The 72,089-nt window shown below is 35.1% G+C and overlaps 3 protein-coding genes across 3 annotated transcripts; all 3 read left to right on the top strand.

Moving 5' to 3' along the window:
- Positions 1 to 28,806: 28,806 nt before the first annotated feature.
- LOC137824654 (uncharacterized) lies at positions 28,807 to 34,295 on the top strand. The gene is made up of 4 exons (XM_068630320.1): positions 28,807 to 29,046; positions 33,574 to 33,993; positions 34,074 to 34,200; positions 34,275 to 34,295. Exons 2-4 carry the CDS (start codon positions 33,587 to 33,589, stop codon positions 34,293 to 34,295), a joined length of 555 nt encoding a protein of 184 aa, XP_068486421.1. The 5' UTR covers positions 28,807 to 29,046; positions 33,574 to 33,586.
- On the top strand, positions 29,668 to 31,248 carry LOC137824655 (uncharacterized). The gene has a single exon (XM_068630321.1). The coding sequence runs from the start codon at positions 29,668 to 29,670 to the stop codon at positions 31,246 to 31,248; it is 1,581 nt and encodes a 526-aa protein (XP_068486422.1).
- On the top strand, positions 34,289 to 35,440 carry LOC137826246 (uncharacterized). Its single transcript, XM_068632141.1, has 3 exons — positions 34,289 to 34,551; positions 34,632 to 34,736; positions 34,808 to 35,440. Exons 1-3 carry the CDS (start codon positions 34,354 to 34,356, stop codon positions 35,282 to 35,284), a joined length of 780 nt encoding a protein of 259 aa, XP_068488242.1. The 5' UTR covers positions 34,289 to 34,353; the 3' UTR covers positions 35,285 to 35,440.
- The last annotated feature ends 36,649 nt before the right edge of the window (positions 35,441 to 72,089 follow it).

The raw sequence follows: 72,089 nt of genomic DNA, 5'->3' as shown, positions 1-72,089 counted from the left end.
ATTCACAGAGGAACAAAATTTGACGGGAAAGTGGATTCTAGTGGAACCAGTATTTAGTTGTGAGTTTATATTGGTTTTGGGTTCCTAACTCTAGTGCATGTGTCTAGATATTTTGGTTAAACCTAATCTTGTTGTGTGTAAATTTAGTGGGACTGATTCAGTGAGCAAATGTACGAGTTTATCTAAAGTGTTTGACTAAGAGTCAAAGTTGGATGGCTTTGTCAGTCATGTTCCAAGTTTATCTTTCCCTTTGATCATTGATGTAATATTTTTTTGTCCTGATGATTTGGAAAAAATTGCACGTCAACTTTTTGCACCCAAATTGTCAATGCCCCTTTTCAAAATCAAATTCCGCTTTCAGTTCATGATAGTTCCAAATCAGTTAATTCAATGCACTATTGTGGTTGATGCTATATCCCTTATTCATTTCATTTGTTTATACTGAAAAAATGATGGTATTATTTTAGTAAGGAAAAACTATAAGTTCTTTACTTAGATGGAGGGGAGGTAGTGGCCTTGGTACCTCAAGCATTTAGAACTGGGCATGTATGAAACATATATAATTTTGACAATGCCTATGTTAATTCAGCGGTATGATACTTGTAAACCTTAAATCTTATTAATCAATCCATACAAGGATCTTTCTCATGTTTAAGGGCTTCTCTTTTAGTACCAATTTTTTTTTTTTTTTTATCAGCTGATCTGGTCGGTTATCGGTAGTCGATGACGTCAGCAAAAGATAACCACGCGGACCACCCGCATGGTGACACGTGGATCAGGTGGCAGAGAAATCAGGGAGGAGATCACCCGGTATGGTGATCGGTGGTCAGTAACTGAGTGGCCACCGACAGATCAGTTCCAAGATAAACCCCGAGGGGAGAACGCGAGAAGCAATAGAGCACCGATCAGTCATCGGGGTTTCGTGTTACACGCAGTTAAACTGGGACTGAGATTCCCAGCGAGAGCGTTACGCATGGACCTCGCGTGATCATACCTCAGAGAAAGAAGAGCTCCTCGCTGATATAATCGTGCACGAGAGTGGCCTGAGGGAGTTAGTAAACCAGTCAGTGGTTGGTGACTCTCTCAACCCATTATGTGCATGGCATCGTGAAGGGGAAATCGTGTATGCAGAGAGCAATGCTTGGTGAGTGTGCCTAGTCCAGCCACACCCGGCGTTCTCCTGGGAATGAGCGATTCACCCAGATGGAAGAAACGCGCTAAGTTACTCCGCAAGGGAATAACTTAGGCGCACAAAGAGATGCGCTAGAGCCCTTCAGGTAGTGGTACGTGTACGGTTAGATGTGAGTTGCATGCCTCCACGTGTCACCATCTGAGAGGGGCGCGGCCAAGACAAAGGTACACTCCGCGTCGTGAAAGGTACACACAGAAAACACAGACACCCACATCTTTACTGATTGTGGTACGTTTTCGCAGAAAAGCATAATAGAATTCTGACGCACACACAGAAGGGCATAACAGAATTCTGTTAGGCACAGACACAGAGAGAATAAAAAGAGAATCAGAGAGAGATTCATTTACACATTATTTTTGTTAACGATTCTGTGATCTAACTTGAGCGTCGGAGTGCAAACGGCTGCTAGAGGCGCCGTCTGTGTGTTTGCAGGTTGCACTCGGAGTTCCCAGAGGAGGAGGTTCTAAGAGTATTCTTGCAGATAGCACAGTTGCATAGGCGGGGTAAGGAAGCGACAAAGCAATTCCTCCACGCTTGAGTTGTCGACAGGATCATCAGCAAATAATGGAATTAAAATTAGAGGAGATAGAAAGGGGTATCTCAACCCTTTTACATAAAACACCCTCATAGAAAAAAGAGGTTGAACTGTTTGCAATAAAACGCTGCAAAAGCTAGCACTAAAACAACACCGTACCTCTAATTACACTAAGAAAACAAGAACACACAGAAGCAACAACGTCATCAGGCATCCCACATGCCACAGCACCTTCGTCCTCCTCTCATTCTATATAGCCTAGCAACAGAGAACATAGGCCAAAGTTGCATAAGTCAGAGATTTGTGTTTTTTGAGCAATGTCCACCAACCAATCTCTTGTTTTTGCTATTCATCTGTATTGACTCGCCATTGCAGAAGTGTGGCCAAAAGCGGTTTCCCGGTGTTGGCATTCATCATTCTCCTCGCCACGCGACGAGTTACCCATACACGTTGCATAACTTCGGCGACCACCGACTCCACACAGATGGAGAACGCCGCTTCCTCGACCGGCGATCTTGTTGACCTTTGCATAACTTCGACGAGCACCGACTACGCACGCATGGAGATCGCCGTTTCATCGACCGGCGATCATGTTGACCTATGGAGAACGCCGCTTTATCAACCGACGATCATGTTGACCTTTGCATACCTTCGGCGACCACCGACTACGCACGCATAAAGATTGCCGTTTCATCGACCGGCGATCGTGTTGACCTTTGCATAACTTCGACGACCACCGACTACGCACGCATGGAGGTCGCCGTTTCATCGACCGACGATCATGTTGACCTTTGCATAACTTCGACGACCACCGACTACGCACGCATGAAGATCATCGTTTCATCGACCGGCGATCATGTTGACCTTGTGATGGATATCCACTAGGAGAGGATTTTATTAATGAAGGAAGAGGATTTTCACCTACACATTTGAAGTTCTTCCTTCTAGTCTTCTCACAAATTAAAAGAAGTCAAAGAGAAGATCAAGCCTAAAGATAAAGAAGTTTACAAACTCTCAAATAATAGGCTTCATATTAAATATCTCTCTTTATAGTTTCTTTTAAATTGTAAATAATATAGAATAATGTTTAGAAAGGTGCTTAGAGGGAAACATGAGACACCTCTTTTGTAAAAGCATCTTTAGGCTTTAGTTTAGCAAATTCTAGAAGCTTGGGGAGTGAGCTTAGTAAGGGGGGAGTGAGCTTAGTAAGGGGGGTGTGATCTTAGGAGTTTTTTGGGTAGCTTAGGGAATAAGCTATGTAAATGACCAGCCCTTACTCCTATAAAAGGAGGGCTTAGGTCCTTCACAATTCAGATTGGAATTTTATAGTAGAGAGACTATACTCAAATTTGGAGAGAAATTGTGAGTTTTGAGTCTTCCTCTTCTTTGCCTTATCTTGTGAGCTATGGTGAGCTTCAAGTGGTGGCACTCCATCACTTGTCTTGGTTCAAGGTTCCAAGTGGCGTGAATGGCTTCTTCCAATCCTCAAAATCCAGCAAGCATCTTCCTATAAGTGTTCTTCTTTCCTTTCTTCAATTTTCCATTCGGTAGTTTTATCTCCTAATGTGTTTCCTTCATTTTCTACCGTTTACATTTACTTTTTCAGCTTTGTTCTTTGTTTCTTTTCGGTTCAGTAGCTAGCCTTTCAATTCTGTCCAGTTTTTAATTCTTGTCCTTCATTCCTTGTGTTTTGATTCCATTTGACAATACATGGACTTCCATATGAGTCTTGGTTGGTGCTAAGTCTTGGTGAGTTCTTGAATTAGAACATTGATCCAATTCTAAGTAAAGTGCCATTTATGACCAGCTCAAGTTGCTCCTAAGAATGTCAAAGAATCATGTATTCTTGTTGTTACATTCACATCACCTTGTATAACTTCGGCGATCATGTTGACCTATGGAGAACGCTGCTTTACCAACCGGCGATCATGTTGACCTTTGCATACCTTCGGCGACCACCGACTACGCACACATAATCGGTGCCCGCTGCTTGAAAGGCTGCATAGCAATTCTTGTCTTCTGCTCTCTCCTACTTCAGCCATGCAGTAACTGATATTTCAGTGTTGAAAATCAGTTTCTACAAAGGAGAGTCTTGCAAAAATGGGAATGGTTCCTTGCTCCAACGATGCCTCGAAGTTAAAAATGCAAAAAAGGAGATTTGTTGTCCATCGTGTCCATCACAAACACCTTTTAGAAGCGCAAAAGCTCTCAGCTGAACCCCACGGTACACACATGGTGTTCGTATCAAGATATATCAGCTTCTTTTCATATACTATTACAGCCTAAGAAAATGCCCGTCCACATCGGCTCCCAGCATGACCTACGAGCTCCAAGAACTCCCTTTGCGAACGTTCCATCAAAATTGCTTGGTGAAGCAGAACTCAATGAGAGTGGAAATGAGCTGCCTTCAGAACTTTAGTGGTTTCATTTCCAACTAAGCCATGGAGTTTTTGAGCATGGTCCACCAAAGATTATGGGGTTTTTGCCTTCAGTGGTTTTTGAACATGGAATTTTGTCAACGCTATAAGACTACCTCATTTTGTACCACCCTGATACTAAACAGGCTCTGCTTCTGACATATTTCTTCCAAGGAGCACCAGAAAACTATGGATTCCCACTGAAGGCTGCAGAATTCAGAAGAATAAAACACGCACTCCTTCCACACCCCCACCTATCCCTCAGATTTACGCTACCGCAGTAACAAACACAACAGATCCATCTAGAAATAAACAAGAACAGCATAGGCCTGACCCAGTTCACTTTCAGGGATAAACTCCCGAAACCGGCTACTGCCAACAGCAAAGGCGCGAACACCTTATACCTGCTAAAAAACCACCCTCACTTCCTTACTACGCCATACCTGTTCCAGCCCTTGCTTCAACCACTCAGCAAACCAAGAGGAGGCACTGGTTCGGATGCAAAAGCCAGTCCGAGAAAGCGTACGAGAAATCTGATGTTTTGTGCTTTAACCACAACCAGGACTGCAGCTGAGCGTTCTGGAAAATCTCATCGGAGTCAGGCACCCCTTGTCTAAAAGCCACTATGTTCCTGTGCTCCCAAATACAGCTAAAGACGGCCGCCCAAAAACCTAGCCATACTTGATTCTGTTGACTGGACAAATGGGTTAGATGAAAATTCATAAAGTGGTTCATGAGATCTTTATTTTGGACACCTAGAATACCAATCCACCTATAACACTGAGACCACACTTGTTGAGCAAAACCGCATTCTAGAAAAAGGTGTTGAGAGGATTCCTCCGACAGATTGCAAAGAACACAATGAGCTGATGTCACCTGCACACCTCTTCTCAACAAATTAACTCTATTAGGAATTCTATCGATGAGAATTCTCCAGGTTGTCGTAAGTACCTTGGGCATGGCTTTAGCTTGCCATAGGAGACTAAACACACCTTCTCTTGCAGCTGAGCATTGGTGATTATCCAACATAGAGTACGCTGACTTAACAGAGAACATACCCTTCTGGTCCCCCTTCCATATTAGTTGGTCAAGGAAATCCTTCCACACTGCGCCCGTACTAAGTCTGGACAAGAGATCTTCCTCCATATCCGTCTCCCATTGGAACCTACCCCTCCTCCAGTTCAGATTCCACTGCCAAGTAGTCTCCTCCCATACTCCTACCTCCCCCACCCTTTTACCTTGATCAAGAGACAAGGAAAAGAGTCTAGGGTAAACCGATCTAAGACATTCGTTCCCAAGCCACACATCCTCCCAGAATCTCACTCTGGCTCCGTTACCTACTTTCCACCCAATGGCCTTTTGGAACCAACCGTCTTCGACACCTTCACCGCAGATTTTAGTGAGATCCTTCCACCACCATGATTGGTACTTCGACCTCAGGTTCATATTTTATGCTCTTGTACCGTATTTAGATGATATAATCTCTTTCCACTTACCTCCTTCACTACTCATGAGCCTCCATCTCCATTTAGCCAGGAGGGCCACATTAAAGTTCTTCATATCCTTCACCCCCAAGCCTCCTAGCTCTAGAGGCTTACACACATTATCCCAGCTTACCAAGGATATCGACTTAGACTGCTTTCCCCACGCCCATAGGAACTTCCGCTGAATGCTATTGATTTTATTGTACACTGCTACAGGAGCTTTAAAAATGGAGAGATAGAACAGAGGAATGGCTGTGAACACTGATTTCAACAAACAAATTCGTCCTGCCATTGAAAGAAATCTCCCCTTCCAAGAACTAAGTTTGGCTTCGACCTTTTTAACTACCGGATCCCAGAACTGTATCTTCCTCGGGTTACCACCCACCTCAACCCCCAGATATTGGAACGGAAGCTTCATCGTATTACAATTCAGAGTTTTAGCATACGTGCTCATGGCAAACCCGTCCACTTTAATACCGGACAACTTGGACTTATGGAAGTTGACTTTCAGACCCGATGCAATCTCATGGCACCGAAGGATAGCTTTAATTGCAAAAATGCTATCAAAGGAATCCTCACACAAAAAAAGTGTGTCATCTGCAAACTGTAGCAGACAGCATTCAACATTATTTCTTCCCACCTTGAGCCCCCTAAGGGCATTCGTTCTCAGCACTTGTCTGACCAAACCTGCTAAACCTTCAGCAACCACTAAGAAAAGGAATGGAGCCATTGGATCTCCCTGTCTCAACCCCCTAGAAGGTTTGAATTCCTCCGTAGGGCTCCCATTAACCAACACAGATACTGACGATGAAGCCAAGCATCCTTTAACCCACGAGATCCACTTATCATGGAAGCCTAGCCTGTGTAGCATATCGAACAAAAAACTCTATATACCACCTTATCATGGAAGTCGTATGCCTTTTCAAAATCCACCTTGAAGCACACCCCACTTTTACCATTTCTCTTTATATCCTCAAGGATCTCATTGGCCATAACGACGTTGTCCAATAATCCTCTTCCACTAATAAAGGCTGACTGACATTCATCAATGATAAACGACATAATATTCTTCATACGGCTTGACAAGACTTTAGAATAATCTTGTATATTACACCAACAAGAGAGATGGGTCTGAATTGATCAAGTGAGGACGGATCTCTTACTTTGGGGATGAGCGCAATGAAGGAAGCATTGCAACCTTTCGGAAGAGAACCAGTAGTATGAAAAAGTTGCACTGCTGCCATAACATCCGCCTTAAGCACTTCCCAACAACTCTTAATGAAATTAAAGTTGAACCCGTCCGGGCCCGGGCTTTTTGAGCCTCCACATTCCCATACGGCATTCTTCACTTCTTCCTCAGTGAAGCTGACTACCATATTCCTGCTTACCTCCAAGGGCAACGACCTGAATTCCACCGAACCCAAATGTACACCAAAGTCCTGCGTAGCCATGAATCTCTTCTCAAAGAGAGACTTTGCTTCCTTCCTTACAACTTCCGGTTCCTCACACCACTGAGAGTTCACCACAACTCCTTTGACCTCATTTTTTAACCTTCTCCATCGAATCGCAGAATGGAAAAAATTGGAGTTAGAGTCCCCATGCTTTAGCCAATTCACCCTTGCTTTTTTCCTATAAATGGAATCTAGCTTTCTATTAACCAACCCCAGTTGACTGAGCAGATCTAGCCTTCTCTGCCTTCCCTCGTCCTCTAGAGCATCAATGTCATCCTCCCCGTCTAAATTCTCAATTTCCATCTCAATACATCTTTTTTCCGATTCCACACAACCAAAAACCCTTCTTTTCCACTCTTTAAGATCAGCCTTTAAGAGTTTCAGCTTTTCTTTCAGAGCGGAAATGCAATTACCTTCCACCTGATATGATTCCCATTTAACCTTTACCATTGCAATGAACCCTGGTTCCTTCAGCCATACATCGAGGGTTCGAAAAGGTTTAGGCCCCCAATCTTTAACACATGATTTTAAGACTATAGCACAGTGATCCGAGACGACTCTCTGTTGCACATACTGTTTGGATGCCGGCCAAATTTGGAGCCACTCTTCAGAGACCAGAAATCTATCCAGTCTACTCTTTGCTGTGCCATTCGCTTTAAACCATGTAAACCTTTTCCCTACACCAGGAATGTCCATCCAACCATTATTTTAAATAAAGTTGTTAAAACCTGCAATCTCCTTTTTTTGACTTGAATGGCCTCTAATCCCTTTCCTCTCCTCGGGCCTCCTAACAGCATTGAAATCACCACATAGACACCAAGCCAAATTCTGGTACGATTGCTTGAGAGTCGTTAATGCTTCCCACAAGAGAATTTTATCCTGTAAATTACATGCTGCATAAACATTTACCACCACACAATGACATTTTGTTTCAAGATGATAGCCTGCTATAGCGATAAAGCCAGTCCCAATAGCGTGGCTTCCATACTCAAATGCTTCCTTATTCCACATTGTTAACATACTTCCTGCCCCATTAATCCCTTCATGATGGATCCATCCAATGTTACTACTCTTCCACAACAGAAAACATCTGGCATTTGAGAAAGAGGAAGTTTTCGTTTCCTGCAAACAGAGGAAAACAGCACCCTCCTTAGACACAAGGTGACTCAAATACCTTGCTTTTGTCCCCCCTCCCAACCCTCTAATATTGAGACTGATTATAATCATGGTAACTCCTTCACACTTCCCACCCAAGAAACCTCTTTATCATCCTTATCCCTTTCCTCTAGCCGATCCAATTCTTCAACTAGATTCCCCTCGCCCCCTGAACACTCCAATCCAAGATTGCGTCCCAACTCCCAGATTCGCACTGATTCCGCGTCCTTGACATCCAGCTTCAACCGATCGTTGCAATGATGAATGTTTGTACTCGATTCCGCCAAGGAACATTGGCTAAGCCTAGAGACAGGGTTTACCCCATGATGGAGTGTTCCTACTCCCCCATTCGACCTCCTCTTTGGTTGTGCATTTTGCGTTCCCATCCCTCCCGTAGACCTCAGTCTACGAAATTCCGGTGATGACTTACAGCCAACTTCTCCTTTAGACAAAGCGTCGTGTTCCGCACTTGATTCTACACCGTTGGTCCTCTTGCACCACTTAACACTTCCGCTTGATTGGGGGTCTGAGCTCCCCGTAGATGAGCTCTCTCTCTCGCTACTACAGTGGACAGCTTGGCGTGGGTTAACATCAGATTCATTCACCCGTGTTTGCATCTCTGCACAATGATCCCCCTCTTCCTTCGTACGATGTGGATTTGACGCAGCCATGGTAGCAGGCCCTTCCTTCCCACTTCGACTAATTGTTTTTCCCCCGTTGCTTCCTGACATTGGGCCCCTTAGAATCCCTTCTTTACTAACCGTACCTCTCATTGTTGATTGGGTCTGACCTTGCTTCGGCCCATTTGTTGGGAAATTGCACCCATAAGCCCCTTCTATTAGGTTAGCCAACGAGTCCTAGAATACCTTGCATGCCTTGTTGACTTGGCTCACAGCAGCTAAAGCTGCTCCTCCTTCAGACCCTCCTTGCACACGTTTTGCCATTTTAAGGAAAGAGAACCCACCTTTAGACTGACACCCAGTATCGCTCGCAGCCTTATTCTCTAAAAACTTTCGGTTAGTTGGTATCGAGGTTTGGGTCAACCCCACCACCTCGGGGTCCTCATCCCGCCGCGGACCACCGTCTTCGCACTCTTCCCCTTCATCGGACAACCTTTCGGCGTGGTATGTTTCCTCCACCACGGTATCCGATGACGATATACTATCGGAGGATTCGTAGTGATCTTCGTGACACAAACATTCTCCTCGTTCTCTACTAGATATCTCCTCTGTAATGACAACATTACAGACCTGCCCGTTGATCCTATACTCCTTCACCATATCCACTTTGCATGCTTTGTGTACTCTAACCTGCAAACGGGAGAACTCCAAGTTTTCCCATTGTCTAGTAGACTCATCAATCTGTACCAGGGATGCTACTTCTCCAACCACCTTCTTGAAACACTGTTCACTCCACAAGGTTAAAGGGATCCCGTAGCACCTTACCCAAACTATTTTATGCTCTGCGACATGAGATTCGGACCAGGGTTTGATGTCATCGAAAAGGGAGACGAACCATTCATTATTGAGCTTAATGATATCCTCCATTCTATCACCGTCTTTGGGCGTTAGAAGCACAAGGTTATCACCCATAAATCTAAGCTTGATTCTGCTCACACCCCCCTTGAAAAATTCTTCATTCAAAGTATCAAAGGACATAGAAGAGGACATCCATCCAACTGCACTCGAAGCCAACCACGCCGGTGTGTTAGGTATTATTTCAAAAGCAGGGCCAGTCCATCTACCTTTTGAGTGTTTACGCACAATCTCAGCATAGGATTGTTTAGGTTTTTGGATCTCCTCCTTTCAAACTGTTCTGTATCCGCGCCAGACCTTCTTCTCCTTCTCTGTCATCTTACCCTTAGAGCTCCTTACTCGCGAGGCAACATGTCTAGATGTGCTTGGTTTTCCTTTCTGAACTTCGACCTCTGCTCTCCTATATTTCGGGAAGTTAACGTGCAATTTCAGGTTGCCAATATAAATCTGGTCCAGTTTCTTTTCCAGTTTGGCCTCATTAGGGACTGGGTAAAATCTCACAAAGCCATATCTTCTTCCCCACCTATTCAACCGCCTAGAAATAAACACCTCTTTCACTCTGGCCCATTTTCTGAAAATTCTATACATATCATACTCTCCATGACTGTCAGGGAAGTTGGAGAAGAAAAAAGTTGTGGAGATCCCTTCCCCAGAGTTGTTCATCGACGATGCTATCTTGATATCCGCCTCTCTTCTCCAGACTTCTTCTCTCTTCCCCCTCCACCTTGCCTCTTCTCCTCTACCACGATCTCTTGCCATTTGTTCTAGTCAGATAACTCAATAAGGGGTTGGAGATGAAGGAGCTATTTTGGTGTAACAAGGTTTCCTCTTATCATTTTCTTTTGGTACTTCTCTTTTAGTACCACTATTTAGTTAGGAATGACCCATTTCACTCCTGCTTTGGAAAACCTTATTCTTGAAGCTTCCATTCCCCATTATGAGTAAACTTTGCTTATTCAATTGTTTTTTGCTTATTATGCATCCCTTGGTACCTTGGAATCTTGATCCTTTAATTTGTAGCTTCTTGATCCCATATATGGTTTTAAGACCATGATATGTTTGATGGTGCTATTTTGTTAAGTTAAGGTAGGTTGGTTCGACCACTTTTATTGATAGGGTTTGCATTCTAGTTTATAAACCCTAATCGAAATTTAATATTCTTAGTAGTCACCAGGATGTATCTTTATCACTTGTCTCTAACTATTGGTTTGCATGTTTTGCATGAACTTTACATTTGCTTCTGTATATAATGTGAATGTAGTTGGTTCCACTTCACTAGTCAGTGTTGTGATTCTTGCCCCCATTTCATTCACATTTACTATAGTTGTTTGCAACTTACTTCATTTGATGCTAGATAACAACATCTAATGGATAGACAAGCCACAAGAAACCATATGAATTACGGAAGTCTCAATTTTATTGATGTCTTTAAGGTTTAATCATAGAGAAAAAATTTCAACCATTAGCCAATTTGTTGTCTGAAGTTAAAAACCAAATTGATTACTGTGTAAAAAATTTGGGTATTAAATTGATAACAAAGTAGAAGATTATTTTTATTTAATGAACCAAATTCATATATGGTGAGAGTGAGTGTGAGAGATTAACATTATAGTTTGGGGAGAAGGACTTTGTTATTAACAACAAGGTAGGTGCAAAGCATGGAAATATGCATATTAGGATGTATTGTTCTGTTGTGAACTTATGACACAATCTTAGAAATCCAAGTTGAGTTAGAAGTCTCATATTGAGTATAGATGACTATATTGTCTATAAGATTTTATATTCAAGATGATGAATTGTTTTTATATGAGATGTTGCGTTTTTTGTTTTGGTTGTTGATTCAACTTGTGAGGGAGTCCTCAAGAGGTCTTTGTCAAATTGTTTCAGACATATTTGCTTATGTATGTTGTTCTAACATAATATCTTAGAAAGGTTGAAAATTGTTTTTAATGGTTGACTTGCTGTCAAACCAAAACAACCGATTGATTCGTTGAAACAACCGATTGTTTGTTTTAGGACCATAACAAAAAGCTGTTTTGTGCTTTGACTGAGCATTGAATGATTTTCTAACTATTTACGCTCCAGTTTTTAATGCTTTGACCAATCTTTAAATGCAATTAATAGTTTGTTAAGAATATACAACAAACAACTTTGTTAATATAAAGAAAAACATATTTGAGTTTTTCACTGATTTGAGATTTTGAAAAGTTGAGAATTGCTTAGAGATTGCATTGATCAAAGAGTGTGAGATATGATTTTCATCTTGTATTGATTTCAGATTTGTTCTGTAACAAGTGTAATCCTTTGTACTTTTGAAAGAGACTTTGTGTGTATTGCTTAGTGGTGTTGTGTTGGACCAAAGGAAGTGTGTGTCTTGAGGAGATCAAGGTCACTTCTTTGGTTGTGTTGTAAGTAATCTAGGGTTGATTGCCTAGTGGATTCCCCAATGGTTTCTGAGAAGACTAGATGTAGCTTTGGGTTTAGAGTGAACCAGTATAAACCTCAGTGTGCATTTTCTCTATACTTTAACTCTTTAATTTCAGTCTTATATTTGAAAACTGGTATAAACAACCGATTGTTTCTGCAAAACAACCAATTGTTTTTCTGGTGCTATGCTTGTTTGCTTTGTGTTTTGGCAAACTGATTTCTTAATCAATTTATTCTCAAAGTAAATTCATTCTAGGCTTAAAAGTTTGCGACAACCCTCTTTAAACCATTCACCCCCCCTCTAGTTTAAAGCCATACATTCTAACAATGATATTATTTATGCTAGATTTATTACATGACACTTTAGCTTTGGGACAATTAGTGAATTGAATAACATTTGTTAATGGTTGCAAGAGTTAGTTTTGATGTATGGTAGTATGGTGCCGAATTTATGTTGGCTTCAAGTTTGTCAAATATGGGAGTTATGATGGTTTTTTAACCCAGGGGAAATTTGTTTGTTTATCATGCCATATCAAAAAAGTAAAAATGAGAAAGGGTAATTTGGGAGAGATTCAAAGTAAGATATATGAGAGCTTTAAATTCTAGTGGGGTACAAAGAAAGGGTGTTTATAGTTGAGAGCTTTAAATTCTAGTGGGGTACAAAGAAGGTTTTGTTTTTTAGTATTTGGAAATGAGGAGAATGAAACCTTCTAATCTCACCATTCACACATCCTATTTACACCTATTACCAAAATAAAAGAAAATGGTATGAAAGAAAATGGTAAGAAAAAAATGGTAATTCCTTATTTTTATTTTTTTTGTATTTACATCACTCCATGTATAAGAATATATACTAGTGTATGGAGACTTTCTCTCCAAATTACAAGCTAATTTTTTGGTGATCCATTAATCATGGGATTTTATCATTATCAAGTTAATTGCGTATAATTTGATAATTAGTATTAACTGAATACTCCCCCTCAAGTTGGTAGGTGAAGATCATGAACGCCAAACTTACGTCGCAGTGTAAAAACATATTCCTTACCCAGTGCCTTTGTAAAAATATTTGTGAGCTGGTTCGGTGAGAGTTTTAGATATTTCTCCATTGGAAATTTGTTTGGACGAGCACCTGTGAGTCCCGTATCCTACAAAATATCAAGCGATATTTTTTTGTGACATGTAAACACCATTTTTGGAACGGGAAAATTCAATCCCTGGAAAATATTTTAAGTCTCCAAGATCTTTAATGCGAAATCGTCGTAATACACAGTCTTTAAGACACTACATTTTTGTCAGATCATTTCTTGTCAAAAGAATATCGTCCACATAAATCAAAAGGGCAGTAAATGGTGAGTTATCATGTCTTCTGAATAAATAGTAGATAGCCTTGGACTGCCAAAATCCTGCAGATTTAATCACATGAGAAAATTTTGAAAACCATGTCCGAGATGCTTGTTTGACACCATAAAGGGATTTGTTGAGTCGACATACAATGTTCTTCCCCTTTCGATGATGCCTGGGTGGCAAGTCCATGCAAATAATTGCATGCAATTTTTCATGTAAGAAGACATTTTGCACGTCTAGTTGGTGAATAAACCAATTTTTGGCAATTCCAATCGTGAGGAGACACCTCAAAGTTGTCACTTTATCTGTTGGTGAAATTTTTTTGCAATAGTCAACACCTTCAATCTAAGTGTACGCTTTTGCGACAAGGTGTGCCTTATATCTGTCGACGCTGTCATTTGATTTGTACTTTATTTTAAGGACCCATTTGCATTCGATGGTTTTCTGCCTAACGGGTAATATCGTCAAGGTCCACGTTTGATTTAGCTGCAAAGCGGAAAGCTCTTTGTCCATTACTTCTTGCCAATTTGGATCAAAGATAGCTTGAGCATAAGTTTGAGGTTCTTTGGTGTCTGTGATGTTAGCAAGATATGCACTATGTACATAGGAAAATCGTGAATTAGAAAGAAAATGATGCATAGGATACCTGGTTCCATTCGTATGATCTTGGGTAGTGGTCGAATGATTGACTTGAGATCTTGTTATGTAGTCTTGAAGCCAGGAAGATGGGGTTAATGTGCGACTTGATCGTCGAACAGGAAGGACGGCTGGAGAAGGTTCGGTAATGGGTGTTGGACTTTCTGGCGTAGGAGAAGAAAGTTAGCCTGGTGGAGGTTTAAGTGCACTGTGACAAGTAGGAGTGGGTAAGTCAATGTCAATAGCGGCAAAATATCTTGTAATAGAGGTGAGGATTGCGTCTGAGACTGTTGGCAGAATGGGAAAACACTTTCATGGGAGGAGACATCCTGACTTGTAAAAATATTGCATGCATCTATATCAAATAATTTTTATCCTTTTTTATTGTGAGGATAACCATTGAAGATGCATTGTCGAGCGCGCGGATCAATATTTTGCTTAGGCGAAACAACAGTTGCGTAACAGAGGCAATCAAAAGTTTTTAGGTGAGAAACTGAAGGTGATGATTGTATAACAGCTAAAAAGGTTATTTATTTTTTAGTAAAGGTGATGACAACCGATTAGCGATATATGTGGTGGTTAAAACGCATTCCCCCAAAATTCTGATGGTAAATGGGACTCAAATAAAAATGTTCGTGTTGTCTTTAAAATGTGTCTATGTTTTCGTTCTACTACTCCATTTTTTTGGGAGTGTAGACACAAGTGCGATGACATTCAATATTTTTTGAGAAAAAAATTACGCATTGAAATAAATTCCAATCTGTTGTCAACACGGATGGTTCTAATAGATGCCTGAAATCAATTTTGTTCAAATGTAATGAATGATTCTAAGAGATGTTGGATTTCAGATTTGTGATTCATAAGAAATAGTGAGAAAAAAAATGTTTTCCAAAAAGAGTTGGGGTTTTATGAGGACCCCAAATGTCACAATGCAATAGATTAAATGGAGAATGAAATTTTATTATGCTTAAAGGAAAGGGTAGCCTTGTCTGTTTAGCTTTGGGACAAATACTACAATTATTATGAATGGAAATGAGATTTTTATTAATAAGTAGTAGATGCGCCAGAGAAGGATGTCTGAGGCTTGGTTTGGAAAAGGGGACATGTAGTATAAGCCTGCGTATTCTTTACCCGAGCCAATCATCCTCCCTGTAGCTAAGTCCTGCAAGATGCAACCATGTGGAAAAAGAATGCCACAACAATTTAGTACATTGGTTATCTTACTAACGGACATGAGATTTAAATTAAAGAAGGAACGCAAAGAACATCTTTGAGAGTGATATTATCCTTGAATTTAATTGTGCCCATAGATGAGATGGTCGTAGTTGAGCCTGTAGGAAGATTAACATTTGAAATAAATGATGATGAAGTGTGTGTGAAAAATTGTGAATCAGATGCAATGTCATCGGTTGCTCCACTACCCAAAATCCATGGTTTCGTAAAAGCAGAATTAATAGACGAGTTATGAGCAAAGAGGCCTACAACGTTTATAAACACTTCACTCTTACCATTATTTCTGAATTTTATTTTCTCGGCACTAAAGCCTTGTACAAGGTTTCCATCAAACTCGTTATTGTCATATGGTAATGAAGAGGAATCTGCCATGTTTTTCGCTGATGAATAAGAGCTTATGGGGTTATTTTTTATTCGTTGTTGTTGGCCATTGCTTCCATTGGAGTTCCATGTCCCATGTTTTATGCGACACCTATCCTCTGTGTGTCCTCTTTTATCACAGTATGTGCAATGAAATTTCAAAGTATGACAGTCATCTATGGTATGACCTGGTTTGTTACAATGTTCACAGATCTTACCTTTTGATTGCTTCCAATTAGCAAATAGACCCTACACTGATGCCGCAATTGAAAAATTCTCGCCATGATTTGAATTCATCTGTTGTTGTGTCTCTTCTTGCACAATTAGAGAGTACGCTTGTCGGACATTTGGTAGAGGATTCATGACGAGAATATTGGACCTAATTGCTTTGAACGAATCACATGAGGAATTGCATCAATTTATCTTCTTCCTTCTCGACCTGGTGCTCCTATGTTTGATTACAAACTATGGGTGAACAATATAGCTCGAGTTCATCCCACAACACTTTAAGTTTGATGTAGTATGAAGTCGTTGACATTGTACGTTGGCACATGGTTGCTATTGCCTTCTGAATTTTGAAAAATGGTTGGTGCGTTCTTCTGTCCGAACTGGTCGCAAAGATCTTCCCATACTCGATGGGCGGTCTTCGTATGAATTACCCCTGCGGCTATCTCTACCTCGAAGGAGTTGTTGAACAATGTGCTTTGATGTCTCCAAATCCTAGAGGAAAGCTTGAAGACCTTGTTTTTTATTGTGTGTGTGTTGTCTAGTAGTCTTTGAATTGTTAATTCACTCTTTAAGATGATCCAAGGTTAACTGAATCTTATTCTTTTTGAAAATATGAGTTTTCTAAAAGAGTGTGAAATTTCAACTTGTTGAAATGTTGAATCAACTGGTTGTTTAACACTTAGTGGTTTTTGAAATGGCTTGGAAAAGCTTAGCTTTATTTTCACTTTGCTGTAAAAAAGATTCAACTGGTTGTTTCAAGAAATCAACTTATTGTTTTTTTCAAAAACCTTAACAAAATTCTATTAAGTGGTTTTAATCTGTTTTTGAAATCTTGAAAACGGTTTTTGATTGACTTCTCTTACTTAGTTAATGATAGGATCATAAAACAACATTTTTATACTCCTATCAAATCATCAAAGCGGTTAAATCAAAAACCAAAAGTTGTTGAATATGATTGGGTTTTGCATTGTTCTGAACTTAAGCTTTGTATACCCAGGTGTATTTTATTCCTCTTCTTCTCTAAACATTGTATTTCTGTATTGAAGTGTAAGGAAGTTTCAAAAGTTGTTTCTGGAAACTATGTTGTTTTCCATAGAGTCGTGTGTGTTCTTGAAGGGTTCAAGATCATCACTCTTTGTGTGTGCTTTGTAATCTAGGGATAATTACACAATGAATTCTCAGTGGTAAGTTGAGGACTGGATGTAGTTTTGGGTTAAGAGTGAACCAGTATAAACATCTTGTTTGATTCTCTCTATCCCTATACTCATAAATTTTTTTAACATTGTTTTTCAATTCTGCCGGTATAAACAATCGGTTGTTTCGTGAAAACAACTGGTTGATTTTCTAGAATCAAACTTAAAGTAGCTCTTTATTGATTGAACATAATTTTCAATTGATTGATTCTTCATAAATTTTCACTCTACTTACAATCCTTGCGAAAAATCTTTCAAAAAAAATTCACCCCCTCTTGTTTAAGCCTCAAAATCTAACAGGAGTGACTTAACCATGAAAGAATCATGGAATTACATTGATTCCATAATTCGAATTGGGATCTCGTGACGACATTTCTAGTGTGTTGTTAACAAATTCGAGTTTCTTATTCTCCGTGAGTGCGTGTACCATTGTTGTATTCCAGGATTGATAATTGTCGTCGTTCAATTTGGTCGACACCAACATGTGTCCGGGTTGGTCCGAATGATGAACATAGTAGGGATTGGTTTGGTCCGGGGCAGCCAACTTGGCGTCGTTGTTACTGGTGCCTTCTTTGCCCGACATGATCTCTTATTTAGCGGATAAAAATAGAAAGGTTATCAGAGCACAAGATCAGTGCTTTAATACCATATAAGAAAATAGCATATAAGAAAATGGTAAGAAAAAATGGTAATTCCTTATTTTCTTGTGTAAATTTACATTACTCCATGTATAGGAATATATACAAGTGTTTAGAGACTTTCTCTCCAAATTACAAGTTCATTATGTGGTGATTCACTAATCATGAGATTCTATTATTATCAAGTTAAGTGGATATAATTTGATAATCATTATTTATATGAAATACTCGTTTCAATCACTTACACTAATTATTACATTATTTAAATAAAAAATATAAAAGTAAATAAATAAATATTAGAAAAACTTAATTGAAACACACATTTTATTAATATTAATTGTATTCAGGTACAAGATTTGAACCTATTATTTATGCCTAAAATAATTACTCGCAACAACATTGATATCTTAATCCATTCTAGAAATAGATACCTTTCTTAAAGCCCCTTCCCAAGCAAGCGTCATTGCAACCGAGATAGCAAATGTCAATGTAGTTCGCTATTGATATTGAATTAGTTGATATTGCATTAGTATTTGATGTTGCTTCTGAATATCCTTTTACATTTATATCACCATTGTGACTAATTTACTGACTGATTTTATGTGATCGATTTTTTTGAATAAAAATATAGTCAATAAATCATATAAATAACCTTTGGTAACTTCTTTGCTAATTGATAGTGATCATATTTTTCGGTCACAAATTTGGTCATTAATAGTGACCACATTTTTTTATCACTAATTTCGGTAACTATTCAACAATTTTCTAGTAGTGATCAACAACATCATTCCTTAAGTCAAGAAGATTTTATGACGCATAATCAACCTAAGGTTAATGGGAGAGTAGACCAATGATTAAGTATACCAATGGGTGGGGGATTTTAAGAGGAGATTTCAAGCCACTCAATGTGTTTAAGAGAGGAAGTTACCCTATGCCATCTATATGCTGACTAAAGAAGTTTAGTTTTGGTGGATAGGCATAAAATAGATGATGAAAGATAAAGGAGAAAATGTCATTCGAGAGAGCATCAAAGTAAGAAATATGGAGGAGTATTTTCCTAATAGTGTTAGACATGTAAAAGAAACCGAGTTCATGCAACTTGAATAGGGAAATCTTCTAGTTACTGAAATATGCTACTAGGTTTAAAACCTTAACAGAATTCAATTAAGTGGTTTTAATATGTTTTTGAAATCTTGAAAATAGTTTTTCATTGATTTCTCTTACATAGGAGCGTAAAACAACCTTTTTATACTTCTATCAAATGATCAAAGCAGTTAAATCAAAAACCAAAAGCTGTTGAATAGGATTGGGTTTTGCATTCTTCTGAACTTAAGTTTTGTATACCCAAGTGTATTTTATTCCTCTTCTTCTCTAAACATTGTATTTCTATATTGAAGTGCAAGGCAGTTTTAGAAGGTGATGTTGTTTGCCATAGAGTCGTGTGTGTTCTTGAAGGGTTCCAGATCATCACTCTTGGTGTGTGTTTTGTAATTTAGGGTTAATTACTGATGGAGATCAAGTAGAAGAGGATTTCACTAATGGAGGAAGAGATCATCCACCCAAGCATTTAAAGTTGCTCCTTCTAGTCTTCTAAAAAATAAAGGAGAATTAAATAAAGAGAGGACCAAGCCCAAAAAAAAAACAAGAAGACTACAAGCATTCAAGAATGGGCTCCAATTAATATCTCTCTTTGTAATTTCTTTTGTATAAATTTGTAAATAATATAGAAACAGCTTTAGGATGTGCTAAAAGGGAAACCAAAAAGACACCTCCATTTGTATAGCACCTTAGGCGCTAGTTTAGGAAAAGGGTAGAAGAAATGACTATTTCTATTCCTTTATGGCTTAGGCGCCAGTTTAGAAGGAACTAGAAAGTAACCTTTCAAGCTCCTTCTCTTTTGTACATTTGTGACCGGCCCTCTCTATTATAAAAGGGGTGCTTGGGTCTTTGAAATAACAAGTTTGAAGTTGAATTTTGAGAGTAAAGAATCTCTACCAAATTGGTTGGTGAGTGAGTGTGAGAGGCTTGTGTCTTCTCCTCTTCTAGTCTTATCTTGGGAGATCTCTTGGGCTCTCAAGTGGCGGCAACAACACTCATCTTGAAGCCAACCCATCCTTCAAGTGGCGTGCACAATTCCAAGAGCTCCAACCACATAAGTTTCCTTGTCCTTTTCATCTTCTCCTTCCATACCCATTCCATATTAAACTCTAAAACATATCTTTGTTGTTTCTTGTTGATTCAATCGATAGAACTTGTTTAGTTTGTGTTTATGTTCGGTAGTTTGTCTTAGTTTGCTATTCTTATGGTTTTAATTATGTTTCTTGAGGTTTTAATCGGTGCATTTGCTTTCTCTCCTTGTTACATTCAGTTCATATGTTGCAAAATGAGTTTCTATGTCAGTTTGGCTTGGTTCTTATGTTCTTGATTAAGTTCTTGAATGGGTAAAGAATCTTGATCCAATTCTAAAGGTGCATATTCATATTCCAACTCATATTGAATTCATTACATGTTCATATCATGTTATTGTGTTCATGTCAATTACATAGTGAATTCTCAGTGGTTAGTTGGGGACTGGATGTAGCTCTGGGTTAAGAGTGAACCAGTATAAACATCTTGTTTGATTCTTTCTATCCCTACACTCATAAATTGTTTTAACATTGTTTTTCAATTCTGCTGGTATAAACAACCGGTTGTTTCGTGAAAACAACTGGTTGATTTTTTGGAATCAAACTTAAAGCATTTTTTTATTGGTTGAACAAAATCTTCAATTGATTGATTCTTCATAAATTTTCACTCTACTTTCAATCCTTGCAAAAATCTTTCAAAACAATTCACCCCGTTCTGTTTAGGCCTAAAATTCTAATAGGAATGACTTAACCATGAAAGAATCATGGAATTACATTGATTCCATAATTCGAATTGGGATGGGTCTTTTTCTCGTGACGACATTTCTAGTGTGTTGTTAACAAATCCGAGTTTCTTATTCGCCGTGAGTGGGTGTACCATTGTTGTATTCCAGGATTGATAATTGTCGTCGTTCAATTTGGTCGACACCAACATGTGTCCGGGTTGGTCCGAATGATGAACATAGTAGGGATTGGTTGGGTCCATGGCAGCCGACTTGGCGTCGTTGTTACTGGTGCCTTCTTTGCCCGACATGATCTCTTATTTAGCGGATAAAAATAGAGAGGTTGTCAGAGCACAAGATATGTGCTCCGATACCATATAAGAAAATGGCATATAAGAAAATGGTAAGAAAAAATGCTTATTCGTTATTTTCTTGTGTGTATTTACATCACTCCATATATAGAAATATATACAAGTGTATGGAGACTTTCTCTCCAAATTACAAGTTAATTATGTGGTGATTCACTAATCATGGGATTCTATTATTATCAAGTTAATTGAATATAATTTGATAATCATTATTTCCTTAAAAAAATTAAATGAAATTCATTTCCCAAAGTATTAATTGCACTCCTTACTTTAACTTACACAACAAATTATACTTATTTTAAGCTTTCAAACAACACATGCGTAATAAATAATTTCACATGTACAATTAGTTATGAAAACTCCTAATCCTTACGTAAAAATGTTGTAAATATTTAGTGTAAATATTTAGTTCTCTTACATACTATACATATCAAACTTATACGTTATGCAGTCAAAATTTTGTGATAATGAGTTTCAAATTAGTATGTGGTGCCTTGCACGAAATGAATTAAATTTATGAAAGATGAATTCATTTTTAATATATAATAGTTTAAATGTATATTAGGGTGACAAAAAAGAAATAGTACAAAAGAAAAATAAATAAAAAATGACGGCTCAACTCGACAACCAACCCAGTGACGACGGATTACCAATTTCAACTCATATAACCTTGGTGGACTAACCTACCCGACCTTGCTTTTGGTAGACCATTGGTAGGTCGGTTCAAAACAGGTCATATTGACTCATTTTGTCATCCTTATTAATTATCCATTAGAATGTGTGAATAAACTTTATAGTAATTCAAAAATATAAACTTAAACATATACAACACATATATAAATATAAATATTTAAAAAAAAAATCTTTATTTTTTTGATACGGTTCCTATACCTCTCTACTTAAAAATAAATCATTAAAACAAATTTTCAATATAAAAGAAACATTATAATTACCTTATCAGAACGATTCAATATCTTAAAACAATTAAATAATATATCTTTAATTATAATTATATATATATATATATATATATATATTCATACGTTACGTTACAACTATTTACTTATAAATACTCGTTTCAATTACATACACTAATTATTACATTATTTAAATAAAAATATAAAAGTAAATAAATAAATATTAGAAAAAATTAATTGAAACACACTTTTTATTAATATTAATTGTATTCAGTATAAGTTTTGAACCTATTATTTATGCATAAAATAATTACCGGCAACAACACTGTTATCTTAATCTATTATGGAAACAGATACCTTTCTTAAAGCTCCTTCCTAAGCAAGCGTCATTGTAACCTGGATAGCAAGTGTCTATGTAGTTTTCTATTGACATTGAATGCGTTGATATTGCATCAGTATCTGATGTTACTTCTGAATCTCCTTTTACATTTATATCTCCATTTTGATTGATTTTATATGATCAATTTTTTGTGATCGATTTTTTTAATAAAAATGTAGTCAATATTTCAGTCAATAAATCATATAAATAACATTTGGTAACTTCTTTGCTAATTGATAGTGACCATATTTTTCCGTCACAAGTTTGGTCGTTAATAGTGACCACATTTTTTATCACTAATTTCGGTAACTATTCAACAATTTTCTAGTAGTGATCAACAACATCATTCCTTAAGTCAAGAAGATTTTATGATGCATAATCAACCTAATGTTAATGGGAGAGTAGACCAATGATTAAGTATACCAATGGGTGAGGGATTTTAAGAGGAGATTTCAAGCCACTCAATGTGTTTAAGAGAGGAAGTTACCCTATGCCATCTATATGCTGACTAAAGAAGTTTAGTTTTGGTGGATAGGCATAAAATAGATGATGAAAGATAAAGGAGAAAATGTCATTCGAGAGAGCATCAAAGTAAGATATATGGAGGAGTATTTTCCTAATAGTGTTAGACATGTAAAAGAAACCGAGTTCATGCAACTTGAACAGGGAAATCTTCTAGTTACTGAAATATGCTACTAGGTTCAAACACTTAGGTATATTTTATACTGAAGCCAAAATTTGAGGTTTGGAGATGCAAAAGAAAATGAGTTTGGGTTGAAGCATGAGCTTAAAGAGGTGGTGATTCCTTTTTTGATTAGAAAATTTCTTGCTTTAATGGATAATGCAAAAATGGTAGAGTCTTTAAAGTAGTAGTGGAGTTGCTAAACAAGAAGGACCTTTTGGAAGTACACCTAAGAATGTAGATAAAAAGAAATAGGAATCGAGGACCTAGTTCTTAGGCACAGTCTTGTGTAAAATGCATTATATTTGATGAACCACATATTATTAGATCATGTTCTCAACCAATGCAAAATGTAACATACAATAGATGTCAAAAATATGATCATGCAACAAAAGACCATTGTATTTATAGTTGAAGACCCTAAATTCTAGTGGGGTATAAATGAAGGTTTTGTTCTTTAGTATTTCGAAAAAAGAGAATGAAACATTCTTATTTCACCCTTCACACATCCTATTTACACCTTTTTGCTATAGTTCCTTTCACTATCGCTCAAAAATTGTTTTTCAATTAAATTCACTTCCCAAAGTACTAATTTCACTCCTTACTTTAACTTACACAACACATTATACTTATTTCACACATACAGTTAGTTATAGAAAACTCCTAATCCTTACATTAATAAACTATAAATATATAGTTAACTTACATATTATAGATATCAAACTTATACTTTATGCAATCAAAATTTTGTGATCGATGAGTTTCAAATTAGTATGTGGTGCTTGTGATGTACGAAATGAATTAAATTTATGAAAGATGAATTTGTTTTTAATATGAAATAGTTGAAATTTATATTAGGGTGAAAAACATACTATAAAATAAAAACAAAAATTCATTAAATTCTATAAAATAAAAAATCTTTAAACATTAAATACTAGGGATGACAAAGTGGGTTGGGTTCGGACCGGTCTATCATATTGTCTTTCTTTATTTTGACACTTTTAAAGAGAAATCTCATACGTTTGGAATTAAAATTGATGGTGGTCAATGTTTTATATAGAACTTTATTTGCATTAATTTTTTATACATCATTTGATTCATTGAATATTGTTGATATTTACTTTATCTTGTTAGAAATTAAATATTTTTTCATTAAAATATTAAAGTTTGATTAATTTTATTGTTCTTCCTTACAATTTTATTTGTCCAAAATTTGATATAAATTACTACAACCATGTAAGTAAATCCAAAAACAAACAAAATATTACAAAGAAGAATTTTTTTGAAAAGTGACAGACCAACCCGACAATCCACCTTATGTGAAACAGGTTACCAATTTCAGCCAGTATAATCTTAACAAACTAACTCATCCCGCATTGCTTTTAGTGGACTAGTGACAGGTCTGGTTAAAACGGATTGGGCTGACCCATTTTATCACCCTTATTAATTCCACATTAGAATTTGTGTATAAATTTTATAATAATTTTAAAATATAAACTTAAACATACACAACACATATATAAATATACATATTTACAAAAAAAATAAAAAATAAAAAAATATTTATTTTTGGTAGATATTATTCGTATGCCTCTACTTATATTTGTTTTACATAATATAAACAAAAAAATTCATGTAAACTAAATCAATAAATTAAATTTTCAATACAAAAAAAATATGTTAATCAACTTTTCACAACCATTAAATATCTTGAAATCAATTAAATAATAATATAATATCTTTAATTATACTTTTATATATATATATATATATATATATATATACACGTTACAACTATTTGCTTACAAATACTCTTTTGAATCACTTACACTAATTATTACATTATATAAATAAAAAAATATATAAATAAATATTAAAAAACTTAATTGAAACACAGATTTTATTAAACTTATTTATAATCTGGTACAAGTTTTATTTATAATCTGGTACAAGTTTTGAACCTATTATTTATGCATAAAATAATTACTGGCAACAACACTCATATCTCTGATATCTAAACCCTTTCTCGAAACAGATACCTCCCTTAAAGCCCTTTCCTACGCAAGCGTCATTGCAACCAGGATAGCAATTGTCTATGCAGTTCGATGTTGATATTGAATTAGTTGATATTGCATTAGTATCTGATGCTGCTTTTGAATCTCCTGCTGCATTTATATCACCATTAAATTATATCAAATTTCACCATAAAATTCAATGAAATCTCACCATATACCAAATTTCACCATAAAATTCCAATTACCTCGAGCTGCACTCAGAACCAGAGCAACGAACAAAACACTAAAAAGAAAAGGATGAAAGAAGCGAGAAGTCATTTCTAAAGAATTTTACTTTTCTGTTTTGATTTTTTTTTCTCTGATATGAATGTTTCATATCCCACTCATTATATATAAAGGCCACTGAGATTATTCAATATTTTCTATTCTGTTATATTATATTTAACAAAAAGTTGACCAAATTATAATACAATATAATATTAAAATAAGAAGGTATTTAATCACATTAATATGATTCTTAATGTAATTAATATTTATTACATATTAATTAAAAATCATATTATTTTTTGTTGACCTGAGGATAGATTACAAATTTATTTTTATATTTAAAAATAATTGAAAAATAAATATAATTTATTTATTTGTAAATTTTAGTTGTTTATTAAAACATTTTTTCTCTCTACTATCTAATAACCGATTTAAAAAAAATGAAGTATACCAATTTGTAAAAAAAACTTATATATTTTAATTAAAAATAATTTTTTATAATTGCATAGTTCTAAAAGATGTCAGAAAAATTTAGAAATGTAGCAAACTTAAATAAGTTAAACCAAAATTAATTTATAAAATACATTCTTAACGAATATTAAACAGAATACACACTATAATATAATACTACGATAAAAAACTAATATTAAAATAATATCTCAACAAATAATAACTAGAGTCAAATATCTATAATTTATGTTTTTAACTCGTAAATGTTTTCGTGAATTTTGTAAATATGTACATTGATACTTAAGTTTACTATCTTATACTTTTGTGTAACTCTTAAATATTATCTGAATTAAAATATAGTTCTCTATTATTAAATATCTGAGTTTAAATATATATAAATTATTTGACATTAGCGATATAGAAAATAAATAATATTTGTATATCCATAATTATATAATCATAAAGATGAGAATTTAAAATCATATATATATATATATAATCGATTATAAGAATGAAATTTAAAATACACTGACCATTTTGTAAGTTTTTATGCATAGGAACTAAATTGAGAATCACTACAAGAAAATCGTTAGTTACATACAGTTTTTTACATACGAATTAAAATCCGTATATAAAATAGACATTACATACGGATTTTACATACGGATTTTGATTTGTATGTAACTCCGACATTACATACGGATTTTGATTTGTATGTAACTCCGACATTACATACGGATTTTTACATACGGATTCTGATCCGTATATAACTTCAACATTACATATGGATTTTTTACATACGTATGCAAATCCGTATGTAATGTTAGTATTACATACGAATTTCTACATACGGATAATAATTCGTATGTAACGAATTTTTTTTTAGAAAAAAAAATTACATACGGATAGAATCCGTATGTAACAATTTTTTATCCGTATGTATTGACTTTTTTTAAAAAAACTTACATACGGATATTATCCATATGTAACTATTTTTTAAATTTTTAATTTTTTTTTTTAATTTACATACGGATTAAATCCGTATGTAAGTTTTATTAAAAAAAAAATTATATACCGATATTTTCCTTATATATCTTATTTAAAATTTAAATAAAAATAGAAATTCTTACATACGGATTAAATCCGTATGTAAGCTATTACAAATTTAGTTAATTAAAAAACTAGAAATAACGAGTTAACGTATTTTATTACAATTAAAAAACAATAAAATTGAGAAAGAAAAAACAATAAAAAATATTGAAAATAGAAATAAAAATATAAGTGATCTTAACGTGTGTTATATCATAAATTAATTTAATTTTATATTTTATTTTGATTATTTAAAAGTTAATTAATTAATTACTTAAAGTAATTAAATACTTATTTAAATTATAATAATAAATTATATTCAATTAAAAATAATCAGATAAAGAATTTTAAAAATAAATAACATAAAAAATTAAATGTGATTTATGTTATTTCATTAAAATTAGAAAAAAAAAACAATTGAGAAAAAAAAATAATAAAAAATTAAGAATATGTTGAATTTGAGTTTGAACCCGGGTTTAGGGTTTAGGGTTTAGGGTTCTCAGCCCACCTTCACTTGAATAATTTTTTTTTTTTTACTATTTAAAGTTAATATATTGAATTACTTAAAGTAATTGAATATTTATTTAAATTATAATAATAAATTATATTCAATTAAAAATAATCAGATAAAGAATTTTAAAAATAAATAACATAAAAAATTAAATGTGATTTATGTTATTTCATTAAAATTAGAAAACAAAGCAATTGAGAAAAAAAATAAAAAAAAATTAAGAATATGTTGAATTTGAGTTTGAACCCGGGTTTAGGGTTTAGGGTTTAGGGTTCTCAGCCCACCTTCACTTCAATAAAATATTTTTTTTTTGACTATTTAAAGTTAATATATTGAATTACTTAAAGTAATTGAATATTTATTTAAATTATATTAATAAATTATATTCAATTAAAAATAATCAGATAAAGAATTTTAAAAATAAATAACATAAAAAATTAAATGTGATTTATGTTATTTCATTAAAATTAGAAAACAAAATATTTGAGAAAAAAAAACAATAGAAAATTAAGAATATGTTGAAATTGAGTTTGAACCTCAGCCACTTCACTACAGTTCTCCACTCAGTCCACCTTTACTTCAATAAAATATTTTTCTTTTACTATTTAAAGTTAATATATTGAATTACTTAAAGTAATTGAATATTAAATTATATTAATAAAATATATTCAATTAAAAATAATCAGATAAAGAATTTTAAAAATAAATAACATAAAAAATTAAATGTGATTTATGTTATTTCATTAAAATTAGAAAACAAAATAATTGAGAAAAAAAATAAAAAAATTAAGAATATGTTAAATTTGAGTTTGAACCCCAGCCACTTCACCACAGTTATCCACTCAGCCCACCTTCACTTCAATAAAATATTTTTTTTTTACTATTTAAAGTTAATATATTGAATTACTTAAAGTAATTGAATATTAAATTATATTAATAAATTATATTCAATTAAAAATAATCAGATAAAGAATTTTAAAAATAAATAACATAAAAAATTAAATGTGATTTATGTTATTTCATTAAAATTAGAAAACAAAATAATTGAGAAAAAAAAACAATAAAAAATTAAGAATATGTTGAATTTGAGTTTGAACCCCAGCCACTTCACTACAGTTCTCCACTCAGCCAACCTTCACTTCAATAAAATATTTTTTTTGACTATTTAAAGTTAATATATTGAATTACTTAAAGTAATTGAATATTTATTTAAATTATATTCAATTAAAATAACTAAATAAACAATTTTAAAAATAAATTACATAAAAAATTAAATGTGATTTATATTATTTCATTAAAATTAAAAAACAAAATAATTAAAAAACAAAATAATTAAAAAAATAAAAATAAAAATAAATGTTGAATTTTAATTGAAACGGGGCACCTTAACGTAATCTTCTAAGCCCAAGTTCACTTTACTTTCACTGGCCCATGTATTATTCATTAGCCCATGTATTCTTCAGCAGCTCACTCCACGCATCTTCATTCACTAATACCTAAAGCACAGCAACTCCATTTCCAGAACGGCACCAGCGAACAGCAACCTCAATTCCAGCGAACAGCGAACAGCAATCCCATTTCCAGCGAACAGCATCAGCGAACAGCAACCCTATCTGCCACACCGCACGCACAATCTCTTTCGGTTTCGCCACCACCGTGTGACCTCCGGCCACCACCGCTGCAACCGTTCAGGTTTTGTTTAATATGTAACAAAAATTGTAGAAAAAAATAGAATCTACTTTTTTGTATGTTGCTCTCTTTGTTTGCAGGAAGTTGCTGGTTTTTTGGTTTATTTTGGCATACATGGTTTATGGTTTATTTTTGGGTTATTGAGCTGGGAATGTGCAGGGCTTTAGTTTGTCTCTGTAAAGTGATACATTATACATTGTATGAGCTGATGTATATTTTTATGTTTCTGTTATTGTGGTTTAATGAATTTTTGTATGAATTTATTAGCTATAAAACTTGATAATTTTAAAATAATGATAGCAGTGAACTTTTTTTTGATGGTTCACTTCCTCATTTGAGTCAATGTAGGCATAAGTGATAAATCCATAATTCAAAAAGTCAATACAATCCAATATCTTGCCATTGGGTAAATTCTCATTACGATTTCTTATGTATAAAATTCTGTAATTTAATGCATGAAAAATATTTTTTTATTACTAATTATAATACCTAAAGAAGATTTAGGTAGAGTTTGTAACACAAACTCTTACATGTTCGTTTCTAACACGAACTCTTAAATGTTCGTTTATAGCACGATCTTTGAAAAAATCGTTGACTTTTTGTCAATTGCTTTATGAACAAAACATGGATCAGTTTCCATCAAATCGTGGATGGATGTATGATAGGTGTTATAGAGGAAGAGGTGCTTTGAAAGAGACTTTTATATTGGGAGTTGAAGAGTTTATAACCAAAGCTTGCCAACAAGAATGTTATCTGAATGATGGGGGAATACGATGTCCATGTACTAAGTGTGATTGTACAAGAATTTTGGAGGAAAGACTTGTGAAGGTTCATCTCTACAAACATGGTTTCAAATCTAATTATTGGATTTGGAGTGATCATGGTGAAGACATGGTAGAAGGTGACTTGGATAATAACGATAATTGCATGCCTTTGGAAATAATTGGAGGTGCACACCTTCAGTCACAAAATGACCAAGTTAGGATGATGGAAGACATGGTGTATGATGCTTTTAGGCAACAAGAGTCATTCCGAGTACCAAATGTAGATAACATGGAAGAGCCTCCGAACGAAGAAACTCAAAGATTTTATGACCTTTTGTTGGATGCAAATGCGCCATTGTATAAAGGGTCATCTGACTCCAAATTATCAATGTGTGTCCGACTATTAGCTTGCAAATCCAATTGGAATATTCCAGACCAATGCTTAGAGTTTATTTCAAAAATGCTTTTAGATGCAACACCTACCAAAATAGGTTTGCCTAAAAGTTATTATGATGCAAAAAGGCTAGTGTCGAAATTGGGATTACAGACTAAGAGGATTGATTGTTGTGTGGATGGTTGCATGCTCTTCTATGATAACGAATACGGTAAAAATGATGGAGCGTTGCTTCGATGCAAATTTTGTCACAAGTCAAGGTATCATCACCAGAACACCAGACCAAGTAACAAAAAACCAGTTCCTGTAAAAGCAATGTTCTATTTGCCAATAATTCCAAGGTTGCAAAGAATGTATGCTTCAACACAGACTGCGGGACAAATGACATGGCACTATGATAACAGAAGCAATAATGGTGTTTTGCGTCATCCATGTGATGGCGAGGCTTGGAAACACTTTGATACAATATATCCCGATTTTTCTGTGGAGGCACGCAATGTGCGATTAGGTTTATGCTCTGATGGTTTTAATCCATATGTGCAAGCATCAAATGCACCTTATTCATGTTGGCCAATAATTGTGACCCCGTATAATCTTCCTCCCGAAATGTGCATGTCTAAACCTTATATGTTTTTGAGTTGTCTCATACCAGGCCCATTCAATCCAAAGGCTGGTATTGATGTATTTTTGGAGCCCTTGATAGACGACTTGAAGAAATTGTGGAGTGGTGTCCCAACATACGATATTTCAAGGAAAGAGAACTTCATGATGAGGGCAATGTTAATGTGGACGATTAATGATTTTCCTGCATACGGTATGTTGTCTGGTTGGGGAACTCATGGTAAATTAGCATGCCCACATTGCATGGAGCATTCAAAGGCATTTAGATTCATCATGGGGGGAAAAATTCTTGGTTTGACTCGCATCGTAGAATTTTACCGAATGATCATGCATTTAGGAGGAACAAGAATGCGGTCAAGAAGGGGGAAGTTGACATGGATCCTCCACCACCTAAGTTCACACCTACACAAGTTTGGAATAGAGTAAAGGCTTATCCTAAAGTAACTGAGAGTGGTGTGCAAAGAATACATGGTTACGGGGAGTGGCATAACTGGACAAAAAGAAGCATCTTTTGGGATCTTCCATACTGGAAAGACAATATATTAAGACATAATCTTGATGTTATGCATATTGAAAAAAACTTCTTCGATAACATTTTTAATACTGTCATGAATGTGACTGGGAAGACAAAGGACAATGAGAAAGCACGAATGGACTTAAGTTTGTATTGTAGGCGAAGAGACTTGGAACTGAAGTCACATCCTAATGGAAAGATGTTGAAGCCAAAAGCAAATTACACACTTGCAACAGAGGAAATTAAACATGTGTGTCAATGGTTAAAAGATCTTAGGATGCCTGATGGATATTCTTCAAATTTGGCTAGATGTGCTGATGTCAATAAGGGAAGGGTGCTTGGTATGAAAAGCCATGATTGTCATGTATTCATGGAATGCCTACTTCCCATAGCATTTAGTTCCTTACCAACTCATGTTCTAAATCCCATTATTGAGGTAAGTCATTTTTTCAAAGATTTGTGTTCTACAACACTAAATCAGGATGATCTTACTAGGATGGAACAAAACATTCCAATAATTCTTTGTAAGTTGGAAAGGATATTTCCCCCGGCATTTTTTGATTCTATGGAACATCTCCCTGTCCATCTAGCATATGAAGCCAAACTTGGTGGACTTGTCCATTATAGGTGGATGTACCCATTTGAAAGGTAATAATAAGAGTAATTAGTCTTTATTTAATGTGAAATATAACTATCAATCATAACATATTTCTTTGATTATAGATTCATGGGATATGCTAAACGATCAGTGAAGAATAAGGCTAGGGTAGAAGGATCTATTTGTGCATCTTATTTGCATCGTGAGACAACTCACTTTTGTTCACATTATTTCAACAACTTCATGTTAAGACCACAACATTGTAGAAATGAAGTGGACATTGAAAGTGAAAGGCTTCCATCAATCTTATCTGTATTTGACCAACCTGGACGTCATTCTGGGAGGAAGATCACTCGTTGGTTAACTGATGAAGAATTGAACTCAGCTCATGTTCATATTTTGATCAACTGTAATGAAGTTAAACCATACCTCGAGTAAGTCTCATGCAAGATATTCTTTTAAAACACTATTATTGATTCATTAAGTTATCGGTAACCAAATGCATTGACACTTATATATTCACAGCTCTTTCTTACATTGTAATGAAATTTCCGAATCACATGCCTCGGCTCGTTTACATACAGATTTTCCTTTGTGGTTTAGGACACAAGTATGTATCAACAAATTCTCTAATTTACTTTTTTTTTACTTCTTTAACCATTTCATAAAAAAATAATGACATTGATATATTTATAGGTTCATAAAGACCCTTTAAATGTGAATAATCAACACTTAAGAGATTTATCACTTGGTCCTTTAAGGTGTGTAAAAGAGTGGCACACCTTCTTTGTGAATGGGTACAAATTCCACACTCATGCATGGAGCGAGGGAAAGAAAACAATAAATAGTGGGGTCCATGTAAAGGGTCTTACAGAAGGAGGTGAGGATGATTTCTACGGTGTAATTCAACACATATATGAGGTGGAGTACAATTCTTCGACCTCAGATAACAAAGTTGTATTATTTTACTGTAATTGGTTTGATCCATCAACAAGAGGTACACGAGTGGACTCCAAATATGGTATTGTGGATATTCGAATGGATAGAAGATATGTGCCATTTGATCCTTTTATCATTGCACATAATGTTCGACAAGTTTATTATGTACCATATGCAGCATCACGCAGAGACAAACGTGGCTGGTGTGTTGCAATCAAAACGAAACCCAAAGGTCGTATAGATTCTGATGATGTAGAAGTTGAAGTGCCATATCAAGTTGATGAAATGTCACATGTTAATGAAGTGATTGAAGTTGAAAGGGTTTCAGGATTACAAGATTTAGAGGCTGAGCTTGAAGAAGTTGACATAAACAATGTATCATCATTTGAAGATCAGATAGATGAAGAAACAAATGAATGGGAAGAAGACAATGAAGAGGGAGAAAGTGAAGATGAATATGGAGATGACTTTGACATCTCTAGCTCTGAATAGACTTAGGAAGCCAATGTTAACAAATAATATCTATTGTACGAACTAGTATTGTATTGTTGTTGTTAACATACTGTTTATTACTCCAATTAATTTGAGCTTTATGTTTGCTGATGAAATTTTTACATGTTTATTTCAATTTTTTTATTAAACTATATTCAACATATTTTTCTCCATTAATAAACTTATATAACCTTCATTATCATTTCAGGCCATATATATAGATGTCATCAGGAGGTTCTGATCAACCATCACCGAGTAACAACCAAAAAAAGGGGAAAAGAAATTATGTGATAAAATTGTTATCACGATTTAACAACCAAAATCCATCATCAAGTCAACCCAATACACTTATTCCTTCTTCAGTTCACGGATCTACCCCACCAGTACCAGATGCTACCCAATCCACCCCACCAGTACCAGATGCTACCCAATCCACCCCACCAGTACAAGATGCTATTGCATCAACACCATCTCCACGTGTTGGTTCTAATGCATCAACCCCACCAGATATTACACCATCCCCATATACAAATCTTGGAGGGACGCACTCAGCTTCTGCAGCGAATAACTTAGAGGACGAGGTCCTCTCAGCTAGTGATCGTCCTCTGATTCAGCCTATTGGGGGAGGGTAAGAATATAACAAAATTCAATTTATATAATTTATTATTATTGTCTTATAATTTTGACTAACTTTGTTTTGGTATTTAGGTTTTATCCATCAAAAATTGCATCAAAGGCCATCACTGCCACCATCAAGCAACAATTTGGTGAGCCATGGCCAACATGGGGGGCAATCCCAAAGGGTGAACGAGATATATTTTTTCAACGTTTTAAGGTACTTGTTTTTTATTCCCTTTAAATATTTTATATTTTACAATTTGGATTGATGATTCTTGTTGTTTTGCAAAGGAAGGTCACTTGGAGGGCTGAGGACGAGGAAAAAGTTAAGAAAAATTTCCATACAAAAGCTTCTCACACCCTTTCGCAAATGTTTAAAGATGCTCGCCAAGAAGGTAAACGACCAGAATGGATTGGCAATAATGTTTGGAACAGCCTCCAAGAACACTGGAACATGGCTGTGTATCGATCCAAATGTGATACAGCTAAAAAGAATCGTTTGTCTGAAAAAGGTGGATGTCTGCACACTGGAGGATCTATTAGTGTTCATGAACACGCTATTCGTTTGGTATGATTTCCATATAAATTTTTTATATTAATCTATGATTAATTATTATCTTTTTAATTTATGAAATGTTTTCTTTATAGACAGAGGAGCTTGGCCGCTCGGTCCATGTTGATGAAGTGTTTCAACAAACACATATACGGAAGAGCACTAGAGATTTTGTTGATGATAGATCAAGGCGGACTCATGTTAGTTTTTTTAAACTTTTTTTTTCATCTACCTTAATTGGTATGATAACAATTATTTTTCATTTTAATAGGAAGATTTTGAAAATAGATTGTCTCAAGCATTATCTGAGTCACAATCTACCTCAATATCTACTTCATTAGATCCTGCTGAGGAGGAAAGATTGAGAAGCCGTTGTTGGTTAGAAACTGTAGGTGGAAGGTACAAGGGACGAGTATATGGGATTGGACGTGTTGATCGTCAGGACGACTGTGTTGGTCGCTACATACAAGAAACACAATCATCTTCTAGTAATAACAAGGCTAATTCAGAAGAAATTGTTGAACTTAGGCAGCATATTGAACGCATGGATGCAAGGTTTCAAAACTTTCAAAATTTCATGATGCAATATCTACCACCTGAGGCAGCAGCTGCAGCACAACAGTTTTTTCAGCAACTAAATACCCCGCCACCAACTCAACCGAATCAGCAGTCAAATGAAGTCCAACAACATCATAATAATCATGATGAACAACAAAATTCACCCGGTGAAGATTATAATAATTATTAGCTTCTCTAGAACTTTGTTTTAATGAAATACATTTTAGATATTTAGATATTGGAAAATAGTAAGTATTGTATGTATGGATAACTTTGAATGTGATGAATATTTGTCTTCTGAAAACTGGAATGTACTGGAATGTTGATGGATGATATGCAGGTGTAGAATATGGGCTGCTTCCAAATACAAATAGTTGATGGTGCTGTGTACAATGTTACATACGGATAAATTCGTATGTAGGTCTGCTTGTTAATTACATACGGATTTTACATACGGATTTTACATACGGATTTATCCGTATATAATTACATACGGATTTTACATACGGATTTATCCATATGTATTACATACGGATTTTACATACGGATTTATCCGTATGTAATAACACACGGATTTACATACGGATTTTACATACGGATTTATCCGTATGTAATTACATACGGATTTTACATACGGATCCAAAAATCCGTATGTAATAGTTACCTACGACAGTTTTACATATGGATTTTTGTCCGTATATAATCCGTATGTAAATAGGTTTTATATACGGATTTTGTGTGTTACATACGGATATTGGCTGTATGTAATTTGAGTTTTTCTTGTAGTGAATTCGCAAGATATGTGGACTTTGAATTTTATGTTTAATCATAAAGTTATTGAGAGTTATTGAGATCCTTTCCTCACTCTTCACATTACAAAATTGAGTTTAATTGAAAGTTGAAGCGTATAGATTTCTTGTGTTTATCTTCACCTCTCTTTTGGCTTTATAGTATAATAATTTTTTTTACATGGATGGTATCATATCTATTTGTATTTAGGGTAATAAGTTTGTTATGTTTCTTCTATGTGTAGATTGACTAAAGACGTATTTAAAACATTTTATTTGATTTCTATCCTAATTCTTTATGTGATGGGAAGATGACATGTAAACCATGTACTCCTCCTCTACTGATGAAATACTCCATTCATTACAGGAAATAGAGATGATGACAACAACCTTATTAGAGTAGCGATGGAAGCATATTAGCTTCATCAAAAACACAACTTCTTAAGCCTGGAAGATTTCACGAGGAATAATCCACCCAAGTTCAATAGGAGGGTAAACCCGGATAAATTAGATCAGTGGGTGAGGGATTTTGGGAGATTTTTGAAACCACTCAATGTGTTAAAGGGAGGAAGTTACCCAATACCATCTATATGCTCACTAATGAAGCCAAGTTTTGGTGGATAGGCATGAATAGATTATGGTAGATAAAGGAGAAAATGTCATTTGGGAGAACTTCAAAGTTAGATCTATGGAGGAGTATTTCCCTAATAGTGTAAAGAATGAATTCATGCAACTGGAACAGGAAAATCTTTCAGTCACTGAAATATGCTACTAGGTTCAAACACCTAGCCATATTGTATACCCAAGCCATAATTTGAGGCTTAGAAATGCAAACAATTTGAGTTTGGGTTGAAGTATAAGCTTAAAGAGATGGTGATTCCTTTTTCGATTAGGGAATTCCTTGTTGTAATAGAGAATGAAAAAATGGTGGAGATTCTAAAAAGTAGTAGTTGAGTTGCAAAATTGGGAGGACCTTCTGGAAGTAGACTTAAGAATGGAGATAAAAAGAAACCTTATTCCATATCTCAATTAAATAGGAGTGGAGTACTAATTTCTTAGCCATAGTTTGGTGTCTAATGCATTAAATGTGGTGGACATGTTATTAGATCATGTTCTCATCCAATAACAAATGTAACATGTAATAGATGTCAAAGATATGTTCATGCAAGAAATGACCGTTGTGTTTATAGTTGAGAGCCCCAAATTCTAGTGGGGGCAACAAGTACAGTCGGGTAACAATCAGAAACCCATAGTAGCTAATGGTGTTTGATATTAGCAGAGCTGAAACTTAATGATTTAATAGTCTTATTAGAGGTAAATGTTTCATCTTTACAGTACAATTATTTGTATTGTTTGATTTTGGGGCAACTCATTCTTTTGTTTGCTCTATTTATGTTAAAAAACTTAGGTTGTTAGTTAGAGTTAGATAATAAGCTAATGGTTTCTACACTAATTGAAATGTTCTAGTAACTTTTTCTATGTGTGCTAAGTGTCAAGTGGTTATAGTTGGGAAAAAATAAAGGATTAATATGATTTGTATGACTCTAAAAAATCTAAAATCTATTTTAGGAATGAATTGGTTGTCTAATAATCACATTCTCTTACATTGTTGTCAAAAGAAGTTGATTTTCCTTGAATAAGAAAGAATGTAGTTTATCTCAATCCAACAATTTAAAAGAGATGTACTGTAGGGTGTAAAATGTTTCATGCTTTTAGTTTGTGCCATAGATGTTGGTAAAACACAAAAGGATATATTTGTAATTTGAGGTTTTATTTTTAGAGGAGATTTTAGGACTTCCACCAAAGAGAAGATAGAGTTTACAATAAATCTTATTCTAGGAGGAGGTTATGTGTCACCACCCAAATTAGCAGAGTTGAAGAAACATATAGAAAATTTAATAAAAAAATAATTTATTTGACTTAGTGTTTCTCTATCAGAACTTTTGATATTATTAATAAAAAAAAAGGATGACTCAATTAAATATTTATAATATAATACTTTTTAGGCATAATGCATTAGAATTATATTATATAAATTAGTTTTATAATAACATAAGACTTAAAAAGAATTAAATATATATATATATATATATCAATTAAATTAAAAGAAAATAAAGACTTATATCTTCTAAGAAAGAGATAAGAATTCATGTTTGGAAGAAAGAGATAAGTATGCATGGTAAAAATATTTACTAGTCATTAATGTAACAGTAAAATAAGGATAATAATGATAATAATTGTAAGAACGTTAAAAAGAAAATAAAGGCGCAGAGAAGCACCCCAGGTATTTATTCTTTCATCTCTCTCTTTCCATATTCCTTTTTCTCCCTTCTCTCTTAATTTTCTCTCCCAATCTTCATATATGTTAGAATCTGGTTAGACTATGTTGTAGTTGGCGAGTTAAGGAACATTTCTACCTGGTCAGATTTTCAAACAGAGTAAGTTTATTTTTGCTCTAAAGATCCTTTGTTCTCTATTTTTCCATAGGATTTAGTCATCAATCTTGGTGGTATCAGTTAAGAAGTTTAATCCTCTCAACTTATTCTACTATATACGGAATTTTGGTTATGTTTGGATAACTTGCATTAGGCCCGTAAATCTTGAAGCTTATCCAGACTGTGGGGAATAAAATTCTAGAAGTTGCTTGGAAAGCAAACAATTAAGGTAAGGGAAGCTAAATTTAATTTTTAATAGCACCCTAGGCTAGAAAATCTAGATATGGAGGGGACGTGGTCCCAATATTCAATTTCTCTTACAGGGATGTTGTTGATTTATATATTATGTTGTTTGTTTATATATTATTAAACTTGTAGAAATATTAGATTTTGATGGTTTAATATTTAAGTGTTTTTTTATGTTAAACAGACTTTTGAATGTTGTGGATCACGTTTTAAATGATATTGTATGATGAAATGTGTGGAATTGAATTCATACATTTGGGATAATGTATGGACTTATGTTTGTATATATGTATTAAGTATTGATGTCTATGTGGTAACAGAGATCTCCGAGCTTCAGTGATGATCTAAGTCACACAGAATAAGATATTAGGTGGTGAGAAGCTTATGGGGGAGTTCATGCACACTGTGACATATGAGATGCACGGCTTGGGTTGTATTGAACTTACCTCGATCCTTTCTGTTGGATTTGCTGGTAATCTTTAGATAAGGTGTCAGTCTCTAGTAGGACTTACTTAATACGGGTCTTCCGAAAGGCATCAGATGTTATTTTGTTTGTTGAATATCCTGGATGTGTAGATCCATGTGATTGTTTTATTCTTGACATTTGAAGAAAATTGAATAATTTGATAAATTGATTATGTAATTTGGCTTTCTCTTTTGATTTAATTGTGTATATTATAAAATTTTATTTTGACTAGCTTACTCTTGTTTTTCTTGCTGTGTTTGAACTGTGATGATTGTATTACGTACACGAGCAGATGATCTTACATGTATCAGAGGGTCTGAAGAGCTTTAGGGTGTTGATTTTGAAACTTATATTGTAAATATTTGTATTTCTATATGTCCTAAACATGTATTAGGATTGAAAAACTCTAAGCTTGTATAGAAATATGTAGGACCTGTATGGTAATAGTTAGATGTTTATTTTTCTGGGTGTTACATTTAATGGTATCATAGCAGTTCATCCTTAGGATAACCTGAGGGTAGTGGGTTTATTGTGTTTCTCATGCGTGTAGATTTTTGTTTAAGTTTAGCTTCAGGACTTAGCTAAAAGTTTCAAATAGGATGTTTAACAAAGTTGTTTTCTTGAAATTTTGTTTGTGCTTGAGTCAAATTAGTTGTGATGAATAAAGATGAAAGTATTAAGAATGAAAATAATCTTGATAGAGTGGTGAGGGTGCACACTCATGACTAGATCAAGATTATTTTCTATCTTAATTCTAAGTAGCTGAAGTACATTTTAGTGATAAGTTTTGATTGGTTTTTACCTATTTCGTATGATTATTTCTTTGAGGTTAATTTGTCTTAAAGATGTAGTTGGAAATTTTTACTAATTTCTAATCCAATTCTTTACGTGCTTAGAAAATGGCACGTACACCACATACTCCTCTTCCACCAGTAGATATGTCCAACTTAGCTCGGGCAATAGAGATGATGGCAACAACCTTGCAACAACAGAGTGCTACTATGGCACAACAGCATCATGCCACCCTTCATCAATTAAAAACAACTAGATTAGCAGCAGAAGCATCTCAGCTTCATCCACAATCTCATACCTTTAGTTTGGAGGATTTTCTAATGTTGAACCAAGTGGTGTTCAAGCTTTGAAGAATCCAAATCCTTTGAAGGATGTTGAAGCCTTTGTTGTGCTTGGTGTTGCTGTGCTGGTTAGGTATAGTTCTGGGGTAGTTTGAGTTTTGTAATCCACCATTTGATTAAATCTAAATCATAAGCATCTCAATCTTTGTGAAAGTAAAATGTTTTCAAACTAAGTTAAAACAACTGATTGTTTTGTCTAAACAACCGATTGTTTGTACTTAGGTGTTTTGAGAAAAAGATTGAAAACTGTTTTTCAAATGGTTGAACTGTTAAAAACCAAAACAACCAATTGATTCGAGGAAACAACCGATTGTTTGTTTTGGGACCATAACAGAAAAACTGTTTTATCTTTGACTGAGCTTTAAATGATTTAACTGCTACGCTGCAGTCATTAAATGCTTCGACCAATCTTTTAATACAATTTAAGAGTTTGTTAAGATTTGATAACAAACTACATCTTTGAATAAATTCAGAATAACAGATTTCAGAATAAATCTTTGACAAGTTTTCACTAAGAGTTTTTGAGTTTTTCAAAGAGCTGAGATTGCTAAGAGTTTGTGATTGATCAAAGTTTGTGGAATAGGATTCTGCTTGTATTGATTTCAGATTATCTTCTGTAACAAGTGTAATCCTTGTACTCTGTAAAACAAGTTTCGTTTCTGTGTTTGCTAAGATTGGTTGTGTGTTCTTGAGGGGATCAAGATCATCAATCTTGGTATTGTTGTGTTGACCAAGGAGAGTGTGTTTCTTGAGGTGTTCAAGGTCATTCTCTTGGTTGTTGTGTAAGTGATCAAGTTGTGATTGCTTAGTGGATTTCCTCAGGGTTTCTAAGAAGACTCGATGTAGCTCTGGGTTTGGAGTGAACCAGTATAAACATCTGTGTACAATCTCTCTATCCCTATCTCTTTAAATTCAGTTTTGTTATTTTATAACTGGTATAAACAACCAATTGTTTCGCTAAAACAACCGATTGTTTTTCCAGTGTTGTGCTTTTGCTTTATGTTTTGAAAAACTGATTTCTTAATCAAGGTATTCTTGAAGTATTTTCATTCTAAGGCTTAAAAGTTTGCGAAAATCTTTCTTAAACAATTCACCCCCTCTCGTTTAAGGCTATATATTCTAACAATTGGCATCAAGAGCTTGGTTATTGAAAGTTATTCAAGTTGATCAAAAATCTTTTTTCTATGGCTGGAAAACTATCTTTTGAGGAAGGTGCTTCAATCTACAAACCACCTTTATTCTGTGGATTGAATTATAAGTTTTGGGAAGCAAGAATGAAAATCTTTATTGAATCTATTGATCAAAGAATTTGGGATTCAATTGAGAATTGTCCTTACATTCCAAAGTTCAAAAAGAATAATTCTTTCATTTCAAAACCTTTGTCTCAATGGACAAATGATGAATGTAAGATGGCCCAGCTTGATCGGTCTGCTCAAAACATTATAGCTTCTACACTGGATACTAATGAATTTTTCAGGATATCAAAGTGCAAAACTACTAAGGATATGTGGGACACACTCAAGGCTGCTCATGAACCAAAGGAAGCAATGACAAAGAGTCAAGCAAGAAGAAAAAGGAGGCAAAATAAGAAAAGCCTCAATCTTTGCTTCATGGCCAAAAGGGAGGATGACTCAAGTAGTGTAAGTTCATCAAACTCCTCAAACTCTGAAAATTATGGTCAATTGCTTCAAGCCTTTCAAGAAACACATGAAGAAGCCAACCGATTGGCTCTCTTGAACAATCAGTTAAAAGAAAAGAACAGGTGGCTTGAAAACAGAGTAAAGGCACTGGAAGAGGATTTAGAAAATTCAAAAACAGATTTTGAAAATCTGGAAATCATTTACAAAAACTCCTCTTGCAAGTGTGATACTCTAATTTGTGAAAATTGCGAAAATCTTGAAAAGAAGGTCCACTATCTTGTTAAAACAGTGGATAAGCTTTCTAAATGCCAATCCAACTTTGAGAGTGTTCTAGCATCTCAAAACTGTGTTTTTGGAAAAGCTGGATTGGGTTTTAATCCACAAAACAAACGAGATAGATTTTCAAAATCATTTTCGAAAAAGCCAGAAAAACAATCGATTGGACCATCGAAACAACTGATTGTTACATGCTTCTATTGCATGAAAAGAGGCCATTCTGTGAGGTTCTGTAAAATCAGAAAACATGTTGTTCCTAAAGGTCTTATGAAGTGGATTCCTAAGGGAAATAAAGGTTTAATTGATGAGTATAAACCAAATGGACCCACATTCATAAGGGGACCAAATCTTTGTACTTGAAAATCTCTTTTGTAGGAAATCTTGAAGGAGAGCAAGCAACTATGGTACTTGGATAGTGGATGCTCCAAGCATATGACAGGGGACAAATCAAAGTTTCTGAGTATCTCCTTCAAGCAAGAGGGTCATGTCACCTATGGAGACAACAACAAAGGAAGAATTCTTGGGAGAGGATCCATAGGAGATGAGAACATCTTGGTAATCCATGATGTACTTTTTGTTGAAGGCCTAAAGCATAATCTGCTAAGCATTAGCCAACTATGTGACAAGGGGTATCAAGTGATGTTCAAGACAAACACATGTGAAATTTGTCTACCTAACACCAAAAAGGTAATGTTGGTAGGTAAGAGAGTTAATAATGTGTATCTTCTAGATATCTCTTCACCATGTTCAATTGGATGTCTTCTATCCAAGCAAGATGAATCTTGGCTTTGGCATAGAAGAATTGCTCATATTCACATGAATCATTTGAACAAGCTAATTCAAAGGATCTTGTGATTGGGCTGCCAAAACTCAAGTTTGAGAGGGATCACATTTGTGAAGCATGCCAAAAAGGGAAACAAGTGAAAAGTTCTTTCAAAATTAAAAATGTTGTTTCATCTTTGAGACCTCTTGAACTTCTTCACATGGATCTCTTTGGACCCTCAAGAACTATGAGTCTTGGTGGAAATTATTATGCTCTTGTTATTGTTGATGACTTTTCTGGGTACACTTGGACTCTTTTCTTTGAATCAAAGAGTGATGCCTTTTCTGCATTCAAAAAGCTAGCAATAAGGCTACAAAATACAAAGAACAGCAATATAGATTCTATTAGAAGTGATCATGGAGGAGAATTTCAGAATGAGAAGTTTAGCAAATTCTGTGAGAAGTTGGGAATTCTACACAATTTCTCTGCTCCAAGAACACCACAGCAGAATGGAATGGAGTGGTAGAAAGGAAGAACAGGTCTCTTGAAGAGCTTGCAAGGACAATGCTTAGTGAATCATCACTTCCTAAGTATTTTTGGGCAGATGTAGTGAGCACCTCTTGTTATGTGATGAATAGGGTGCTTATAAGGCCCATTTTGAAGAAAACTCCATATGAAATCTTCAATGGAAGGAAGCCTAACATCAGTCATCTCAAAGTCTTTGGCTGCAGCTGTTTCGTTCTCAACAATGGAAAGGAAAACTTGGGAAAGTTTGATGAGAAAGCGGACCTTGGTATCTTCATTGGTTATTCATTCACAAGTCATGCATATAGAGTCTACAAAAAGAGGTTGATGACTGTAGAAGAATCAGTTCACGTTGTCTTTAATGAGGTAGATCGCAGAGTCAATCAAATCCCAAAGACCAGTGCCGAGGATGATGAACAGAGCATTAGTTTGGAGAAGTTGGAAATTTGTGCAGAAAAACAACCGGTTGATTCGCAGAAACAATCGATTGAAATTCCGCAACAGAGTGAGCTGCCCAAAGAGTGGAGGATTCCTAGAGATCTGTCAGTGGACAACATCATAGGGCAGATAAAGGAAGGTGTCTCCACATGTAGCTCCATCTCAAACTTCTGCAGGCACACAACTTTTGTCTCTCAAATTGAACCAAAATCAATTGAGGAAGCTCTCAAGGATGAGAATTGGGTTGAAGCTATGCATGAAGAGCTGAATCAGTTTGCAAGGAATGAGGTATGGTGTCTTGTCCCTAAAACTAATGAAATGAATATTATTGGTTCGAAATGGGTTTTCAGGAACAAGCTAGATGAGGATGGTGTGATCACAAGGAACAAAGCAAGGCTACAATCAAGAAGAGGGCATAGATTATGGTGAGACCTTTGATCCTGTTGCTAGATTGGAGGCTGTGAGGCTGCTGCTGGCGTTTGCGTGTATGAGTGGTTTTAAACTCTTTCAAATGGATGTCAAGAGTGCCTTCTTGAATGGCTACATCAATGAGGAAGTCTATGTAGATCAACCACCGAGCTTTGAAGATCATAAGTATCCCAACCATGTCTTCAAGTTGAAGAAAGCTTTGTATGGACTGAAACAAGCTCCAAGGCAGTGGTATGATAGGCTTAGCAATTTTATGCTATCTCATGGTTATGAAAGAGGAATGGTAGACAAGACTCTCTTCATCAAGAAATCAAATGCAGAAATAATTCTTGTGCAAATCTATGTTGATGATATCATTTTTGGTGCTACACAAGATAGATTGTATGAAGAATTTGTGGCTGCAATGAAAGGTGAGTTTGAAATGTCTATGATGGGAGAACTATCTTTCTTTCTTGGATTGCAGGTTAAGCAAACAAAGGATGGGATCTTCTTGAGTCAATCAAAGTATTGCAAGGAGATTCTTAAGAAATTTGAAATGGAGAGTTGCAAAGAAGCAAGCACTCCAATGCCATCAAGCTGCTACATGGATGCGGATGCTGCTGAAAAATGTGTAGATCAAACAAAATACAGAGGATTGATTGGATCTTTGCTTTATCTAACAGCTAGTAGGCCGGCTATCATGTTTGCGGTGTGTCTATGTGCAAGATATCAAGCAAATCCTAAGGAGTCACACTTCAAAGCTGCAAAAAGAATTCTGAAATATCTCAAAGGAACATCATCTGTAGGATTATGGTATCCTTCTCACTCTCCAATTCATTTAATTGGTTATTCAGATTCTTACTTTGCAGGTTGCAAGCTAGATAGAAAGAGCACACGTGGCACTTGTCACCTTCTTGGCTCAAGCTTAATCTCATGGCATAGCAAGAAACAAGCATGTGTTGCTCTCTCTACTGCTGAGGCTAAATATATAGCTGCTGGTAGCTGCTGTGCACAGATTCTGTGGCTCAAGCAACAACTTGCAGATTTTGGTTTGCAAATCAGCAAGGTTCCTTTGATGTGTGATAACACAAGTGCCATCAATCTTACCAAAAATCAGATTCAACACTCAAGGACCAAACATATTGAGATAAGGCATCATTTCATCAGGGATCATGTAAACAATGGGAATTGTGAAGTGAAGTTTGTGGAGACCAAACTGCAGTTAGCTGACATCTTCACAAAGCCTTTACCAAAAGAGAGGTTTTTCTTCTTAAGAAATGAGTTAGATATCCTTGATCTTAATAATCTCTCCTAAATTTGTTTTTGATACATGCTAAAGTCTATTTGTGAAGACAAATAGGGGGAGAATTAATTGGTTCTTGTATATCTTTATCTAATATTGTATAATTTGTTAAAATCTCTGATATAAAAGGTTTTCTGCTGCTAATAAAAACAACCGATTGTTTCGTGTAAACAACCGATTGTTTATCATGTTTTATGCTTCAAATATGTAAAAATCTAACTTGCTGTTGTAAGAAGCATTGGATAGTTTAAATGTTATTTTTGCAGGTACTGCTTCAGATTCAATCAGATCAAACACAAGCACCAGGGATTTGTCTTCATCAAATAGGGGGAGATTGTTGAACCAAGTGGCGTTCAAGCTTTGAAGAATCCAAATCCTTTGAAGGATGTCGAAGCCTTTGCTGTGCTTGGTGTTGCTGTGCTGGTTTAGTATAGTTCTGGGGTAGTTTGAGTTTTGTAATCCACCCTTTGATTAAATCTAAAGCATAAGCATCTCAATCTTTGTGAAAGTAAAATGTTTTCAAACTAAGTTAAAACAACCAATTGTTTTGTCGAAACAACCGATTGCTTGTACTTAAGTGTTTTGAGAAAAGGATTGAAAACTGTTTTTCAAATGGTTGAACTGTTAAAAACCAAAACAACCAATTGATTCGAGGAAACAACCGATTGTTTGTTTTGGGACCATAACAGAAAAACTGTTTTATCTTTGACTGAGCTTTAAATGATTTAACTGCTTACGCTCCAGTCATTAAATGCTTTAACCAATCTTTTAATGCAATGTAAGAGTTTGTTAAGATTTGATAACAAACTACATCTTTGAATAAATTCAGAATAGCAGATTTCAGAATAAATCTTTGACAAGTTTTCACTAAGAGTTTTTGAGTTTTTCAAAGAGCTGAGATTGCTAAGAGTTTGTGATTGATCAAAGTCTGTGGAATAGGATTCTGCTTGTATTGATTTCAGATTATCTTCTGTAACAAGTGTAATCCTTGTACTCTGTAAAACAAGTTTCGTTTCTTTGTTTTCTAAGATTGGCTGTGTGTTCTTGAGGGGATCAAGATCAACAATCTTGGTATTGTTGTGTTGACCAAGGAGAGTGTGTTTCTTGAGGTGTTCAAGGTCATTCTCTTGGTTGTTGTGTAAGTGGTCAAGTGGTGATTGCTTAGTGGATTTCCTCAGGGTTTCTGAGAAGACTGGATGTAGCTCTGGGTTTGGAGTGAACCAGTATAAACATCTGTGTACAATCTCTCTATCCCTATCTCTTTAAATTCAATTTTGTTATTTGATAACTGGTATAAACAACCGATTGTTTTGGTAAAACAATCGATTGTTTTTCCAGTGTTGTGCTTTGTTTTATGTTTTGAAAAACTGATTTCTTAATCAAGGTTTTCTTGAAGTATTTTGATTCTAAGGCTTAAAAGTTTACGAAAATCTTTCTTAAACAATTCACCCCCCTCTCATTTAAGGCCATATATTCTAACATCTAAGACACAATCCACCCAAATTTAATGAAAAGGTAAATCTAGATGAAGCAGACCAGTGGGTGAGAACATTGAAAGAATCTTTGAAGCTACTCAATGCCCTGATGAGAGAAGGTTATCCTATGCCATTTATGTTCTAACTGGAGAAGCTGAATTCTGATGGATAGGCATGAAGAAAATAATGGAAGACAGAGAAGAACATGTCACTTGGGAGAACTTCAAAGTAAGATTCATGGAGGAGTATTTTCCTGATAGTGTCAGATATGCAAAAGAAATTGAAGATAGAAACATGCCTAAATATGAAGATAGAAAGAAACCTTATTTCATACCTCAATCTTATAGCAGCGGAATAACCAATTCTCAATCACCACCTAATTTCAAAGTTTTAGATGTGGAAACTGTGTTGTTTGCCATAGAGTTGTGTTTGAAAGGTTCAAGATCATCACTCTTGATGTGTGTTTTGTATCTAGGATTGATTGCATAGTGAATTCTCAGTGGTTAGCTGATGACTGGATGTAGCTCTTGGTTTAGAGTGAACCGGAATAAACATATTGTGTGATTCTCTCTATCGTTACACTCCTTTAACATTGTTTTGAATTCTGCTAGTGTAAATAACCGGTTGTTTCATGCAAACAACTAGTTGATTCTCTGTAATCAAACTTAAAACAATTTTTTTATTAGTTGAACCGAATTTTCAATTGATTGATTATTCATAGCTTTTCACTCTACCTCCAATCTTTGTGAAAATCTTTCATAAACAATTCACCTTCCTCTTGATTAGTCATCTAATTATAACATAATACACTACTATACATAGAGTATGATAAAAACTAGTATTAAACTAATATCTCATAAAATAATTCCTTGATTCAAATATCTACAATTGGAAAAAGTCGCAAAAGTCAGAAAATTTATGTTTTTAGCCCGTCAATTTTTTCATGAATTTTGATAATATGTACATAATATCAATCTTTATGAATTTTGTTAATATGTATATTGATATTCAAGTTCATCATCTTTATACTTTTATGTAACTCTTAACTATTGTTTAGATTAAAATATAATTCTCACTATAACTGAATATCTCAGTTTAAAAAATATATAAATTATTTGACATTATCAATATAAAAAAAAAGAATAAATAATACTTAGATATTCATAGTTATACTAAATTATATTATATTATATTATATAATCGATTATATTATAATAAAGAAATTTACAACACACTGATAATATGATAATCTGAAGAGAACGATTTTGAAGTTTTTATGTATAGGAACTAAATTAAGAAATGGCAAGATATCTGGGCTTTGAATTTTATGTTTAATCATAGTGTTCAGAGTTCTTGATTACTTTTCCTCACTTGCTTATGTGTTTTTATGTTTCTTTCTCAACATTTGAGTGAGGCAGTGTTGTGTAACAATCCCGTGTTTACTCGTTTCTATTTCGATGGACATCCGCTAACAGTAAATTGGTTGAAGCAAATACAATGGTAAAATACAATGGTAATGTTACCCCTATCCTTCACTCTTTTTTCCATTGGTTGCCATACTAAGTATTTATTGTGTTTGTTCATGATAAAATCATAATAAATTTTAACTGTGTCTATTTCAACCAACATAGTAAGTGTTTTAACCTATTTTACTTTATCTTCTCAAACAATAAATTTTTTTGAATCCTTCGGTAATTTAGTACCATCTTCACTTTTTCCTCTCAAATGAAGAAAACTTTAAACCGTCACGCACCGAAGCTTCTTCTTCGGTAACCTAGTCAATTTGTGATCACAATCTAGATTTCAATCTCCTCAACCTCCTTCTCCAAGGACAAGTGAGAATTCCTCTACGCTGCACTTTACTTTTCCTGTTTTTTTCTATGGTAATTTCTGAAATCAGAGTGTTTGTTAATGTCAATTATTACGATGTTTTACTCCTCTGTGATTGAGTTTCGTGTGGATAGATAAAGAAGGAAGTGATTGAATGAGAATGAGAATGTGAATCTGATGTTCCCTACAGATGGGGTGAAATCAGAAGTGTGATACTGATTATTTTGAAAGAATTGAGTAGGAACTAGAGATCAAATATTGATATTTGACTTTTGCTTTTCAAATTTTGGTTATATTTCTCTATTCATAAAATTTAGTCAATTCATAGAGGAACAAAATTTGACGGGAAAGTGGATTCTAGTGGAACCAATATTTAGTTGTGAGTTTATATTGTTTTTGGGTTCAGTGATTCTAGTGCCTGTGTCTATATATTTTGGTTAAATCTAATCTTGTTGTGTGTAAATTCAGTGGGAGTGATTCAGTGAGTAAATATACGAGTTTATCTAAAGTGTTTGACTAAGAGTCAAAGTTGGATAACTTTGTCAGTCATGTTCCAAATTCTTTATCTTTCCCTTTGATCATTAATGTAATATTTTTTTGTCCTGATGATTTGAAAAAATTGCACGTCAACTTCTTTCAACCAATTTGTCAATGCCCCTTTTCAAAATCAAAATTCTGCTTTCAGCTCATGATAAATGCTAAATAGTAAGAGTTTGATAGTTCCAAATCAGTCAACTCAATGCACTATTGTGTTGATGCTATATCCCTTATTCATTTCATTTGTTTATACTAAAAAATTGATGGTATTATTTCAGTAAGTCAAAACTATAAGTTCTTTTCTTAGATGGCGGGGAGGTAGTGGCCTTGGTACCTCAAGCAATTAGAACTGGGCATGTATGAAACAAATATAATTTTGACAATGCTTATGTTAATTCAGTGGTATGCTACTTGTAAACCTTAAATCCATGTATTAATCAATCCATACAGGGATCTTTCTCATATTTAAGGACTTCTCTTTTAGTACCAATATTTAGTTAGGAATGAGCCATTTCACTCCTGCTTTGGAAAACCTTATTCTTGAAGCTTCCATTCCTCATTATGAGTAAACTTTGCTTATTCAATTGTTTTATTTTCTTATTATGCATCCCTTGGTACCTTGGAATCTTGATCCTTTAATTTGTAGCTTCTTGATCCCATATATGGTTTTAAGACCATGATATGTTTGATGGTGCTATTTTGTTAAGTTAAGGTAGGTTGGTTCGACCACTTTTACCACTTTTATTGATAGGGTTTGCATTCTAGTTTGTGAACGCTAATGGAAATTTAATATTCTTAGTAGTCACCAGGATGTATCTATATCACTTGTCTCTAGCTACTGGTTGGCATGTTTTGCAGGAACTTTATATTTGCTTCTTTATATAATGTGAATGTAGTTTGTTCCGCTTCACTAGTCAGTGTTGTGTTTCTTGCCTCCATGTCATTCACATTTACTATAGTTGTTTGCAACTTACTTCATTGGATGCTAGATAACAACATCTGATGGATAGACAAGCCACAAGAAACCATATGAATTACGGAAGTCTCAATTTTATTGATGTCTTTAATGTTTAATCATAGAGAAAAAAATTCAACCATTAGCCAATTTGTTGTCTGAAATGAAAAACCAAATTGATTACCGTGTAAAAAATTTGGGTATTAAATTGATAACAAAGTAGAGGATTATTTTCATTTAATGAACCAAATTCATAGATGGTGAGAGTGAGTGTGAGAGATTAACATTATACTTTGGGGAGAAGAAATTTGTTATTAGCAGCAAGGTAGGAGCAAAGCATGGAAATATGCATATTAAGATGTATTGTTCTGTTGTGAACTTATGACACAATCTTAAAAATTCAAGTTGAGTTAGAAGTTTTACATTAAGTATAAATGAATATATGATATTGTGTTTTTTGTTTTGATTGTTGATTCAACTTGTGAGAAGTCCTTAAAAGGTCTTTGTCAAATTGTTTCAGACATATTTGCTTATGTATGTTGTTCTAATATAATATCTTATGATATTATTTATGCTAGATTTATTACATGACACTTTAGTTTTGGGACAATTAGTGAATTGAATAACATTTGTTGTTGGTTGCAGGAGTTAGTTTTGATGTATGGTAGTATGGTGCGGAATTTATGCTGGCTTCAAGTTTGTCAAATATGGGAGTTATGAAGGTTTCTTAATCCAGGGGAAATTTGTTTGTTTATCATGCCATATGACAAAAGTAAAAATGAGAAAGGATAATTTGGGAGAGATTCAAAGTAAGATATATGAAGGATTATTTTCCTAATAGTGTTAGATATATAAAAGAAATTGAGTTCATGCTACTAGAACAAGGAAATCTTTCATTTACTGAAATATGCTACTAGGTTCAAACACTTAGCTATATATTATACCCAAGCCATAATTTGAGGCTTGGAGATGCAAAAAGTTTGAGTTTGGGTTAAAGTAGGAGCTTAAAGAGGTGGTGATTCATTTTTCAGTTAGAACCTTTCTCCAATGGAGAATACAAAAATGGTGGAGAGTCTTAAAAGTAGTAGTTGAGTTGCTAAACCAGGAAGACCTTTTAAAAGTACACCTAAGAATAGAAATAAAAAGAAATAGGAGTGGAGGACCCAATTTTCAATCACAGTTTGGTGTCAAATGCTTTAGATGTGATAGACCGTGTGTTATTAGATCATGTTCTCAACCAATGCCAAATATAACATGCAATAGATGTCGAAGATACGATCATGCAACAAAAGACCATTAATTGTGTTTATAGTTGAGAGTTTTAAATTCTAGTGGGTACAAAAAAGGTTTTGTTTTTTAGTATTTGGAAATGAGGAGAATGAAACCTCTAATCTCACCTTTCACACATCCTATTTACACCTATTACCAAAATACAAGAAAATGGTATGAAAGAAAATGATAAGAAAAAAATGGTAATTCCTTATTTTTTTTTTGTGTATTTACATCACTCCATGTATAGGAATATATGGAGACTTTCTCTCCAAATTACAAGCTAATATTTTGGTGATCCACTAATCATGGGATTCTATCATTTCTTAGAATGTATGGGTTTAAACTAGAGGGGGGTGAATGCTTTAAAGGGGGTTTTCGCAAACTTTTTAAGCTAGAATGAATTTCTTTGCAAGAAAACATATTAGGAATTCAGTTCCCAAGAAACAAAGCTCAAAACAGTATAGCATCAGAAAAACAATCGATTGTTTATACCAGTAAAAATAACAACAACTGAAATTAAAGAGTTTAAGGAAGAGAGAGTTGCACAAAGAGTTTATACTGGTTCACTCTTAAACCAAACCACTGGGGAATCCACTAGGTAATCAAATCCAGATTACATACACACACCACCAAAGAAGTGACCTTGATCCCCTCAAGAAACACACTTCCTTTGGCTCAACAGACACACACCAAGAATGTTGATCTTGACAACCTCAAGAGCATACAATCCTTCTTGGCTTTACAACACCAGAATGTACACAAAATTCAGAACGAATTACACTATTACAGAATCAACTGAAATCAATACAGAGTAATCTTATTCCATTTCTCTCTTGAATAACCAAAGCTTAAAGTGAAAACTCAAATGTTGAAAGCTCTTTGAAAAACTCAAATCTGTTTTTCTTTCAAGTTGTTTGTTATAAAACATTAACAAACTATTTATAGTATTGAAATCTTGGTCAAAGCATTTAAAGCAGGAGCGTATTCGGTTATGAAATCAATTAAAGCTCACTCAACTAACAAAACTGATTCTGTTAGAGTTTTCAAACAAACAATCGGTTGAAAGAGCGAATCAATCGGTTGTTTTGGTTTGACAACAAGTCAACCATCCCAAACAATTTTCAAACTCTTTGAAAAACACATAAGTATAAAACAATCGGTTGTTTCGACAAAACAACAGGTTTTTTTCACTTAGTTTGAAAAACACTTTAAACTTAAAAGATTTGAAAACACTTAAGCTTTAGATTCAACAAAGAGTGGATTACAAAGATAATCTACCCCAGATCCTACTCTAAAACACATCAGCAACTTCAAGCAACTCACGCTAGGATTTGGATTCTTTTAAAGCTTGAACACACTTGATTCAACAATCTCCCCCTATTTGATGAAGACAAATCCCTGGTTGCTTGTGTTGGACTTGATTGAATCTGAAGCAGTTCTTGCAAAACAACACATATACAATCCAGTGTATCTTACAACAATAGGTTAGTTTTTCACATTTACAAAGTAGTATATTAGAAAAACAATTGATGGTTTGCACAAATCAATCGGTTGTTTTTGTTAGCAGAAGCAAAAATAGTTTTGATTTCAGAGTTTCCAACAGTTTGAAACAATTTTCCAGAGAAAGACACACAAGAACCAATCAATTCTCCCCCTATTTGTCTTCTCAAATAGACTGTAACAATTATAAAACAATTTAGGAAATATTTTGAGAGTCAAGAATGCCTAACTCATTTCACAAAAAGAAGAACCTTTCTTTTGGTAGTGGTTTTATGAAAATATCAGCCAGTTGCAGTTTTGTCTCAATGAACTTCACTTCATAATCTCCATTGTTCACATGATCCCTTATGGAATGATGGTGAATCTCTATGTGCTTAGTTCTTGAGTGATGAATCTGATTTTTGGTAAGATTTATGGCACTTGTGTTATCACACATCAAAGGAATTTTGCTAATCTTCAATCCAAAATCTACAAGTTGTTGTTTAAGCCAGAGAATTTGTGCACAGCAGCTTCCAGCAACAATGTATTCAACCTCTGCAGTAGAAAGAGCCACACAAGCTTGCTTCTTACTATGCCATGAAATGAGACTTGAACCAAGAAGGTAACAAGTACCACTTGTGCCTTTTCTATCTAGCTTACACCCTGCCAAATCAGAATCTGAATAGCCAATTAAATGTATAGGAGAGTGAGAAGGATACCATAGACCAACATTTTTTGTTCCTTTGAGATATTTCAAAATCCTTTTTGCAGCTTTGAAGTGGGATTACTTTGGATTTACTTGATATCTTGCACAAAGACATACCGCAAACATTATGTCCGGTCTACTTGCTGTGAGATAGAGCAATGAGCCAATCAAACCTCTATATTTTGTTTGATCTACCCCTTTTCCAACAACATCAACATCCATATAAAAACTTGAGTGCATAGGTGTGCTTGCTTCCTTGCAACTTTCCATTTCAAACTTCTTGAGAATTTCTTTGCAATACTTTGATTGGCATAAAAATATTTCATCCTTTGTTTGCTTGACCTGCAATCCAAGAAAGAAAGAAAGTTCCCCCATCATAGATATTTCAAAATCACCTTTCATAGCTGCCACAAATTCTTCACACAAACTATCTTGTGTAGCACCAAATATGATGTCATCAACATAGATTTGCACAAGGATAATTTCAGAATTTGACTTCTTGATGAAGAGATTCTTGTCAATCATTCCTCTTTCATAACCATGTGACAAAAGGAAGTTGTTAAGCCTTTCATACCACTGCCTTGGAGCTTGTTTAAGCCCATATAATGCCTTTTTCAACTTAAAGACATGATTAGGGTGTTGATGATCTTCAAAGCCCGATGGTTGATCCACATAAACTTCCTCATTGATGTAACCATTGAGAAAAGCACTCTTTACATCCATTTGAAAGAGTTTAAATCCACTCATACATGTAAAAGCCAGCAGCAACCTCACAACTTCCAATCTTGCAACAGGAGCAAAGGTTTCCCCATAGTCAATTCCCTCCTCTTGATTGTAGCCTTTGACAACTAGACTTGTTTTGTTTCTTGTGATCATTCCATCCTCATCCAGTTTGTTTCTGAAGACCCATTTCGATCCAATGATGTTCATCTCAGTTGTTTTAGGGACAAGAAACCATACCTCATTTCTAGCAAACTGATTCAGCTCTTCATGCATAGCTTCAACCCACTTCTCATCCTTGAGAGCTTCTTCAATTGACTTTGGTTCAATTTGAGAGACAAAAGCAGTGTGCCTGCAGAAGTTTGAGATAAAGCTATGTGTACAAACACCCTCCTTTATCTGCCCAATAATGTTCTTCACTGACAGATCTCTCAGGATTCTCCATTCTTTAGGTAACTCACTCTGCTGCAGAATTTCAATCGGTTGTTTCGAGCATTCAACCGGTTGTTTTTCTGCACAGTAGTCCAGCTTCTCCAAATTGATGTTCTGCTCATCCTCTTCAGTGCTGTTCTTTGAGACTTGAATGCTTTTGCGATCAGCTTCATCAAAGACCACGTGAACAGACTCTTCTATAATCATTAGCCTCTTGTTATAGATCTTATATGCATGACTATTTAGGGAATAGCCAATAAAGATTCCATGATCAACTTTTTCATCAAATTTCCCTAGGTTTTCCTTTCCATTGTTTAGAACAAAACAGTTGCAACCAAATACTCTAAGGTGACTGATGTTTGGTTTCCTTCCATTGAAGAGTTCATAGGGAGTCTTCTTCAAGATTGGCCTTATTAGCACTCTATTCATTACATATCAAGAGGTGCTAACAACATCAGCCCAAAAAAACTTGGGTAGGGAAGATTCACTTAGCATTGTTCTTGCTAATTCTTCAAGGGATCTATTCTTCCTTTCCACTACACCATTCTGTTATGGAGTTCTTGGAGCAGAGAAGTTGTGCAGAATACTTATCTTCTCACAAAATTTGCTGAATTTCTCATTTTGAAATTCCCCTCCATGATCACTTCTTATTGTGCCAATGTTGTTTTTCTTTGTATTTTGCAACCTTCTAGCAAGCTTCTTGAAGGCAGAGAAGGCATCACTTTTTGATTCCAAAAAGAGAGTCCATGTGTACCTAGAAAAGTCATCCACAATAACAAGGGCATAATAGTTGCCACCAAGACTCATGGTTCTTGAAGGTCCAAAAAGATCCATGTGAAGTAGCTCAAGGGGTCTTAAAGAAGAAACAACATTTCTGATTTTGAAAGAATTTTTAACTTGTTTCCCCTTTTGACATGCTTCACAAATGTGGTCCTTCTCAAACTAGAGTTTGGGTAGCCCAATCACAAGATCTTTTGAGATTAATTTGTTTAAGTGATTCATGTGAATGTGAGCAATTCTTCTATGCCATAGCCAAGACTCATCATGTTTAGAAAGAAGGCAACCAATAGAACAAGGAGAAGAGATATCTAAGAGATAGACATTGTTGATTCTCTTACCAATCAACATTACCTCTTTTGAGTTGGGAAGACAGATTTCACATGAGTTTGTCTTGAAGATCACTTGATATCCTTTGTTACACAGTTGACTAATGCTTAGCAAGTTGTGCTTTAAGCCTTCTATAAACAAAACATCATGGATGATTAAGATATCCTTGTCTCCTATAGAGCCTTTTCCAACAATTCTTCCCTTGTTGTTGTCTCCATATGCTACATGGCCTTCTTGTTTAAAGGTGATGCTTAAAAACTTTGATTTATCTCCAGTCATGTGCTTTGAGGAGCCACTGTCCAGATACCATTGTTGCATGCTCTCCTTCAAAGTTTCCTACAAAGTAGATTTTCAAGTACAAAGATTTGGTCCCCTTATGAATGTGGGTCCAATTGGTTTATATTCATCATTTGAAACTTCACAACATTTGGGAATCCACTTCATGAAACCTCTAGGAACAACATATTTTCTTATTTTACAAAATCTGACAAAATGACCTATTTTCATGCAATAAAAGCATGTAACAACCGGTTGTTTCGACAGATCAATCGATTGTTTTTCTAACAGTTTTCAAAATGACTTAGAAAATTTGTCTTGCTTGTTCTGTGGATTAAAAACTAATCCTGCTTTTCCAAAAACACAATTTTGAGATGCCAAGACATTCTCAAAGTTGGATTGACCTTTTGAAAGCTTATCCACAGTTTTAACTAGATAATGAACTTTCTTTTCAAGATTTTCACAATTTTCACAAATAAGAGTGTTACATTTGCAAGAAGAGTTTTTGTAAACGATTTCAAGGTTTTCAAAATCTGTTTTTGAATTTTCCAATTCTTCTTCCAGTGTTTTGACTCTATTTTAAGTTAGTTGTTCATTCCCTTTAACCAGTTGTTTAGGAGGGCCAATCGGTTAACTTCTTCATGTGTTTCTTGAAAAGCTTGAAGCAATTGACTATAATTTTCAGTATTTGAAGAATTATAGGAACTTACACTGCTTGAATCATCTTCCTTTTTGGCCATGAAGCTGAGGTTGAGGCTTTTTTGATTTTGCCTTCTTTTCCTTCTTGCTTGACTTCTTGTCTTTACTTCCTTTAATTCAGTGACGTTTCCATGAGTAGCTTTGAGTATGTCCCACATTTCTTTAGCATATTTTCATTCTGATATCCCGAAAAATTCATTAGAATCCAGTGCAGAAGCTATTATGTCTTGGGCAATACAATCAAGCCGCCATCTAACATTCTTCATTGGTCCATTGGGACCAAAGTTTTTTAGTAAAAGATCCATTCTTTTCAAGCTTTGGAATGAAAGGGCCATTTTCAATTGAATCCCAAATTCCTTGATCAATGGATTCAACAAAGATTTTCATTCTAGCCTCCCAATACTTATAATTCAAACCACAGAACAAAGGTGGTTTGTTAATTGAATAACCTTCCTCAAATGATAGTTTTCCAGCCATTGAAAAATATTTTGGGTCAAACTTGAGTATTTTTCAAGTACCAAGCTCTAATACCAATTGTTAGAATGTATGGCTTTAAACTAGAGGGGGTGAATGGTTTAAAGGGGGTTTTCACAAACTTTTTAAGCTAGAATGAATTTCTTTGCAAGAAACCAGATCAGGAATTCAGTTAGCCAAGAAACAAAGCTAAAAACAGTATACCACCAGAAAAACAATTGGTTGTTTATACCAGTAAAATAACAACAACTGAAATTAAAGAGTTTAAGGAATAGAGAGTTGCACAAACAGTTTATACTGGTTCACTCTTAAACCAAGAGCTACATCCAGTTTCCCAGAAACCACTGGGGAATCCACTAGGTAATCAAATCCAGACTACATACACACACCACCAAAGAAGTGACCTTGATACCCTCAATAAACACACTTCCTTTGGCTCAACACACACACACACCAAGAATGTTGATCTTGACAACCTCAAGAGCACACAACCCTTCTTGGCTTTACAACACCAGAATGTACAAAAAATTCAGAACGAATTACACTGTTACAGAATCCATTGAAATCAATACATAGTAATCCTATTCCACTTCTCTCTTGAATAACCAAAGCTTAAAGTGAAAACTCAAATGTTTTAAAGCTCTTTAAAAAACTCAAATTTGTTTTTCTTTCAAGTTGTTTGTTATAAAACATTAACAAACTATTTATAGTATTCAAATCTTGGTTAAACCATTTAAAGTAGGAGCGTATTCAGTTATAAAATCAATTAAAGCTCACTCAACTAACAAAACTGATTCTGTTAGAGTTTTCAAACAAACAATCGGTTGAAAGAGCGAATCAATCGGTTGTTTTGGTTTGACAACAAGTCAACCATCCAAAACAGTTTTCAAACTCTTTCAAAAAACACCTAAGTATAAAACAATTGGTTGTTTCGACAAAACAACAGGTTGTTTTTCACTTAGTTTGAAAAAAAACATTAAACTTAAAAGATTTGAAAACACTTAAGCTTTAGATTCAACAAAGAGTGGATTACAAAGATAATCTACCCCAGATCCTACTCTAAAACACATCAGTAACTTCAAGCAACTCCAATCTTCCATCAAACGCTAGGATTTGGATTCTTTCAAAGCTTGAACACACTTGATTCAACATCATTATCAAGTTAATTGCGTATAATTTGATAATTAGTATTAACTTAATACTCCCCCTCAAGTTGATAGGTGAAGATCATGAACGCCAAACTTGCATCGCAATGTAAAAACATATTCCTTACCCAGTGCCTTCGTAAAAATATCTGCGAGCTGGTCCGGTGAGAGTTTTAGATATTTCTCCATTGGAAATTTGTTTGGATGAGCACCTATGAGTCCCGTATCTTGCAAAATATCAAGGGATATTTTCTTTTTGACATGTAAATACTAGTTTTGGAACGGGAAAATTCAATCCTTGGAAAATATTTTAAGTCTCCAAGATCTTTAATGCGAAATCGTCGTAATAGACAGTCTTTAAGACACTGCATTTTTGTCAGATAATTTCCTGTCAAAAGAATATCGTCCACATAAATCAAATGGGAAGTAAATGGTGAGTTATCATGTTTTGTGAATAAAGAGTAGTCTGCCTTGGATTGCCAAAATACTGCAGATTTAATCACATAAGAAAATGTTGAAAACCATGTCCGAGATGCTTGTTTGAGACCATAATTTGTTGAGTCGACATACAATGTTCTCCCCCTGTCGATGATGCCTGGGTGGCAAGTCCATGTAAATAATTCCATGCAAATTTCCATATAAGAAGGCATTTTGCACGTCCAGCTGGTGAATAAACCAATTTCTACCAGTTGCAATCGTGAGGAGACACCCTAGAGTTGTCAATTTATCTGTTGGTGAAAAAGTTTTGCAATAATCAAAACCTTCAATATGAGTATACCCCTTTGCGACAAGGTGTGCCTTATATCTGTCGACGCTATCATTCGATTTGTACTTTATTTTATAGACCCATTTGCATTCAATGGGTTTCTGCGCAACGGGTAACGGCGTCAAGGTCCACGTTTGATTTAACTGGCGGAAAGCTCTTCGTCCATTACTTTTTGCCAATTTGGATCAAGATAGCTTGAGCATAAGTTTGAGGTTCTTTGGTGTCTGTGATGTTAGCAAGATATGTAGTGTGTACAAAAGAAAATCGTGAATTAGAATGAAAATGATGCATAGAATACCTGATTTCATTCGTCCGATCTTGGGTAGTGGTCAAATGATTGACTTGGGACCCCCTTATGTAGTCTTGAAGCTAGGAAGATGTTGATGTGCGACTTGATCGTCGAACTAGAAGGACAGTTGGAAAAGGTTCGGTAATGGGTGTTGCACTTTCTAGCGTAGGAGAAGAAGGTTGGTCTGGTGGAGGTTCAGGTGCACTGTGACAAGTAGGAGTGGGTAAGTCAATGTCAATAACGAGCAAAATATCTTGTAATAGAGGTGAGGATTGCGTCCAAGACTGTTGGCAGAATGGAAAAACACTTTCATGGAAGGAGACATCATGACTTGTAAAAAAATTGCATGCATCTATATCAAATATTTTGTATCCTTTTTTATTGTGAGGATAACCAATGAAGATGCATTGTCGAGCGCGCGAATCAAATTTTTGCTTAGGCGAAACAACAGTTGCGCAACAGAGGCAACCAAAAGTTTTTAGGTGTGAAACTGAAGGTTGTTGATTGTATAACAGCTTCAAAGGTGATGGCAAGCGATTAATGATATATATGGTGGTTAAAATGCATTCCCCCCAAAATTCTGATGGTAAATGGGACTGAAATAAAAGTTCTTGTGTTGTCTTTAAAATGTGTCTATGTTTGCGTTCTACTACTCCATATTTTTGGGAATGTAGACGCAAGTGCGATGACATTCAATACTTTTTTTGAGAAAAAAATTATGCATTGAAATAAATTCCAATCTTTTGTCAACGCGGATGGTTTTAATAGATGCCTGAAATTGATTTTGTGCAAATGTAATGAATGATTCTAAGAGATGTTGGATTTCAGATTTGTGATTCATAAGAAATAGTTAGAAAAAAAATGTCACAATGCAATAGATTTAATGGAGAATGAGATTTTATTGTGCTTAAAGGAAATGGTAGCCTTGTCTGTTTAGCTTTGGGACAAATACTACAATTATTATGAATGGAAATGAGATTTTTATTAAGTAGTAGATGCGCCAAAGAAGGATGTCCAAGGCTTGGTTTGGAAGAGGGGACATGTAGTATAAGTCTACGTATTGTTTACCCGAGCCAATCATCCTCCCTGTATCTAAGTCTTGTAAGACGCAACCATGTGGAAAATGAATTCGACAACAATTTAGTACATTGGTTATCTTACTAACGGACATGAGATTTAAATTAAAGAAGGAACGCAAAGGACATCTTTGAGAGTGATATTATCCTTGAATTTAATTGTGCTTGTAGATGAGATGATCGCAGTTGAGCCTGTAGGCAGATTAACATTTGAAATAAATGATGATGAAGTGTGTGTGAAAAATTGTGAATCAGATGAGTTATGAGCAAAGAGACCTGCAACATTTATGAACGCTTCACTCTTATCATTATTGCTGAATTTTATTTTCTCGGCACTAAAGCCTTGTACAAGGTTTCCATCAGACTCGTTGTTGTCATATGGTAATGAAGAGGAATCTGCCATGTTTATCGCTGATAAATAAGAGCTTATGAGGTTATTTTTTATTTGTTGTTGCTGGCCATTGCTTCCATTGGAGTTCCATGTCCCATGTTTTATGCGACACCTATCCTCTGTGTGTCATCTTTTATCATAGTATGTGCAATGAAATTTCAAAGTACGACATTCATCTATGGTATGACCTGGTTTGTTACAATGTTCACAGATCTTACCTTTTGATTGCTTCCAATTAGCAAATCGACCCTGTACTGATGCCGCAATTGAAAAATTCTTGCCAGAATACGAATTCATCTGTTGTTGTGTCTCTTCTTGCACAATCAGAGAGTACGCTTGTCGGACATTTGGTAGAGGATTCATGACAAGAATATTGGGCCTAATTGTTTTGAACGAATCACATGAGGAATTGCATCATTTTATCTTCTTCCTTCTGACCTGGTGCTCCTTTGTTTGATTACAAACTATCGGTGAACAATATAGCTCGATTTCATCCCACAACACTTTAAGTTTGATGTAGTATGAAGGCACTAACATTGTATGTTGGGACATGGTTGCTATTGCCTTCTGAATTTTGAAAAATGGCTGGTGCATTCTTCTGCCGAACTGGTCGCGGTGATCTTCCCATACTCGATAGGCGGTCTTCGTGTAAATTACCTCTACGACTATCTCTACCTCGATGGAGTTATTGAACAAGGTGCTTTGATGTCTCCAAATCCAAGAGGAAAGCTTGAAGACCTTGTTTTTATTGTGTGTGTGTGTGTGTTGTCTAGTAGTCTTTGAATTGTTAATTCACTCTTTAAGATGATCCAAGGTTAATTGAATCCTAATCTTTTTGAAAATATGAGTTTTCTAAAAGAGTGTGAAATTTCAATCTGTTGATATGTTGAATCAACTGGTTGTTTAACACTTAGTGGTTTTTAAAATGGCTCAGAAAAGCTTAGCTTTGTTTTGGCTTTGCTGTAAAACAGATTCAATCAGTTGTTTCAAGAAATCAATTGGTTGTTTTTTTGAAAAACCTTAAGATAATTCTATTAAGTAGTTTTAATCTGTTTTTGAAATCTTGAAAATTGTTTTTGATTGATTTCTCTTACTTAGTTAATGCATAGGAGCGTAAAACAACCTTTTTATACTCCTATCAAATTATCAAAGCAGTTAAATCAAAAACCAAAAGTTGTTGAATAACATTGGGTTTTGCATTCTTCTGAACTTAAGTTTTGTATACCCAAGTGTATGTTATTCCTCTTCTTCTCTAAACATTGTATTTCTATATTGAAGTGTAAGGCAGATTCAGAAGGTGTTTCTGAAAACTGTGTTGTTTGCCATAGAGTCGTTTGTGTTCTTGAAGGGTTCCAGATCATCACTCTTGGTGTGTGTTTTGTAATTTAGGGTTAATTACTGATGGAGATCAAGTAGAAGAGGATTTCACTAATGGAGGAAGAGGTCATCCACCCAAGCATTTAAAGTTCCTCCTTCTAGTCTTCTAAAAAATAAAGGAGAATTAAATAAAGAGAGGACCAAACCCAAAAACAACAAGAATACTACAAGCATTCAAGAATGGGCTCCAATTAATATCTCTCTTTGTAATTTCTTTTGTATAAATTTGTAAATAATATAGAAATAGCTTTAGGATGTGGTAAAAGGGAAACCAAAAAGACACCTCCATTTGTATAGCACCTTAGGCGCTAGTTTAGGAAAAGGATAGAAGAAATGACTCTTTCTATTCCTTTATGGCTTAGGTGCTAATTTAGAAGGAACTAGAAAGTAACCTTTCAAGCTCCTTCTCTTTTGTACATTTGTGACCGACCCTCTCTATTATAAAAGGGGTGCTTGGGTCTTTGAAATAACAAGTTTGAAGTTGAATTTTGAGAGGGGAGGGATGAATTGAGCTTGGGTCTATTAGTGTCTAAGTTCAAGAGGGGAGGGGTGAATTGAGCTTATAAAATTTTCGCAAGTACAAACAATTTTCAGTATATCAGAGGCAAATGAACAGATTGTTTTTAAAAGAAACAGATTGATTCTTCAGAGCATTCTAGCACAATTTGAATTTGTTCAAATTAAAATTGTAATCAACAAAGAGGTATAACAGAATCAGATTGGTTAGATTTTATGAGTTTGAAGAATACAACTATGCCAAGAAATCAACCAAGTTCATTCAACACAAGGTTTTAAAGAGAATGAATCTTTCTCAGGTTTTAATGAGTAGACAATTTGTTCACAAACCAATTAAGACTTCATATAGAACTACCTTGTTCGTGATTAGAGAACTTTGATAGATCAAGAAGAACAGTTTCTATTAAACCCAGAATTAACAGATTCAATTTCAAAAGAACAGATTTAGTTCTTGACAGAATTAAGCAAAACCAGAAATGAGTGCAGGGATGAGAAGAAAAGGCAAGCAAGTTTTTATACTGGTTCACTCATACAGAGCTACATCCAGTTTCACCTTACTCCAAGGTGGAATCCACTAAGAACGGTATCAATCACTTACAACCAGAACAGTTCTTGAACACTACAAGAACAATACAACCAATGCTGAAAAACCCTATTTCAGCACACCTTGCACTGCAAGAAACCCTATCAAGGAGTGACTAACACTTACACCTTTACAAAACAGAATAAAGGAAAGATAACACCTGAAAAGAAGATGCAAGAACTCAAAACCAGTAGTTCAATTTGCTGCAGAACTGCACCTGCACCTTCACCAAGATCAAGGTTTTCCTAGAACAAGCACACTTCAAAATTCCTTTGGAAAAACCTTTCAAAAACTCTTTTCAATCCTTCTTCTCACATAGAAAGTGTTTGATCTCTGTCAAAAACGTAATTGCTCAACATCCTTTCCTGTGAGAGAGACTTTTCTTTATATAGAAAACAGTTTCTAACTTCTTTTCAAAAAACAGTTGAAAAGCTGTTATGAAAACAACAGATTCAGTTTTGAACTTAACCGATTTATTTTGTGAAAACTGCCAACTCAGCTAACTGAAATAACTATCTAAGTTGTACCTTTGGTGCCCTAACTAACTTTCGAAAATCCTTTCAGCAGACCAAAGAATAAACCTGTTCTTTTACAGAGAAACAGATTTATTTTTGTGCAGTATCCTGATTTTAGGAGAAAACTCTAAAAAGCTTTTGGAAAAACTTTCAACCACTTCATGTGCTTATTCTAGACTTTGTTAGGCATCTAGGATAGATCATGTAGCAAAAGGAAACCTTACACATACACAAGCCTACATACAAGATCATCTAAACCTATTACAAACTTCAAAACAAACTAGCTATTTTCTACATCAAACACACACTAACACGAGGTAGAGAAGAGGCTTCATCCATCTTCAACACTTACATGGCACATTGCATGAAATTATTTACATGGACTTGCCACCCGGGCATCATCGACAGGGGGAGAACATTGTATGTCGACTCAACAAATCCCTTTATGGTCTCAAACAAGCATCTCGAACATGGTCTTCATCATTTTCTCATGTGATTAAATCTGTAGGATTTCAACAGTCCAAGACAAATTACTCTTTATTCACAAGACATAATAACTCATCATTTACTGTCCTTTTGATTTATGTGGATGATATTCTTTTGACAGGAAATGATTTGACAGAAATTCAGCATGTTAAAGATTGTCTATTACAACAATTTCGCATTAAAGATCTTGGAGACCTAAAATATTTTCTGGGGATTGAATTTTCCCGTTCCAAAGTTGGTATTTACATGTCCCAAAGAAAATATGTGCTTGATATTTTGCAGGATACGGGACTCACAGGTGCTCGTCCAGACAAATTTCCAATGGAACAATACCTAAAACTCACACCAGACGATGGAGAGTTATTAAAAGATCCAGTCAAATACAGGCGACTCGTGGGACGACTGATATACCTCACGGTTACTCGGCCTAACATAGCATTTTCGGTTCGGACCCTAAGTCAATATATACAGGATCCACGGAAACCTCATTGGGATACTGCAATTCGAGTTCTAAAGTACATTAAAGGATCACCAGGACAAGGATTGCTATTGCCATCCAAAAACAATTTGACATTGACAGCTTATTGCGACTCAGACTAGGGAGGTTGTCAGACAACTCGAAGATCAGTATCTGGGTATTGCATTTTTCTTGGTTCTTCTATTATCTCATGGAAGTAAAAAAAATATACAAACGTATCAAGATCATCAGCGGAAGCAGAATACCGCGCGATGGCCAATACTTGTTTGCAGATAGTTTGGTTGCGATATCTGTTGCAGGATTTAAAGGTGCCATGTAACTTGTCAGCTCAACTTTTCTGTGACAATCAAGTGGCATTACATATAGCAGCAAACCCAGTATTTCATGAACGCACAAAACACATTGAGATAGACTGTCACATTGTGCGAGAAAAATTACAAGCTGTGATAATTAGTCCTTCATATGTACCGACACAGTATCAGCTCGTAGATATTTTTACAAAGGCATTAGGCAAGGAACGGTTTTTGACGCTACGACACAAGTTGGGGGTTCATGATCTTCACCTACCAACTTGAGGGGGAGTATTAAGGAAATAATAATTATCAAATTATATGCAATTATTGTATGCAATATTGTACGATATTGTACCCAATTATATGCAATTAATTTAATAATGATAGAATCTCATGATTAGTATCCCTACCTAATTAGATTTTAAATTGGAGATAGAAACTCCCTATATATTTCCTATACATGAAGTGATGTAACCATACACATAAGAGAAATAAGAAACATCTCTTCTTCTTACCATTTTATCATCATTTTCTTATAGAGAGTCTTTAAAGTAGTAGTTGAGTTGCTAAACAAGGAGGACCTTTTGGAAGTACACCTAAGAATGTAGATAAAAATAAATAGGAATCGAGGACCCAGTTCTTAGGCACACTCTTGTGTAAAATGCATTATATGTTATGAACCACGTGTTATTAGATCATGTTCTCAACCAATGCAAAATGTAACATGTAATAGATGTCAAAAATATGATCATGCAACAAAAGACCATTGTGTTTATACTTGAAGGCCCTAAATTCTAGTGGGGTATAAAGGAGAATGAAACATTCTTATCTAACCCTTCACACATCCTACTTACACCTCTTTACTATAGTTCCTTTTTCTATCGCTCAAAAATTGTTTTTCAATTAAATTCACTTCCCAAAGTGCTAATTTCACTCCTTACTTTAACTTACACAACACATTATACTTATTTCAAGTTTTCAAAACACACAAATGCTTATTAAATAATTTCACACATACAATTAGTTATAGAAAACTCCTAATCCTTACATAAATAAACTATAAATATCGAGTTTGCTTACATATTATAGATATCAAACTTTTTTTTCTTTTTTTATCAACAAAGAATAAATAAAATAAAATGAGACACTTCAGGGGTGTCTCAACCCTTATACAAAACACCCAAACACAAGTTTCCTAACACCCACCAACACAGGATACACTAAAAATCAACCAAAATAAACCAGTCCGAGATATAGAAGCCCCACACATATACAATTACATCAACCCACCATGAGCTCACACTCTCAAAAAAGGACATGCACCGCACAACTAAACAGGATCTTTGCCAACAAGCAAATGTGCCAAACCAAGTGCCAAAAAACTCGACACACCTAACCTGCAAGGGGATCAAGTACACCAACAAAACCACCAAACGGATCACACCCCTTATTACAAGACACAACACCCAACATCAAATAAAAGTCTTTGTAGCATGCTGCAGAACACCAAGAACCCAAGTATCAAAACCAACCCATATATAACCAGAGAAAACCTTCTAGACCTACAAGACTCAGTCGTAAACAGATAGACCTGCGCACACCTTTGACCCCTTCAACACCTTTCAAGCGCAGCCCAGGCCACACACCTCAATCCAACCTTGCCAGATAAGTGAACCCGATGAAGCCTGCACAAAACACACCACTACACCGGGCAAAATCGTTAGTTAAATAACGCAAAATAATCAGTCTTTCAAATATCTCATACAACAGTAAGGTTCCAAACACCAATCTGAGTAGGAAAAATTGGCCAATTTTTCTTTTACTGTGACCCAAGACCAAGTCTTCCTTTGTTCCACAGTAAACACCTCCACTAAGTCCACCTGCCCATTCTCAAACACAACCCTATTCCTGTGATTCCAGATTTCACTAACAATACCTACCCAAATGCCCCCCCAGCACCTGATAAATGCGTGGTTGAAACCTATAGGATTGAACATCCTAAAATGCATTTGTGCATCACGATGTAGGACCGAAGAAAACCCCAACCACTCGAGGCACATACCCCAGATTCTCCAAGAGATCCTACATTCAAAAAATAAATGTCTTACCGACTCTTCTTCCACACCACACAAAGGGCACCAATCACTTATCAAAAGTAAACCACGTCTCGAAAGATTATCCTTAGTGGGGATGACATTACATAACACCCTCCAGGCTGTAAATTGTGCCGAAGGTAAGGTCTTTAGATTCCAGAAACTCGCGAATACATCCTCACCCTCGACATTCTCCTTCCCCAACAGAACCTGATAAGCTGCCTTCACAGAAAAGTCCATAGAATCTGCATCCCTCCAGATCCATTTTTCGGGCTTAACTTCACCCTTTCTTGTTAACCTCTTGTTTTCCAACGACTGCATCAAAAGATCAGCCAGACTAGATTCCCACACAAAGAGGTTCCTTCTCCACCGCAGCTTCCACGACCAACAATTATTATTCCAAGCCCCAGCTTGTGAGAGGGTACAATCAGTATCCAAGGAAATTGAATAAAGCCTAGGGAATTTATACGCTAGAGGAATGTTGTCCAGCCATTTATCCTCCCATAGCCTGATTTCTTTCCCATCCCCTACTTCCCATCGCCCTCTATCTTCAAAATTGTTTCCCCACCCCTCTAGGCATCATACCTTCCTAAGATCCCTCCACCACAACGACTCCTTACGAATCTGACCTTGAGATCTTAATCCCCTCCACCCACCATACTTAGACTCTAGAATAACCTTCCATAAACTTCTCTCTTCAGACTTAAGTCTCCAAATCCATTTCCCTATCAGAGCCAAGTTAAACTTTCCTATGTCAATGACCCCTAAACCGCCTTTGTTTTTCGATTGACACACCTTATCCCACGCTACCCAAGCAATTTTCCTGTTCTCTGACCCCCAATCCCATAGACATTTTTTTGTATCCTTTTCACTTCCTTCATCACAGTTGTCGGCATACAAAATAGGGAGACATAGAAGAGTGGTAAAGACGTAAGCACTGATTTGTTTAGACATAATCTGTCTGCCATAGATAGGGATTTCCCTTTCCACACACTCAACCTATTTCGTAATTTAGTGAGCATGGCTTCCCAAAAAACACATCTCTTATGATTCCCACCTACCATCACCCCCAGGTAATTGAAATGTGCCTTCATAATGTCACAATTTAGAATAGAGGCGAAAATCATCGTCTGATCCATATTCACACCCACTCCACCAACCTTACTCTTAGAATAGTTAACCTTAAGGCCAGAGGAAAGTTCAAAACACTTCAGAATAGCCTTTAAATTCAATACACTTTGGATTGAGGCTTTGCAAAAGAATAGAGTGTCGTCTGCATATTGCAGCATACTCACCTTTACTTGTTTTTCCCCAACTTCAATACTTTCTACTAACATTTTTTCTTCTGCCTGTCTTGTTGAACCAAGTGGTGTTCAATGTTTTGAAGAATCCAAATCCTTTGAAGGATGTTGAAGCCTCTACTTTGCTTGATGTTGCTGAGCTGGTTTAAGCTTTGTTCTGGGGTAGTTTAATGTTGTAATCCACCCTCAGATTAAATCTCAAGCAATTAGCATCTCAATCTTTATCAAAGTAAAATGTTTTTCAAACTAAGTTGAAACAACCAATTGTTTTGTCGAAACAACCGATTTTTTACACTTAGGTGTTTTGAGAAAGTTTGAAAACTGTTTTTGAATGGTGAAATCTGTTAAGTAACAAAACAACCGATTGATTCGAGGAAACAATCGATTGTTTGTTTTGAAACCATAACAGAAAAACTGTTTTCTTTGACTGATCTTTAAATGCTTTAACTGAATACGCTTCAGTCATTAAATGCTTTGACCAATCAGTCTTAAATGCAATTAAGAGTTTGTTAAGATTTGATAACAAACTATATCCTTGAATATATTCTGAAAAACTGTTTTTAAGTTTTAAGAATCTTGAGACAAAGTTTTGAACAAAAAGAGTTTTTCAAAGAATTCTGAGATTGCTAAAGAGTTGAGAGATTGATCAAGGTGCTGGAATAGGATTCTACTTTTATTGATTTCAGATATTCATCTGTAACAAGTGTAATCTTTGTAAACAGCTGAACAATTCGTTTGTGTGTTTTTGCTGAGATTGGTTGTGTGTTCTTGAGGTGTTCAAGATCAACAATCTTAGTGTGTGCCAAGGAGAGTGTGTTTCTTGAGGTTTTCAAGGTCATTCTCTTGGTTGTTGTGTACGTGATCAAGGTGTGGTTGCTTAGTGGATATCCTCAGGGTTTCTGAGAAGACTGGATGTAGCTCTGGTTTGGAGTGAACTAGTATAAACAACTGTGTACAATCTTTCTATCTCTAACTCTTTAATTTCAGTTTGTTTGTTGTTGATCCCCTCAAGAACACACAACCAATCTCAGCAAACACAGAAACGAAACTTGTTTTCATAGAGTTCAAGGATTACACTTGTTACAGAAGATAATGTGAAATCAATACAAGCAGCTATTCCACAAACTTTGATCAATCACAAACTTTCAGCAATCTCAGCTCTTTGAAAAACTCAAAAACTCTTTTTAAAATCAGATTCAGATACTTACTCTATATTGTTTTTCTGAATTTATTCAAAGATATAGTTTGTTATCAAATCTTAACAAACTCTTAAATTGCATTAAAAGATTGGTCAAATCATTTCATGACTGGAGCGTAAGCAGTTAAATCATTTAAAGCTCAGTCAAAGATAAAACAGTTTTTCTGTTATGGTCCCAAAACAAACAATCGGTTGTTTCTTCGAATCAATCGGTTGTTTTGGTTCTTAACAGTTCAACCATTTGAAAAATAGTTTTCAATCTTTTTCTCAAAACATCTAAGTATAAACAATCGGTTGTTTCGACAAAACAATCGGTTGTTTTAACTTAGTTTGAAAACATTTTACTTTCACAAAGATTGAGATGCTTATGCTTTAGATTCGATCAAGGGGTGGATTACAATACTCAAACTACCCCAGAACTATGCTAAACCAGCACAGCAACACCAAGCACAACCAAGGCTTCAATATCCTTCAAAGGGTTTCGATTCATCAAAGCTTGAACACCACTTGGTTCAACAATCTCCCCCTATTTGATGAAGACAAATCCCCTATGCTTGTGTTGTACCTGATTGAATTTGAAGCAGTTCCTGCAAGATACAGTTTTGAACAAAGCATAGAACTTATGATATTTGGTTAGCACAGATAAACAGTAATAAACTTTAGAGCTAAATATCAGAAAATATTACTCATCCAAACTGTTTTAATCAACTAAAAACAGAAACTTAAACACAACATCTATCTCCCCTTTTTGTCTTCACAAATAGACAAAGAGAAGAGATAAAACAAGATATTTTTTTGATTACATCATAATTAAAGCAGCAATAGTATAAAAAAAATTAAAAACCAGATATAAGCACAAAAAACAATCGATTGTTTCGATACACCAATCGGTTGTTTTTCCTTCATTCTTCATCATCAGCAAACTGAAGATCAAAGATTTGGTTTTGGACAGCTTCAATCTGTTCATCTAGAGTCATGAATCGTGCATCCATGTTGTCAAACCTAGTGTCAATCCTCTAGAAATTACTAACACAGAGATCATGAAGGCTCCTTTGATTTTCAGCGAAGCTATCAAGCCTATTCACCATGAGTGTTTCAAAAGGAGACATGGTTTGCATCCTTTCTTCTTGATTTCCAGCACCAGTACTAGGTCCAACATCTTGATAATCTTCAGGTGGATCTTCATGTTGAACATCCATATCAGCAGGTTCATCTTGTTCAAGATCAGCAGCACCACTAGATGAGGCACCAAGGTCACCATCTTTGCTTATCCATTTTCCACCTACTTTGGTAAAACCCATTTTGCTTAGTGATCCATTGTTCAACTCTTGAGTTGACTTGACCAACTCATATGTTTCATCTTCAAGGTTCACTTCAAAATAGAGTAGAAATTTAGATACCAAAATAGCATATGGATAATGATAGTCACTTAACCTCATAGCTTTTTGCATGTGCTCTTTGATGATGTGAATCCAATTGATTCTGATTTTCTTCATGATGCAGAAGATATATACCAGATTTTCTTCAGTAAGAATAGAATGATTACTCCCCCTTGGAGTGAGAATCCAAGTCACAATGAGAGCAAGCAATCTCTCATCAAGCTTTAGACCTCCAACCGAGCATGTTCTTACTTGAGCATGTTGATTCTTCAAGCAACTCTTGTAGTATTGGATTTTGTTAAAATCCTCCACTACTCCAAGGTTTCCCTTGTTGATTCTAAGATCAGAGAACTTGAGACCAGCAACAACAGTCCATACTTCATGAGTTATCTCCATTTCTACACCTTTCACATGAGAAACTAGATTGTTTCCCTCAAACTTTAGGTTTGTGTAGAACACCCTTACCAAATCTGGATATATGTTTCCCTTCATCTCCAGGAACTTTTTGAGAGATTGATCCTTGAGCAGCCTTCTCACATTACCAAGCTTTTGACTTTTCAGCCAATCAAAGCATACAACCTTGGGGTTGTTTATCTTTTTTATACTTGTTTCATACCTATATCTCTCAATAAGATCATTGTCTCCAGAAAACCAGCCTTCTAGCCTTCCTCCAGACCTTACAGCCCTGGATTTGACTCTTTTTGAAGTGGGAGGAGTTGATTCCAT

Source organism: Phaseolus vulgaris, chromosome 8 (assembly GCF_000499845.2).
Source record: "Phaseolus vulgaris cultivar G19833 chromosome 8, P. vulgaris v2.0, whole genome shotgun sequence".
NCBI lineage: Eukaryota > Viridiplantae > Streptophyta > Magnoliopsida > Fabales > Fabaceae > Phaseolus > Phaseolus vulgaris.
This window is presented reverse-complemented; position numbering and strand designations above follow the sequence as displayed.

What these genes read in the sequence shown, in the direction of transcription:
- LOC137824654 (XM_068630320.1), top strand. Translation starts at nt 33,587, where the DNA reads ATGTCATCAGGAGGTTCTGATCAACCATCACCGAGTAACAACCAAAAA. An exon ending in ATTCAGCCTATTGGGGGAGG is followed by an intron (nt 33,994 to 34,073) that starts GTAAGAATATAA and finishes TTTGGTATTTAG; the next exon opens with GTTTTATCCATCAAAAATTG. An exon ending in TATTTTTTCAACGTTTTAAG is followed by an intron (nt 34,201 to 34,274) that starts GTACTTGTTTTT and finishes TGTTTTGCAAAG; the next exon opens with GAAGGTCACTTGGAGGGCTG.
- LOC137824655 (XM_068630321.1), top strand. Translation starts at nt 29,668, where the DNA reads ATGGATCAGTTTCCATCAAATCGTGGATGGATGTATGATAGGTGTTAT.
- LOC137826246 (XM_068632141.1), top strand. Translation starts at nt 34,354, where the DNA reads ATGTTTAAAGATGCTCGCCAAGAAGGTAAACGACCAGAATGGATTGGC. An exon ending in ATGAACACGCTATTCGTTTG is followed by an intron (nt 34,552 to 34,631) that starts GTATGATTTCCA and finishes TTTTCTTTATAG; the next exon opens with ACAGAGGAGCTTGGCCGCTC. An exon ending in ATAGATCAAGGCGGACTCAT is followed by an intron (nt 34,737 to 34,807) that starts GTTAGTTTTTTT and finishes TCATTTTAATAG; the next exon opens with GAAGATTTTGAAAATAGATT.